The sequence below is a fragment of the Ailuropoda melanoleuca genome, chromosome 8, assembly GCF_002007445.2.
Source record: "Ailuropoda melanoleuca isolate Jingjing chromosome 8, ASM200744v2, whole genome shotgun sequence".
Classification (NCBI taxonomy): Eukaryota; Metazoa; Chordata; class Mammalia; order Carnivora; family Ursidae; genus Ailuropoda; species Ailuropoda melanoleuca.
This window is the reverse complement of record NC_048225.1, coordinates 35,166,477-35,238,565: the sequence shown is the minus strand read 5'-3', so window position 1 is coordinate 35,238,565 and position 72,089 is coordinate 35,166,477. Positions and strand designations below refer to the sequence as shown.

Sequence of the window (72,089 nt, the reverse complement as noted above, 5' to 3'; positions counted from 1 at the left end):
GAACTTACAAGACTTGTCTTTTTCCTTCTTCTTGTTCTGTTCCGAATGCTCAGTTTAATAGGCTATACTAGTGTAAACTAAAATGAAACACTTTTTGAATGTATTTTATCCCCTATTGCCCCTCAAAATTAAGCCAAAGTATTCTCTGGGAAATTCAAATATAGGTTGTAAACTAATGAATCATCAAGGGGACCTAAGGATGGCAGTGTGTCCAATTACTAGACTCCAAAAGAATGCCTTTATGTTTGGTTAAGCATATAAAGATCACAACTGACCATTGATAAGAAAAAAATAAGACCCTACTAAATTCAGATTTTATAATTTCTAATTATAATTCACATATAAATGAGCAAACTATACTTAACAGATGTTATCTCTGGCATAATCTATGATGATTTTACAGAAAATACATAAGACAGTGATTGCCTTGTTTGCAAAACACTCGGGATAGTAATGATTTATTATTACAACTACTGGATCTAAGACTCTTCACTTTAAATGGCATTGTAATTATTTTTGCAGAATTTTAAGTATCAGTCCTTATGCCTGGATATAGTTGGACAGACCTATTGTGCAACCAAAGCATGCTGGTGATGTCCTATTGGAGAATAAGTTCCATTTAATCATGCATGAGAGGGCCCATCACTGAGGAGCAAGAGCTGTAGTTTTCATGTGGAATCAATATCTACAAAGCCCTCTCAGGACATCTAAGGCTTGCAGCTGGTAGTAAAGATCTCTTCCTGGCAGTCCTAGAGTCTCATTGAATTGGGGAAGCCTGCAGAAGGAGGAATTCATTTGCAATTATAGTACTGCAGATTAAAACCTGGTGAAAACTAATTTCTTAGTTTCAGTTTCTTAGCCTCAGAATAGATAGGCTAATAAAGGTGGTAGGAAAAAAAAATCTCGGAAATGATAAAGGCTATTGAAACCCTAACCCTAGGTTCTAGGTAGTAACTTCCAGACAGAAATTAATTAGGTGATCTTCTCTCTAGATTTGCTGAGAATTCAACAGAAAGGCTACGATACAACACTTCTTGCTGCACTTAACATAAGTGAATCAGGCCAAATAGAATAGAATCTATACAATATGAAGACATAGTTTCTGAGACTACATGTAATAACTGCCACTGAATTGGTATAGTAATACAAATTATTATACCATTAAGGTATGAGTCATGGCTGTATGTGTAAGCTATATATTAAGTCAATGTCTAATTTCAATTACCTTTTAAAAACTATAGGATGCAGTTAACTAAGCAACAAGTACAATTAACCTTAGTACAAAAATATATGATCAGCTTTTTTGTGTGTTAGAGGACATGTGCGTGCATGCATTTTCTAGAATAATATTCAGTTTATTTGTGATGTCAGAGGCAATGTTGAAGAAAATTTATCCAGAACTTGAAAATAAGGGAAAAAGATGATTGTGTGACCTTTTAATGTCATATTAAGGCTCATCTGAGACTCATGTGAGTTTCTTGAGAAATGTCACTTTGACTAACAATTGATTGGGGTCCAGATGTTTTTTACCGAACTTTAGTAATCTTGTTTCACTCTCCTTATTTCCACCAACTGTATAAGTCTCAGTTTCTCATACCTTTATTGAAATAGCTTTGTCATTCTGATGGTTCCTCCATTAATCACTTAAATGAAACTTTGACACATGCCAAACACTTACCTTTCTTTTAATGTTTTATTGTAGTAAGAGCACTCAACATGAAATCTATCCTCAACAAAATTTTAAGTGTTCAATGAAGTATTGTTAACAATAGACACAATGTTTCAGAACAGATCTCTAGAATTTATTCATCTTGGGTAACTGAAACTATATGCTGGTTGAATAGCCACTCCACACTGTTCCCTCCTCTCAAGGCCCTGGCAACCCCCATTCTAGTCTCTGCTTCTTTGAGTTTGACTATTTTGGATATCTCATATCACAAAAGTGGAATCATGTAATACTCATACTTCTGTGACTGGTTTATTTCACTGAGCGTAACATTCTCCAGGTTCATCCATGTTGTCACATATGGCAGGACTTCCTTCTCTTTTAAGGCTGAATAATATTCCATTGTATGTGTATACCACATCTTTTAATCCATTCATCCACCGATAGACGTTTAAAAGGTTGTTTCCATGTATTGGCTGTTATAAATTATGATGCAGTGATCATGGGAGAGCAAAGATCTCTTTAAGATCATGATTTCAATTCTTCTGGATAAATACCCAGAAGTGGATATTATGGTATTGTTTGATAGCTGTATTTTTAATTTCCTGATGAACCTCAACACTGTTTTGCACAGAGGCTGTACCATTTTGCATTCCCAAGATAGGGCACAAGGGTTCCCATATCTCCACATCCTCACCAACTCTTATGTTTTTATCTAGGCTTTTCATATTTCATGTCTTAAGTTCAGGTCTTCAATCCATTTTGAATTGATTTTTGTGTATGGTATAACAAGAGGGTTCAATTTCATTCTTTTGCATATGGATATACAGTTTTCCAACATCGTTTGTTGAAGAGACTTTCCTTCCTCATAGCGCCCTGTTGAAAATCAGTTAACCACATATGCACAGGTTTATCTGGAATCTGTATTCCATTCTATTGGTCTATATGTCTATCTTTATGATACTATGTTGTTTTAATTATTGGTGTTATGTAATATATATTTAAATCAGGAATGTGATGCCTCAAGCTCTGTTCTTTCTCAAGAGTGTTTTGGCTATTCAGGGTTCATTGTGGTTCCATATAAATTTTAAGATTGTTTTTTTCTATTTCTGTAAAACATGCCCTTGGGATTTTGGTAGGGATTTCATTGAATCTGTCAATTGCTTTGGGTAGTATAAACATTTTAACAACATTAAGTCACAAAACCATAAATTCCTCATTTGTGTATTTTAAAATTTCATTCATTAATGTTTTATAGTTTTCAGTGTACCAGTTTTTCATTTCCTTAGTTTAATGTTTTCCTTTTTATGCTACCATAAATGGGATTGTTTTACTAATTTCCTTTTCAGAACTCCCATAAGTCTACCAGAACATTTCTTAGCAGAAACCTTACAGGTCAGAGGGAGTGGTATCATATATTTAAAGTGCTGACAGGAAAAACAAAACAAAACAAAACAAAACCTACCACCAATAATACTATACCCAGCAAAACTTTCCTTCAAAAACGACTTTCCCAGACAGACAAAAGCTGAGGGAGTCCATCACCACTAGACCTGCCTCATAAGAAATGCTAAAAGGACTTCAACTTGAAACAAAAGGATGCTGAACAGAAACATGAAGCATATGAAAGTATAAAGCTCACTTGTAAAGGTAAACATAAATCCAAATACAGAATACTGTTAATACTGTAATGGCAGTGTGTAAATCACTTTTAATTCTCATATAAAAGTTAAAAAAATTATTTAAAATAACTGTAAGTATTAAAATATGCAAATGGGTACACAATATAAAAAGATGTCAGTTGTGACATTAATAACACAGAGGATGGGGAAAAGTAAAAGTGGAGCATTATTATACGCAATTGAAGTTTTCAGCTTAAAATAGACTGTACAAGATGTTTTATGTAAATCGCATGGTAACCACAAAGAAAATATCTGTTTTTAAGAGAAGTTTGTATTTAATAATTTAAAAATTATTTTTGAATTCATATACCATTTGCTGTCTGTACTTCTAACTTGGCATTTAGAATGTAGCACATGTCATTACTAGTTCTCTTATTTATTTTTTCCTGATAGCTCCTCTACCCTAAGCAGGACCATGTCTTATATGTCCCCATACAGCTCAGCTTTATGTGAACTCTCTTAAGCCTTGTAGCCATTTGCTTTAGTTACACCCTACAGATCAAGAGGAACAAAGTTTTGCTCAAAGCAAAGATTAAGAGAATGCAATTAATTATAGAAATAAAGCGTCTTGGTCCTGCAAAATCTCTGACATCTCACTACCAAGCCTTTTCACATATTTTCTCAATAGTTTAGAATATTCTTTCACTATCTCTCTCTTCTTACCAGAATTATCCCCACTTGTCCAGAGGTCAGACTTAAGATTCAAAGATTGCCAGTTTCTCCGGGAAGTCTTTCTTAAACTGCCCAGACTAACTTAGTGCTCCCACTGTACCCCATATATTCTCTATCAGAGTACTTAGAACATCTTTTTTTAAAAATAATAGTCTGTTCACTTGTTGGATCCCTGAAGTCAGAACTGTGCCTGTGTTGCTATTGAATCCCAACGCTCACCATTGTGCAATAGGCACTCAGCTAAGGTTTGCTAAATAAGTGGTATCTCCTGGTTTCTATTTCCTCTGCAACATACACTATTTTTCTCTTGCTACCAACTAACTTAACCTTTTCCATCCTTTCGCTATAGTTTTTACTGAACTCACAGTATGTGCTGCCTTATAAAATCAGCTTTGCCAGGATCCTGATCCTTCTGCCACTGCTTACAACCCACACAGTCTCCTTTGGCCCTGACCCTTTCTCATGACTATTCTCTTCATATACCCTCAGTTTTGAATCCTGATTCTAATAATCTTCCAAGGCAAATTCCAGATAAGGAGAATCCTTTGTTTGTCCGTCTCCTCCTCTCATTAGGCCATATTATGGATTTGTTACATCTAGCTATGGCAGGCGCAGGGTTACATAGCATTAAATATGGCTAAGTCCCCTCGTTAGCAGAACCATATTTTTTCAAAAGTGTTACAAGTGGAGCAACCATCATGATTGAAATGTATTTATTGCATAATTGATTATGAAGGATAACTATATTTTTTGCTAGTTGGTTTCTAAAAATGCATAATCTGAAATATTAAGAAATCAGATATTTTATCCTCATAATGTATGTTCTGAAGGTGGTAAAACAATCACTGCCTTCCTTTCAGCGCCTTAGGAAACTGGCACAGAGAATTTGACTGACGAGCTAAAGATAGGACAGTTAGTCAGAAACCTATTTACTGTGACAGGGCAGGGGCCTTAATCCTGGGTTCCTGCCTGCTGGGGCCTCTTCCATGTTCTCAGTCAGGTTCTCTTTCACTTCTCAGTACCCAGAATGCCTCAGAAGAGTTCCATTACCATACACTTTAAGGAGAGGGTAAGAAACAAACAGGGAAGCATGGAGATTACTGATGGGGAGTTGTAAATGTTTGGCTTCAGATGTCTGTGGTTAGCCTCAAGTAATACAATCCAATTCTTCCTACTCCCTTTGCTCTCAATAATGAATAACCAAGGCTATTAAGATTGAACAGAAATTTCTTTGCATTTATTTTTCTTTTGACCATGAAAGTCTCATTGGGGTGTTGCCATGGAGACCATGATGTCATAAGCAACACAATCTACTGCACTGAAACCCCAGAGAAATCAAAGACAGGACTTGATGGAAGCATTTTCTGGGCTGGTTTATTGCACTTAAAAAGAAAATGGAAACTTGACTTGAGAGAGAAAAACATTTCTAAACGTTGCACCCTGCTGGGGGTCAGTTGATGTGGTCACTGAAAATCCACAGAAGAAAGTGCCTCTACAGTTCAGATGTGCTAAGAGGTCAGAGTGAGGGGGTGAACAGAGTGTGTGACCAAACTGGCTGCACTTCGGACAGACTGTTCCCAAGCTGAGATGGCCCAATTTTGGGTTGCAGAGCAAAATCTTTCTACTGAATTTTTCAGTCACATTGAAAATTCACTGTGGGATTTAACAAAAATAAGGAACTCTAGACTAAGTAAATCAGAATAGGTGGGCTTAACAGAGTTTTGTATGCACAGGACTGCATGAGTTATGGTCTTCTTCAATGTCAAGTGTTGGACACTGTTCCATGTGCTTTCCGACTCCAATTCCCTTCCTTTACACTCAGTCCTCACCACCCAAGATACTTCCTAGCTCACCATCAGAGGTGGGCTTTTTGTTTTGCTTTGTTGTTTGTTTGTTTGTTTTGCTCTAGTCATCATACAAACCACAACTTTGCACAGAAGGAAAAAACAAAATAAAATGAAACAAAAAATGCAATCCTAAAGGAAAAAGGATGAAGAAACAAAAGGGACCTGAGGACAGACCACTGTCCTGGGAGTGATAGAATTGAAAAGCTGCAGGCTTGTTTATGAAAATAGGTGTTGAAAATGGTAGATGTAGGGGCACCTGGGTGGCTCAGTCGTTAAGCATCTGCCTTCGGCTCAGGGCATGATCCCAGCGTTCTGGGATCAAGCCCCACATCAGGCTTCTCCACTGGGAGCCTGCTTCTTCCTCTCCCACTCCCCCTGCTTGTGTTCCCTCTCTCGCTGGCTGTCTCTATCTCTGTCAAATAAATAAAAAATCTTAAAAAAAAAAAGAAAATGGTAGGTGTATATGATGAGCAGGTATGTACCTGTGAGGGAATCAGCATGTTCCTGATCTATTCTGAGATTATCTCAGATATATGGAGTGGTGCTAACTTTCAATTTAAGAATTTAAACCTCTTTTGAGTTCTTGAAATTCTATATAGAAGGGATTTTAAAGCATGTGGGATTATATCAAAGTAGATTTGCTATGATAAAGAACTCCCTTTGTGAAGACACGTTCATTTCTTACCTTTTTTGGGGGACGGGGGGAGAGTGAAATTCATATAACATAAAATATACCATTTTTAAGTGAACAATTCAACAGCATTTAGTACATTCACAATGTTGTACAAGCACCACCTCTACTTAGTCCCAAAACATTTTTATTACTCCCAAAATAAAGCCTTGTATCCGTTAATTATTACTCCCCAATCTTCCCTCACTCCAGCCCCTGGCAACTATGAATCTGCTTTCTGTTTCTATGTATTTACCTTTTTTGGATATTTCACATAAACGGAAACATACAGTATGTAGCCTTTTCTGTCTGGCATCTTTCACTTAGCATAATGTTTTTGAGGCTCATCTTCATTATAGCATGGATTAACTCTTCATTCCCTTTGTGGCTAAATAATATTTCATTATATATATAAACTGCACTTTGTTCATCCATTCATTTATGAACATTTGGATTGTTTCTACCTTTTAGCTATTATGAGTAGTGTTGCTGTGAACATTTATGTACATGTATTTGTTTGAGTCTCCATTTTCTGTTCTATGGGTCTATACCTAGGAGTGTAATTGCTGGGTCATATGATAATTCTATGTTTAACTTTTTGAGAACTTGCCAAACTAGTTTTCACAGTGATTGAGCCATTTTTCATTCCCATCAGCAATGTACGAATATTGCAATTTCTCCACATTTTCAACAACATTTGTTGTTTTCCATTTTTTATAGCCATTAAGTTGGTGTGGAGTGATAAGTCATTGTATTTTGATTTGCATATCCCTAATGAATAATGACGTTGACCATCTTTTCATGTTTGTTAGCCATTTGTTTATCTTTTTTTGAGAAATATCTGTTCATATTCTCTTATCTTATTAAAGTTCTACATTACCTGCTTGTTTTTTTAAATTTCTATTAAATACCCGGAGTAAAAGATTTCCTTGTCATCTCCTAGAAGGACATGCTTTCCTCTTTCTACATCTTTTAGCTTTATTCTTTAGTAACTAGGTAACTGGTGTCAAACCATGCAAAGAATAGGGAACAATCAGCAAAATAATTATTGGGTGTGCCCTTGAGAAGGAAAGAAATGATTCTACCACTCTTTCCTGCTTTTTACGCTTCTGTGTAAGCAATTCAGTCATGTTCAAATCCTTGCTATCTGGGCATCTTTCCTATTGGATGAGGTAACCTAAACTCAATTTCAATTTCTACATTGTTGAATATTGGTGCTGGTTCTCATAGAAAATTTCTGTCATTGGAGAGTGAGGTAATGGAGGTCAGAGAATCACTAGTTGCCTAAATTATATAATTATTACCAGCAAGCTAAGACTAGAATCCAGGCCTCCTAATTCATTTATCTGTGTTTATTTTACTGCACATCTTTGCCTCCATCCTGCATCAGGAAGAACTAGAAGGGCAGGAAAAGTCTTCACTGTTGGTAAAAAGTGAGAAAAACAAGAAATATCTTTCATGTCATTATTCTTCAAGAGTTACTGGCAGGGGGCAAGAGGTGACAGTGAGGATTAAACAGAAATTTTGCAGTTTCATGGGTTTTCCACTGGAATGCCTTGATGAACTCCAGCTGTTTCATCATCTGGGCATGTTGAGAATTTTTTCCTGCTCACTGTTTATTGCATGCATACAACATAGAAGGGGATGTTGTATTCTGCTGCCTCACTACCTTCACTGCAGTTGAACTGATAATTTCTCATTGCAAATATGATGCATGTGGGTGATACTTTCTGCCAGTGGCAACCTGGAGGTAAAAAACACAGGGCAGGCCATAGAGAAGCAATCAAAAACATGGTTTTCCTCCTTCTCTTTTCTGCACCGCAGAAGGCAAGACCACTTTCCTGCTCCCCTCAGAGCATGGCCTATGCAGTTTCTGCCTGAGAGGCACTTATCCCCTCAGCATCCACTCTGAGTAAGGCCTAGAAGAGCACAGACCTGGGAGTCAGATAAGTGAGGTCAGTGTTTGGCTCTCAGCTATGGTAGCAACTAGGCATTTGACTTGGGACAAGTCACTCTAACTCCATGAGCTTCACTTTTCCCACCTATAAAAGGGGAATGGCAATATGTATCATCTCTTATAAAAATAAGATGAGATATTATAAGTAAAATATTAATCATGTGCTGTACATATGTATGTACATACACGTGTACTGTCTAGAGCATAGTATACGCAAATATGTGGTGATTCCACTTTCACTTCCTTTTGGTTCCGCCCCTGCCCTCCTGACCAACCTGAGTGGACAGCACAGCTGAGCTCTAAGTATGTGATGGGAAGGACTCACATGGCATGGCCTGCATTACCTGGACCACAGGAAAATAGCCCCTCCTCAACTTGGCCTGCATCTTGAGACAGCTACTTTCTAGTCCTCAGCTGCCATGACCCATCAGCAAAAACGACTAAACCAACCCTTCCCTTGCCCAGCCTCACTTTATTCAAAGTCCCATTGGACTTGTGAACTGTCTTTCACTCCACTGGTGATGGAAATCATTTGCTTTTGTCAGGTAAGTGAAAACCTGCCTATCAACAGCAATGTTGGGAGAGTTTCCCTATTTGCATTCCACAGTTTAGTATTCAACTCTAGATTTTCTATTATTCTATATCTTAACTTTAGGATTCCCATCTTATCACCTTAAATCAGACTGTAAACTCCCCAGAAGGAAGAGATGCCTTACAATATTCTCAAGTTGTGGCTAGCACAATATATTCAAGAGCCACTTTTTTACTTCACTGAGAACCAATTTGGGTAGAGATTAAATGTACCCTAAGCTAAAAGAATTCACTAGATAGTGGCAAAAGTTGAAGGTAAAGCTGTAAGGCTAGGTTTGGTCCAAATATGTAGTACTGGCTAGATTTTTAACTTGTAGGTGAAGGAACTAACATTAAGAAGTTAAATAAAAAAAATAGGAGCTTATCTTTACTGAAATCATGGCAACCTACAGGTCTCCTTCACAGAATTCTTTGGTGCTTCCTGTCTATGCCCCTGTTATGGCATATAAGCTCATTAGACTAGTTATCATTTTATGCATATGTATCTTAGCCTTGAGCTATTGGAGACCAAGAACCATACCCTTGTGATCTTTGCACCCTGAATGTCTAGCACAGTGCTGGCCACATTCTGAATGCTCAATAAATGTGGCAGTTGATGGTGATTGGCATATTCTATTCTTTTTTTTTTTTTTTAAAGATTTTTTTATTTATTTATTTGACAGAGATAGAGACAGCCAGCGAGAGAGGGGAACACAAGCAGAGGGAGTGGGAGAGGAAGAAGCAGGCTCATAGCAGAAGAGCCTGATGTGGGGCTCGATCCCGCAACGCCGGGATCACGCCCTGAGCCGAAGGCAGACGCTTAACCGCTGTGCCACCCAGGCGCCCCGGCATATTCTATTCTTGAAGTTGAGGTGACATTGAGATGCCCACCAGAGCTTAGAAATAAGGCTTCTCTCTGAAGGTTACACCAATAAATCAGTTCTTGATGGAGCTGATCTGTTATCTCTAGAAAACACTTTGTAAAACATTATGTTCTGCAAGCAAAAGATCAGGGACAAGAAAGTGAATAAATGCATTCATGAAAAAAAAAGAAAAGAAAAGAAAAAACCTGAAGCCTAATCAATGCTATTATTATTATTTGTTTTAAAAAGAGAATGTGTGGGCACAAAGAAGATGGTGCATATGGAGCCTAGAAAGAGGAAGGCCAGAGGGTGAGACCTTGTCAATGTTAGTCCCATGTTGTTCTGAGTGGAGAAACTGACAGGGCCACCAGAATGTTCTTTGACATGGTGGTGTCACTGTTCTTTGAGCTGCCCCAGGGCCTGGACTAGAGTATCTTGTTTTTTATCACTGAGCTGTCAGTTCCATGCAAGAAGAGGCTGTCTAGTTTATCATGGTGTCCTCAGCATCTGTCCTGGTGCCTGGCATGTGACAGATACTCACATATATATTGAATTAATAATATTTCTTTTTTTTTAATATCAAGACTTTGCTCTCCTTTAGGGTAACTTGAAATTAAAACTAAATTATATATATATATATAGCTAGAATCAAATCTAAATAATTACAAATTGAATTTTTTTTCCAACATTATGCATCCCACCTCCTCCTGGAAAGCCTTACTTGCTATCCCAGGAGAGCAGGCCTCCCACTCTCCTTTCCAAATGCCGTCACAGGTCCTTTGGTTTGGGAACCACCAGTTTGAATGTCTACCTGCTTTCCTCTGAACCTGTGCTCATCAAGGAACCTCTGGATCATTATAATATTTTGTCATTTTTAAGAAGTGATGTACATATTTCCACACTTTTGTGTTTATAACATTCTGAAGTATCTTCTAATGAGCATATTTAATACAGCATTGGTTTTTCAAAAAGTGGTAATTAATCCATGGTGTAATCTAATTATCAGTAACATTCAAAAAATTACAGAAATATAGTAACTCAACTTCTTTTGTACTTTAATACCAGGAACAGGGGGGATAGATGATAGTTCTATAAAATCCAGAAGTGGGAAAGAAATAGCTACTTTATAAATGAATAATTCAAACTCCGGTTTACATATCCACCTCTGAAAATTCTATTATCTTGATTAGGCCCCGAGAGCTGGTTCAATCTGAGGCACTGAGCAAACCGAGCTCCTAGTGACACAGTCTGTTTCCCCCAATGACTGGTGAGGCCTCTTTGGGCACGCGGGCTTCTTCCCTCTTCCCTCGTATTAGCTTTCTCTTACCAAAGCATGGCAATTTGATTTGGGCCTAAAACTCTTCTATCATAAGCAGGCAAAGTAATAGGTGTTCCCAGGGTCATCACTCTTGAGGACAAGGTGAGTCATAAGATCAGTAGTACAGTATTTTTTTTCCTCAAAATCTATTTGGGTAAACATCCAAACCACACTCTCCTACTCAAAATAAACCGTCTCCAAATATCCCACTATCTGCCACCTGCTTTTTCTACATTCCCACCTGGTTCCTGATACTGGGTCACCAGGGTTACACCCCCAACTGCTCTGATGATAGCTGGGTGCCAATGCAGTCCCATGGAGAGTGCACATGCGCCTTCACTAGAAAACGCTTCCCCCAGATCCAGAGGCCACGGAGCAACAAACAATAGCTTGCATCCTTTAGGTTCATACTGTGACTCTCAGTGACACAGCTTTTAGTTCACCAACTTTTTATTTTTGAATACCTCTTCCAAAGACTGTCAAACTCACCCGGAAAGTACAGAACTGGGATTCTGATGATCTCTTCATCCCCTGAAGCTCTCCGCCTTAGTTAGGATCCAGGCTGTGCTGCTGTTACAAAGAAACAAATGGTGGCTTAAGTAAGATAAGAGTTTATTTCTATCATTGCACAATCCAGAGGTAAGCAGCTCTACCATCTTGAACATCTGGATTCATATCAGTGTCGCAGGCCTTGCTCCAGTTGTCACCGTGGAATCACTGTTGTCGGGGGGAGGTGTGAATGGATTGATGGTGGCCAGTCCCTTTCCTCCTTCTCAGCACAAAGCTTGTGCATCCTGACTTTGTATCCAGTCAGGCAGTTCCCTCCTCATCCAGTATAAATAGTTAAATGCCAGCTATTGTTTTCTAAGGAGTGCAGATATTTTTCTAGTTTTGTCCCTGTTATATTTTCACAGCCCATCCAGTTCTTGCTCCCCAAGCAAAGAGATGCCTGGAAACCCATATACTTAAGGGTGTTCAGACTAACCTGAATTAGGCAAATCTCCATGGCACCCACTTAAAAGTAGTGAGAATTGGAAAAGGAAAGTGGAATAAAACATGTACTAGGAAACAAATTCATTTTATTTATTATTCATTTTTTTGTACAACATAGGCTCTGCACTTGGCACTGAGCGTACAGGTGAATTAGGCAGGCATGGTTTCTGTGCTGGACATCTATACCCACTCTCCACTTTTCTCCACCCTCCCTTCTGCTAGATGACATCAGTGGGCATCCTTCTCGGGTTCCCAGCAGAAATTAGAGAGAGAAGGGAGAGTGAAGTAGGGGGTATCTTTGACCCTGATTCTCTTCCTGTGAAGTCATCTTGAGTTGGTGTATCCTTCAATCAAAGCACCTGTTCTACTCAGAAGATTCCTCTGTATGTGATTCTTTTGCTCCAGCTTCAGGGACTGCTCCATTCTCTCCAAGGGTGAGAGAAAGGAGCCCCAAGTTCTGATGTATGAATAAAGTGATTGTATCATCTAAGATCTCTAAGATTCCTTTCAGCTCAAACACTTCCCAGCTCTAATGTTCTATGGTTCTATACAAGAAAGTAAACAGGAACATATGGTATATCCTGCGAAGTAACAGAGCACATTTTGGTAAAACAAAATAGTCACTATTTTTACAGCCCTGTGTGGTCTTTGAAGGCATTTCTTCCAATTGTTACTCAAATCACACGACCCTGAGACACAGCAATATTTATTGTGTTCCTTTTACAGGTGAGGAAAGCTTTTTCTTTCTTTCTTTTTTTTTTTTTTTTGAGGAGGCTTTTTATTATTATTATGTTATGTTAGTCACCACATAGTACTTCATTAGTTTTTGATGTAGTGTTCCATGATTCATTGTTTTCATATAATGAATGGATAAAGAAGATTTGGTCCATATATACAATGGAATATTACTAAACCATCAGAAAGGATGAATGCCCACCATTTGCATCAACATGGGTGGAACTGGAGGGGATAATGCTAAGTGAAATAAGTCAAGCAGAGAAAGACAATTATCATATGGTTTCACTTATATGTGGAACATAAGGAATAGCATGGAGGACATTAGGAGAAGGAAGGGAAAAATGAAAGGGGGGAATTCAGAGGGGGAGAGATTAACTCTGAGAAAAGCTTCTAGCAGACTTCCCTAATATGGTGCTCCTTTCAGAGTGTTTTCTACATGTCATTAGAGTGACATTTCTTAAAATAAAGTCTGCCCCTCTCTATCTCTTACTCAAAACTTCAATGGCTCCCCTTTGCTTACATGATAAGGTACAAGTACCTTGTCAAATCATGGAAGGCCCCACTGCTTCCCCAAGCTCATTACCCACTGCTGCCTCCCTGTACTCTATGGTTCAGCAACCCCAACCCATTTGTAATTTCCCCCACACATTTTGTTGTACGAGGAGAGAGAAGAGAGAGAAGTGTTACTGGAAACAGAAGTAAAGAGCATTTGAGATTGAGGAAGTACTCAGCAGGGTCAAGAAAGATCTGGACTGGAATGCTTTGGTAGTTAGGGGGCACCAATGGCTTTAGAGAGAGCAGCTCTGGAGGAATGAAACAGAAGTGGGGAGTGGGGACAGCTCTACAGACAGCTCTGTCAAGGAACTTGATCTGTAGAGGAAAAGAAGCTATCCAGATGTTAAAAAAAAAAAAAGCCAAGGTAGACAACAAAAGTTTTTAAGTTATAGAATTAGGATCAGATTGATAGGTTGACAAGGAAAACAACAGAGAAGGGTACATTGACAATAGCAAGAGAAAGGGCACCTTTATGAGCAAGCTTGTTGCCATCATCAAGTCTCCTTTGAGCAGCCCGGCCATGTAACCCCAAATTAGGTGAGGGGCAATGCTTCTTCCACAAGATGCCGTCTACGCCCTGTCATAGCATCTATCTACCAAATTAAAATTCTCTGTCTGTGGATTTCCTATCTCATACACTGTAAGCCACCTGAATGAGCTTACTGTTGGTGCCATTAAAAATGCCTGTAAAACAACAAAAATGTACTGTCTCACAGGACCAGATGTCAGAAGTCCAATATGGGTCTTATGGGTATAAAATCAAGGTATTGGTAAAATTGTGTTCCTTCTGGAGGCTCTCAGGAAGAATCCAGCTTCTAGAGGCTGCCCACATTTCTTGAGTTATGGCCCCTTCCTCAAATCACTCAGACCCCTTCTCCGACTCCGATTTTACTGCTTCCCTCTTTCTCTTATAAGGACCCTTGTGATTACAAAAGACCCGCCAGATAATCCAGAATAAACTTCCCATCTTAAGATTCTTAGCTTAACCACATCTACAAAACCTCTTTTGCCATGCAAGATAACATAGTCACAGATTGAGAGGATTAGGTTGCAGAATTTTGGGGGCCCCTCACTCTGTCTACCACACCCTTCAGGGCAGGTCCTGTATTAGCCATCCATGTATCCCAAATGCCTTGATAATAGTATATGCTCAATCAATGTCAGTCCTCTTTTCTGTCTACACTTTATACACTGCTCTCACATATTCTTTTATTCCATTTGCACAGCTACCCTACTGAGGGGAAAATGTTATTTAGGGAAAAGTACACTAGATTAGAAATAAGAGACCTAGGTTATTAGTCACAGGCTCCCGTTTCCAAATGGGCAAACTGAGGCTCAGACCATTAAATTACTACATAATACCCAAGTAGTAAGTCTAGGATTTGAAGCCCACTTTCTTGTCATCTTAGTGCACTATTTTATCAGCCTAGAAGCGGATTGTTGACTACTGTGAAGGCAAGTCAAGATCGTGATCAGCCTCTTCCACCAGTTTAGGGGGTTAGATGGAGTGGTATTTGTAACACTCTTGACTTCTCCAGAGGTTATGTATGTGGATTTACTGAATCAGGAACCCTAAAGAAGTTATGCTTTGTTCTTACTGAGTAATTTTCCTTTTACCTCATTTGATTTCCAACTGTTTATTTTCCTAAGGAAAGAATAATCCATGAACTTTTGGACCTTCTGGTGCCAAACATAGGCCACACTTCCCTGTATTGTACTGTTTGTGTAATTCCTGACATTCGCACAAGTCTCCATCCAGATGAAGCTGTTTTATGTCCTCTCTGGAAATTTCCTCTGGTGCTCAGGCTGCCTGTGGTTGGCTGTGCTGGTTCACAGGCAGGAATTCTGACTGAGGTCACCATTGAACTTTCCAGCTCTTTAAAGCTTTGAAGGCAGTCCTCATATCTTCCTAGACAAAAGTCCCACCTTTGCTCCTTTCTTTTCACTGCAAATCCACTTTGACCTTTGAGTCTTCCAGGAAATACACTCAATGTCATTCTCTACCAACAAGTAAGTGAAATTTAAACCAGGCACCTGAGACCACTTATTTTTCTATCTGTAAACTTTACCCCTAAAATCATTTCCAAACTTCAGTTTATCCTACTTTTAATAGCATATTCTATTAACTATTCTCCAATGCCTAAAAACTTGAAATGTTTAGGATGATCTTCAAATATTTTTGTCATTGTGATCATTGTTTTAATTTCATATCCTCTCTACAAATTTTTCTTTTTTCTCCTGCATTTCTTGTATTATTATTTTACTTTGCATCTACCTTGTTCCCAAAGTTGAGAGATTTAATTATTTTTTTTCCACCTGTATAGTGAATGTCAGTTGTTTTGCCTGCTAACATCTCTTTTTCCCTTTACAGGCAACTGTTTGGGGAAAGGGGGTAACTGCTTTTACCTCCCTCAAAAAACAATGTGATTCTGGGGGAGCTGCCAATTATAGTTTCCCATACACACACACACGCACACACATGCACACACACACACACACATACACACACACCACTTGCCACAGGAGTTGGCAAATGACGAGGGCCAGGCCAGGTATAGTTGCAGCAATGTGATAGGCTCATGACCTTAGTTGAGCAAATCTGATTCTTTCACTGTGATTTATATGCACTGAAGCAGCCAGTGAAAGGTCCATCTGTTCCTCTATGGTCACTGAGCTGGGAAGATTTTCCTTAAGCCAAGAGCCTGGAACAATGAATAAATCATGTGAGCTACCTTGGCCATTTGCATGGAGAAAATCTATCTACCATAGGAGAGAAGAGCACCACCAGGCAAAGGGGAACAGAGACAAAAGAGATGCAAAGAGAGACTCCTGGTGTCCAGCTGACCTGAAAGCCAGTTAGTTGTACCTCATTCTTTCTAGCTGTGTGAACCAATGAATCCCTTGTTTCTTTAAGTTAATTTTGGTTAGAATTTCATTACTTAAAATCAAAAACGTTCCCAACTAATACAATCATTTTTCCCCATTCCTTCTTGTTTTCTCTTTTCCAGATTGTTTCATACAAACTTTATTTCTTCTTTACAGCTTATTTTATTTATTTTTTTAAAGATTATATTTATTTCTTTCAGACAGAGAGAGAGAAAGTATGAGTTGGGGGGGAAGAGACAGAGGGAGAGGGGGACGCATATTCCCCTCTGAGCAGGGAGCGCAACGCGGGACTCAATCCCAGGACCCCGGGATCTTGACACAAGCCGAAGGCAGATGCTTAACCAACTGAGCCATCCTGGTGCCCCTACAGCTAACTTTATATCCTAAATCATTGTTAACCAAATCACAATCCCCCAAAACGAATAATGGATAGAATAAAACCGCATCTTTCTGGAGCATCAATAACCCAAAGATATATCCTTTTCCAAGACTGAGATGTGCCTTCCTGGAAAACACAGTCTCTGATTCAATTCTCTACATTATGGTATGCAGCACACGTGGAATACTAAGGAACATTACAATAATTTATGTACAGAAAGACCCTGGCTGTCCTAACTGGAGTCCTCTGAAGCCATTAGACTTTTGGAATGGCTCCAAATGCAAAAATGTCTGAGAAACTCAAATAAAGCAAAGCAAAAAGTTCTCCACGGTAGAGAAGCAATTTCTAATACCCAACATCAAATGAAGGAGCCACAGAATTCTGAAGAGTTAAATTCCTCCCATGGCAATGAAATGGAGGAAACGACTCTCATTCATGGCAATATCTATATATTTCCTTATCCAAGAAACGTGAATAAAATGAGAGAAAATGTAAGAGGCTAGAAAGATGGAAAGCAGAGAAGAGAGAGAGTGAAAGATGTGAATCCACATGGAGGCAGTGGAAGACGGAGTGTAGGGGCAGTGTCAACAGGTGAGCAGCAGCTTTGCTGGCACCGTGGGGGGGGGCTGCTGGGAGAGGACAGTTAAGAACCTGGGCGAGGGGAAGGTGGCCAAAGGAGAGTGCCAGCAGAACATAGGAGATCATAGGAGATGGGGTCGGAAAAGATGAGAAGCCACAGCCACGTGCCTGTACCCTATACTCACTGAAACATCCAGGGGCCTCATCAAAGACACGACACCTGGTACATGGCTCAGTAGTCAGTGGAGGTGTTTTCTGTTCACTCCATCAGGAAGGAACTATGACTTAATGGTAAGTTTGCGTTTGTAAAGCACCATATTGTAAACAAAAGTTTGGCATCTCAGTGAAGCCATTCCTTGATTTAAATTTCATTATTTTTTAATGAAAGGAAAAGTGCACACATCTACAATGTATTTGATGATCTTAAAAGAGAAGATAGGCCGTGTTCCCAGCTGCTCTAAATTATACTGGACCGTAGTGCTTGCTTGTTTGTTCGTCTGCACAGCTGTTGGGGGTGGGGGAGGATGGGGTGGGGATCAGGGGTACGGGCAAAGGCACTATTGTGAGAAAAAGGTCACTCCTAAAGGCCTGATGAGAAAGTTACTCAAGACAGGATTTCCCCTCTGACAGGCAAGGAGCAAGGGGTGGTCCAGGAATAGCAATATCTGGTGAAAAACCTTAAGCTTACCCTTTCTCCCTTCTCTTTGTATTTCCCAAGCCATCAGTCACTTTTGTTATCCTCATCAGTGCTTTGGGGAATTAAGGACAGGGCCTGTATCCATACAGGGACAAATCAGTACAAGGAAAGCAGCAGCAACCTTGAGACTTTGGTTTCAAGACAGCAAGAGATGGTCAGAGAATGGAGAAGTCATCTGGAATAGAATGATCAGCTGAGGGGGAAAGCCACAACAAGGACAGATTCGTGGGGCATATAGGCATTCTTTGGGGATTTTCAAGAATATGGGGGGAGGAGTGATGATAAAATCCTGCATTTTCTATGCCTATGGAAAGGATGCTTACACCATCATCATCATTAATTTTTCAGAGTAAGGGACTCTTAAAGCCTGGAGAACTTGAGGACCTAAAGTTTACATTGAAAAGCAAGAACACTATAAAACACACAAGTTAATCAAGACAAAAGAGTTTACCTGCTGTGACGTTGATGCTCAGAAGAAGAAGAAAATACAGTGATTCATCTAAGACTGCAGAGATATGGTAAAGATGTGCCTTTCATAAAGCAAAGAATTTATACTACTTTCTCTAGTTTCTAGCCATACAACATCCTAATTATCTTATTTCTGGTTCAGTGTTCAATAAAAAATCATAATGTTTTATGAATAATTGAAGCTGACATAATCAGGTATTTATTTATTTATTTATTTATTTATTTATTTATTTATTTATGAGAACAAGTGTGAATGGAGAAGAGGGAGCTGTGGTGAGAGGGAGAGGGAGAGAGAGAATCTCAAGCAGACTGCCCACTGAGCATGGAGTCCAACATGGGGCTCCATCTCATAACCCTGAGATCATGACCTGAGCCAAAATCAAGAGTCAGATGCTTAATGGACTGAGCCACACAGATGCCCTTCATGTACATTTATTTAAGGACTAACTTTGATGTCTCGAACTTAGATGTTCTCTACCACTGAGAACCAAAGACTAACTTTGATGTCTATGGCATCAGAAGGCTAAATATAAGTTGAAGAAAAGATTCATTAAATCACATCTCATCAGAAAAACTGCAAGTAGGAAAAAAAGTATTTTGAAGATATTTTCACTATTGGTGATGCAGAAACCAGAGAAAAAAATTAATTTTACTCACATGAGAAAACATTTCCTCTTACTCCATTAAAGTATTTGATGATTTTCTACATGAATGTTATTGTGTTAAAATAAGGCATTGCATGACTAATTAGACTTGTAAGAGTAGCTGGTCACACCTTAGTGTATGATCCTAAAGTCAATCACATAGGGAAGAGGCAAGTGTTCTGGAATATGGAATTCCAGAACAAATCTGGAGACTCTCCTAGAACAAGATGGCAGAGATTTTGCGTTAAAACAAAACAAAACAAAACAGACCTATGAAAGAACACATCAATTTTTAGCAGAGCTGTGGGTTCCTGGAATGAAGACTACATTTCCCAGTCACCTTTGTGGCTAGGTGTAACCAACCATATGACCAAATTTTGGCCAATGGGATGCAAACTAATCCGGAAAGCATCCTCCAAGCCAGAAGGCATGATTTTCTCTTCTCCTTTCTCCTTTCTGTGGGCTGTTCTGTTCTGTTTCTGTTATGTGGGTGTAACAACTGAGCCTTCAGCAGACTTCTTGGAATGCCCACAGTGCACCTAAGGGATAGCAGAGAAGTAAACCAGAGGAAGCCAGAGGTACTAACAAATTTATACCAACTCTGGATGCTGACCTCCAGAGTTTTTAAATGAAATAATGAAATGGTCTAAGTTAAGCCACCATATTTGAGTTTTCTGCCCCAAAACACTGAAGCCGGTTCTAACAAATATGAGGGGAAAGTAAACCACTGTGTCTCTTTCCTGGCCTGGGCTTTGGAGGATGTAGATTTCTAAGAAAGTATTTATTGGGTGACACATTTAAAAACTAATAATCATCTCATGGAGTTGAGCCACATCCTAGAAAGTTACAGACTGGGATCAGTCATTTTTCTGTCTCTGGGGGCACATGGGATGGGATAGATCCTGCAAGGCACTGTAGCAATTATACCTTCTGGGCCAGATTGTTTCGATTCTTCCTGCTTACGATCCTTCCAACTCTCCATAATTATTTCCCTGCTTTTCTCTATCAAGTAACAGAGTTTTATTTTGTTTTTGTTTCCTTTTACTCAAGCCTGAGTCAGGCCTGAGGAATTGAGGAAAGTAGCTTTATCTATGCTTAAGACAAAATGTAAAGAAGGAGGACCTCCTGACACCTCATACCTGTGTGGAGGGACGGTCAAAATAAGTAAGAAACACCTAAATGAGTGGTTCCACTCCACCAAACCAGCAACATCTTTTTAGAACAAATATTTTGTAACCCTCCCTTTGCTACCTTAAAATAAAATTCAGAGATAATAACTGATCTACATGTTTAAACAAAGAAATCAACAGAATTCCCAAACTATAACATAAAAGAAAAATAAAATAATAAAGGAATGCTTTTTTCTATGTACATGTGCACATATGATCACGGTAGGAAAAAAAAGTGCTCCCACATTTCTGAGTGTTCCCAAAGGTGATGAAACATTGGGGTCAGAAGGATGTCTTATTCATCCCCATTGGAGCTTCTCCTTCCAGGGACAACCCTGAAGGTGTTGATGGTTTTTATGTATTAAGTTTATTTATCTTATTTTATTACTTTGTTAGGAAATGTAGCATTTTCTTATAGCAGTATTACGACAAATGTGTTCTGTAGCAAGCAAATTTCTTATTAATAGGTATTATGTTTAAAAATATATAGTCTAGTAGTTTAACAAACATTAGCTTAAGCAAATCAGAATATTTTTTCCAGCTCTAAGGAATTTCTAGTGACGTTTCCTGAAGATGTCACTGTGCCCTGTGAATTTAACTCCAACGTATTTCATCACAGAATCCTTTTTTGCCGGGACACGTCTTAAGTCCAGCTTTTCATGGAAGAAACTTAGAAAACACTGCCTTACAGTCTCAAAAGCGCACATCACCAGAGAAAGGAGGCCGTTTGGAATGTCCAAAGTCCACATGTGGAAAAACAGCCCTTACTGAACTCATCCGTTTTGCAGGGAGGTGGCCAAAGGAGGCTTCCCTGGAAGTTACCAATTTGGTGCATTCACTTGAATTTCATGAGAGGGGAAACAAAGGAGTAAAACTAATCTGATATCAGAGTCATTTTCAAGGAAGCACGATTTGAATGCTGCCAGTAGTACTGACACGATTTCAGTCCACATTTCATATGTGTGCACCTATAGCTATTTTAACAAGGCACAGAAATTATCTATTTATAATGTTGACAATGAGGCCTTCAAAAATGATATGTATGGTTTAATATCTTTAAAGAGTATGTTTCACAAGTAATATTCATAATCTTTATCATTTCTGAAATTCTTATTTTGTATAAGAACATTTTTATAATCATTGCTTCATTTCATCCACAGGATGCATTCATGAGCCACCATTGGTCCTATCTTACAGTTAAGGAGCCTGCAGCTCAGGCTTGTGATGTGCCAAACGTCACAGAATTTTTTAGTTGCAAAACTTGGACTCAGCCTGGGTCTATCCTGCTCTAAAGCTCATGATTTTTTCCATCACTTCTCTTAATTAAGGGAAAATTTTAGAACGTTTTCCATTTTTAAAACAATCAGTCACAGCAATTACAAGTCAGCCATTAGCTATCAGGAAAACAGCCGTCATGATTACCCAGGATCACTGACTCCTTGAGGATGCCATAGCCCGTCTTTCAATGCACATATTTTAATTGATGAACCTACACAGAACTGCTAAAAGTTTAGAAGGACTAAAAGATTATCATGTTTTTCTTCCTCCCGCAGTGTCACCTGGTTTAACTTCAAGGTGTGTTCTTTGAAACCCACTTGTTTCCAGTGACTCATTTTGAAATCACTGATTTCATCTTCCTGGTTCTTTGCAAACCCAGGAAGAGAGATCAACATCACATTGTTTTCACCTTCAAACACATTTACCCTGTAACCGGAAGGATCCAGAACTGTTGTTGTTAATTTGTTGAATAATATGTTCTTCTTTCATCTTTTCACAAGAGCAGAAATCCATTCTGAACACAGGGTGCCCTGCTTGCCATCTGTTTCATCCACCAGCAACGTAAAGGATTGACCTACTCAGTCAACACATATTTATTGAACACCTACTTTGTACAGACATTGTTCTACATTGCAGGAGTGCAGTAGCAAGACAGACGAGATCTTTTCTGTTTGGGGCTTATACTCGAATGAGAAGCATACAGACAAACAGGGCCCTTCCAGACAGTGAAAGGATTATGAAGGAAGTAAAAGAGGTTGGTGTACCGCAACGGGCCTGAGGTGAAAGCTTTCTTTAGATTTAGGCAGCCTTTCGAAGGAAGTAACCTTTGAGCTGAGATCAGAAAGACAATGAAACAGAGATGATGTGATCTGGAGGAAGAGAGTTGCAGGTGGGAAGAAGAGCCTTAAGATAAAAACCAAGTTCGGGAGTTTGAGAAAAACAAACCTGGAAACTGGTGAGAGAAGAGAAAAATAGTACGTGAGATCAGAAAGGTTAACAGGGTCCAGAGCTTATGGTAGAGAACTTGGATTTCATCCCAAGTGCTGTGAGAAGACATTAAAGGATTTGAGGATGAATTATTGATTCTAACACTGCAGAAATGGAGCAGCAAGGCCAGTCAGGCCACAGACACATGAGAAGATGCTCAACCTCACTCATCAGCAGGGAAATGCAAATCAAAACCACAAAGAAATGTCACCTCACACCTGTCGGAATGGTTAAAATCTTAACAACACAAGAAATAACAGGTGTTGGCAAGGATGCAAAGAAAGAGGAACCCTCTTGCCCTGTTGGTGGGAATGCAAACTGGTGCAGCCACTCTAGAAAACAGTATGGAGGTTCCTCAAAAAGTTAAAAATAGAGCTACCCTATGACCCTGCAATTGCACTACTAGGTATTTACCCAAAGGATTCAAAAATACTGATTCAAATGGATACATGCACCCTGATGTTTATTGCAACATTATCTACAATAGCCAAATTATGGAAACAGCTCAAGTGTCCATCAACTGATGAAAGGATAAAGGAGATGTGGTATATATACAATGGGCTATTACTCAGCCACAAAAAAGAATGAAATCTTGCCATTTGCAACAATGTGAATGGAGATAGTGTATTATGCTAAGTGAAATAAGTCAGTCAAGAGAAAGACAAATACCATATGACTCCATTCATATGTGGAATTTAAGAAACAAAACAAATAAGCAAAAGGGAAAAGATAGAGAAGCAAACCAAGAAACAGACTCTTAACTCTAGAGAACAAACTGGTGGTTACCAGAAGGGATCCTGGGGGAGTGGGTGAAAGAGGAGATACAGATTAAGGAGTGCACTTGTCGTGATGAGCACTAGGTGACGTACAGAATTGTTGAATCACTACGTTGTACGCCTGAAACTAATATTACACTTCATGTTAACTAACTGGAATTTAAATAAAAACTTGAAGGAAAAAAAAGAAGACCTGTTAGGCCAATTGTTCAGGTGAGAAATAATAATGCTTGGACTGGGTAGGCCAGTGAAGATGGGAAAAAGTAAATCGCTCTCAGGGTAGAACTGCCAGAATTTGCTGATAGATTACATGAGGGAAGTAAGAAGGATTTCTACAACCTTGCCTAAACAGCTGGATTGATCTTGGTGACACTTTCTGAACTGGAAAAGAGTAGAAGAGGCATGGGTTTGGAGGAGGGATAGAAAATGCCACGTGCATTTGCACATGTTAACTTGGAGATCCCTTTTAGTCATCTAATGAGGATGTCAAGGAGGCAACTGAGTATTCAAGAGGTCATAGCCGGAGATATAAAGAGTCTCATGGGGACCTGAGGGGCCCTTTGCAAAGTGCTACCCCAGCATTCCAACACAGTCAGTCCCAGTTCTCCATGTGCCACTGACCTACCCTGAGAAAAATTTCTCCACAGAAGTATTAGTTTCAGTCTGATTTCCCACTCACCAGGGCTCTTTCTGGGCTCTCTCCCTTTGTCATCAGTGTCTTCTTGAAACACAAGCAGTATTGATACCCACCTGAACTAAATGAATTTGACAGTCTTCTTCAGTAAGGTTGTAACTTGCATTCTAAGACAATCTATATGACTTTTGTAGGGTTCTTAAGAAGATGGCTTCCAGCCACCAGTCTGACTTTGTCCCTTTCACCAGCTTTCACCCTTCTTCATCCTCTTTTGAAACTCTTTATTCCCCTTTCCAGATCCCTACTTGCTTCTCATTCCTTGGAGGGCCTAGATTTTGACCAATTGCAACTAATCAATCCTTGGATGTTTAAAGTCTTACTTATCTCCAGGTATATTTGCTTTTTCTCTGAGAGGTTGAAAGAATAAAAGAGGATGAAATAAATGGCTCTCAGATGGTAGGAATTTAAGAAGAATTCCTCCAGTCTTAACAAACAAGCAGGTTCCTTTCCTGTGGCCTACTCCGTACATTGTTTGCTGTCATTTTCCACCTTGAAAATTCCCTTCCCCATGAAATTCCGACATATGCTGTAACATGGATGAACCTGGAGGGCATTATGCTAAGTGAAATAAACCATCACAAAAAGACAAGTACGGTATGATTCTGCTTATGTGAGGTATCTAGAGTAGTCAAATTCATAGAAACAGAAAGTAGAATGGTGGTTTCCAGGGACTAAGAGAGAGAAATGGAGAGTTGTTTTTAATAAGGTATAGAGTTTCAGTTTTGCAAGATGAAAAAGTTCTGGAGATTGGTTGTACAACAGTGTGAATATACTTAACACTATTGAATTGTATACTTAAAAATGGTTAAGATGGCAAATTTTGCATTATGTGTGTTTTATCACAATTTAAAAAAATTTTTTAAATATAAGGTAGTAGCAAAAAGAAAAAAACCAACAACAAGAAAAAACAAACAACAAAAAAACAAGACAAAGAGATTTGTAGCATGAAAGAATTCATTTCACCATGGCTTTGAAGACGGAGAAGACCACATGGGGAGGAATTCAGGTGTCCTCTGGAGGACGGGCTCAGCCAGGAAATAGGAACCTAAGTGCTATAACCATAAGAAACTTAATTCTGCCAAAAACCTAAAAGAACTTGGAAGTAGATTCTTCCTCAGATTGTCCACATAAAAGCCAGCCTGCCTGACAACTTATCTTAGCCTTGGGAGATCCCAAGGAGGAAGCCCAGTTGAGTTATAATGCACTTTTCATATACAAATCTGTATAATAAGTCTGAGATACTAAATGGATGTTTAAGCTACTAAAAAAGATCCTTTCCTTAACCTCAAGCCCTCTTTTCCATAAGCTCCCATTCCATCTCTTCTTTCTTTATAGCCACATTATTTGGCAGTACGAGTCTACTTCAGCTCTTCCATTGATTCTACCTCCCCCCAAAATACCAGTGACTTCCTTTAGTTCCCAGTTCTAATGGATATTCCAAAAGTTTTCCCTTCCTTGAACATCGTGGCATTTGATGCTCCAGGCTTCTTTATTTTTTATGAAACTATTTTCTCCTTTGGATTCTGTAACCCAGTTTTTGTCTGGTTTCCCTCTTACCTGTCCTGCTGCTTTTTCCCAGTCTCCTTCGTAGATTCTACAATCACTAGTTAATTCCTAAATTTTTTGTCCTCCGTAGCTCTGTTATTATCCTAGCTTTTCTACTCTATATATTCTCCTTGAAGACTATCACCTACATTCACAGTTTCAATTATTAATTATGTATGTATTGTTAACTCCAAACATAATTCTTTGGCTAGTACCTCTTGGCTAAGCTTGAGATCTATATGTGCAATGTCTTAGGGACAGTTACTCTTAGAAATCCCAAAGGACTTCCAAGTGATTACATCCAATCATTCTCTCCTGACCAAATTTGTACATTTTCTTAGAGTTACTATCTTGATAAATATCAATCTTTCTAACTCACTCACCCAAAGTAAAAGAAAATAAGTTCTGTCCATACTCCCCTTCATTCCTCACCACCCCTGCCACAATCCAACAGCTCAGCCAATTCTAATAGATTCTACCTCCTAAATATCTCTTAAATCTGTCTTCATCTATATATGCTGTCATTCCTTAGTTTGTGTTCTTTCACTACATACTTGATTTTAATAATAGTTTCACAACTCTTTCCTTAACTATTTCCTAACTGGTCACCCTATTTTCATTTTGTCCCACTACAATTTATTCTTCACAGCAGAGTGATCTTTCTAAAATGCAAAGTTGATAATATCACTTCCCTTCATTAAATTTCTGTAATAGCTCTTCATTCTTTTCAAGCTAGAGCTCAAATCTCTTTCTACAAGGTCTGGCACTTGCCACACTCTCCAGCTCATCCTCTCTCTGTGTACCTTTTGCTTGGGACATACTAAATTACTACCAATTCAGTAATACATCAAGCTGTTTCTTATCTTTATTCCTTTGGACATGTTGTTCTTTTTGTCCATAATTCACCAACTCATTCTTCAAATCTTAGCCTCTTAAAAACATGTTCTAATGATGGTTGCTTTAGATGTCCTCCTTTTATCCATTAACATTTCACCACGTGGAAATTGAAAGCACTACCTTCTTCACAGTTCCCATTGATAGTGGTCTACTTTGGTTCCACCATTAGAAAACACTCCTTGAGGATAGATGATGGGCTTTATTGACCTTGTACACCTAGTATCTACCACAGTGTCTGGCACCAATCAGTTCAACAAGTATACTTTAATACATGCATGCATGAATGAATTGTCCTTTATTCATTGCCCATTGAGAGGTAGCCATAGTTGAAAAGTGATACCAAGACAAAGATACTATTTTTGCCAGCCTAGTAATAATAATAATAATAGCTAATACTTACTATGTGCTGGGTCCTATGCCACTATACCTTTGTGATTTAATTTTACATAGAACCTTCTTAAGAGATGTAAATACTATAGTATATCCCATATTTTAGATGGGAAAACTGAGGCATAGGGAAATGAAGTAATTTGCCCCAAATCCACAGATATGAAATCAAGAGTCAAAATTTGGGGGCGCCTGGGTGGTTGAGTTGGTTAAACATCTGACTCTTTTTCAGCACAAGTCATGATCTCAGGGTCATGAGATTGAGCCCCGAGTTGGGCTCCACACTGGGCAAGGAACCTGCTTAAGATTCTCTCACCCTCTGCCCCTCCCCTCTCTGCTCACACTCACACTCTCTAAAAAAATAGAAAAAAAGAGTGAGAGAGAGATTCAAGACTCGATCTCTCTGACTTGATATATTGTCAACCATATGTAATAAGCTATATAGACAGTTTAGATTTTGAAATACTCTTTTCCATTATTAGACAACATATCAGATCAAAATTTTTGTTCAAAAAATTGAATGTTTCAGTATATGGTGAATATATGAAAATGAAATCATAATAAGAGATAAAACCAATGTTTTTTCTTTCTTTTTTTTTCCCAACAACAACTGATCTGCATACCTGGTCAAGTAAGCAAACAGCTATCCTCGTAGCTGTTTATCTAACACATGTGTGTGTATATATGTTCAAACAACTCACCATAAAGTGAGTCTCAGACTGACTGTATTTTGAAAAGCAGCCCTTTCTTTTAATAACATTTGGACTTTTAAAATTTTGTAGTAGAATGTAACAAAGTTCCTGGTATTTAGAAGGGGTATGATGAAATTGTCAAATGTTTTATAGAGCCCATCTGTTCCTCAGTGATGTGGATGCAGGTGAAAAGAGGCCTGGGAGACACAGTAGACTGATGAGACTCTGAATCCTCATGCAGTTTCAAGTTTTGTGGCTTCATTTTGATCTATCTTACTTATTAGACTGCTTTGTAAGATTTTATTTGAAAAAAATTTATTTTAAATAAAATTTGAAAATCATTTAGATTATGAAAGCAGCTTTTCTATGACTGTGTAGTAGTGCATTTTTCCCAGGAAAAAAGTGGGGAAGGGATTTCCTTTTGGACCCTCCTTGCACATTTGCTACTTGAAACAAGTTTTTTCTCCTTTTGGTCAATAGATTCTCCTCTAGATTTGTTGAAGACTATAAGCCTGAAGTATAAAATAGACTTATTCCATTTGATTAATATAACAGTTTGAATTTAGGCACAGATGTTTTGTTTGAATTGCATAAGATTATCAAGTGTAACTCTCAGCTACACTCCCTGGGTTCAACGTCCTAGCTCTGCTACCTTTAGTTGTGTGACTTTAGACAAATCACTCAGCCTCTCTGCACCTCCATGTCTTTATCTGTAAAATGAAGTTAATAATAGAAGCTACTTTATCGTGTTGTGGTAAGGATTACATCAGTTAACATATATAAAGTTGCTCAAGGAGTCTGGCATACAGTATGAGCTCAATAATTGATCATTGTTATACAGTTCTTTTTGCTTGTTCATAAGCATCCTAATCCTTGAATACTTAGCCTTTCTCCATGCCAACACTACTCCTGGCCAGCTCCATAAAAATGACACTATGGTTTTCACTTAAAGGCAGCCTAAAGCAACATAGCCTTTATCTAGTCCTTACACTTATGAAGACACATTGACACATCTGCAAGTTCTACCACTCAATGTAGGACCTGTGTGCTTGGGAACCCAGAAGCTTCTAAAACGATGCTCATCCATCTTCTCCACCATGTGTGTGCTATTCTCTGCCTGGGGATGTAGAACCAGATACATTGTTACCTCTGGGAGGATTTTGTTGCTTTAACTAGAATGCAAAGAAGGAACCACTGTTCAGTTGTTGGTTTGTGAGAAAGGATCCTGAAGCCCGTGGCAAAACTGCAGTAATGAAAGTCAGAGTTTACTCAGAAATAAAGCTATTCCTAAAGTTCAATAGCTTGCCTTTTCATACCAAGAGCAAAAGTTGAAAATTTGAAACATAAAATATTATTATAAGCCCTAGATAGACAGAAATGTAAGGATTACAATTTAAAGGAAGTTGCCACCCACTTAATTGGTAAGAAGGAAGTGGAAAGAATTTCTGACTTGAGGGACAGTGGTTAGACAGGGAGATCTAATGAAGACCAGAAAATGGAGAGAATGATCATGGGTTCCTGAATATATCCCCAGTACAGCAGTCAGGTGTGTATGGAGACAGGAAGATTTTGCAGTAGTAGAGATTGTCACAAAAGCCCTCAACATGTTGATGCCAAAATCAAGAGCATCCATGCCAGTGTTCTGTTTTCCCAGACTGTTCAAGCTGGCCTAGCAGCAAAGAGTGGAGGAGGCATCTGCAGAGATGAGCCTGGGATGGCAAATGACTGGTATGGTGCTTATATGATGTAGAAGGAATTCAGAAACTTCTGGAGGCCTCATGGAATGTGAACCATAAGTGCTGGCTGTGAACTTGTTAGAGGCAAAGATAGCTCAAGCAGGGAATGGAAGAGAGTCACGGGGGATCTGAAGCAGTAACAAGAGCAAATACGGAGCCTAACTGACAGGAGGCAATGGCCAAGCTCTTTGGGAGCAATCACTATGTGGTACCCCTTCTAGAGGAGCAGAACCAAGTTATAACAGCTGATGATCCATAGTGGCTTTAACGTGATTAGGGACTGACTCCCAAAGACCAGGTGAGAGATGCTAAAGCATAGGCCCAGAAGGAAGCAAAGGAGAAAAACATGTAAATAACCTCTTCCTGGACACAATTGGTTCATGCAAATATTCCCCTGCTCAGACTCCATCAACTCCCTTATCCAAAAGAGACAGGGCTACCTTGAAATGGGCAAGTTTAAGGTTTTCCAGCATTGCCAGACATGAAAACTCCAGAGCAAGGTGAAATTAGTTACCAAAAAATTGAGAAGTACATACTGTGGCACATCTAAGTTGTGGGTTACCAAATTTGACCTGCTCGTGCTATGACTGAGAATGCATAGGGTGATGGGAACAAAGAAAGTCAGTTTTTTCAACTGCGGACTTAGAAAAAACTTCCCAGAGGAGTAACATGGAAGGTAATTTTTGAAGGACAAGAAGGTGTTATCCAGCTATGAGGAAGCAGAATTATATTTCAGGAAATGCAAAAAACATGAGTCAAGGTACACTGGTAAAATTAAGAACAGCATGTTCAAGGCAAACAAAGTTGTCTGCGAGGAGACCTGAGCCTAGGAGCAAAGAGAAAGCAGGTTGAACAGGTAAGCTGCAGGACCCTGCCAATGGCCGTAGAGGTTGTGACTGGCAAGGGCCTCTAAGTGGTTGGGGGCGGAAGAACAGCCTGTGCCCTGCTCTCCAAGGGCACTGTATACCTTGCAGCAGAGAGCATGCACCCTGAGTATGCAACTACCTTTACAGCTCACACGAGGCTTGCTTCGCTCTCCAAGCAGCCCACAAGGGGTCGCCTTCTCAATTTTGCACAAAGGCATGATGTATAGCCAGGATCCTTTACATATGGTCAGATTATAGAAGACCTTGCAAGTTACCTTAAAGAATTTGGACTTTAAAGGACAACAGTAAGCAGCCACTGAAGGTTTTTGGACAGCAGTGTGACACGACAAAAGAAATTATTCCACAGCAGCTGTATTCAGGGTAGATTGGAGCCAAGAGACTCAGGAAGTTATTGCAGTTGTCCAGGCATGAAGCAAAAAAAGAGATTCAGTGGTATCCATGGTAACAGAAAGGGAAAGATATGGAAATTATTTTGAAGGCAGAAACAACAGGACTTGATTACTGATTGGATATGAGTGTATGGAAGAGGCGGCGGTAATAAATGACTCAGGGGTTTTGAGCTTAGAAAGCTGTAAGAATAAATCTGAAATAGGGACGCTAATCAGGAGGGCTGCTTTGAGAGGGAAAATAGAGAGTTTGGTTTAAGGCATGTTGAATTTCACATAATGATGCAATGTATAAGTGGAAATGCTCTCCATAAACTAAAAAGGGCAAGTCTAGGGCATTCTCCCTTTTCTTTTTTTTTTCTTCCTTTTTTCCCCCTATTTTTGCTCCCTCTCCATAATTTTGATTGTATCTAAGGCTCTTTTTCTAAGGCTTTTAGGAATAACTTTACCACTTTCCTTACTTTCAGTAAACTGTGAAGAAGATTACCATCATTACCACTGTCAACCTTGTCTTCAAGGTAACACAAAGTATTTTCCCCAACACCTATTTGTGTTTGTCACTTATGGAGACAGTGCTCACAGTAACAGATTCTATGCCCTTGAGAGATTTACACTCTGTGGCAGCCAATATTTATAGGATCAATACATAGAGAACACACAGAATAGAATGATAATCATTGAACAATATCTACATAAGATTAAAAGTAGTATTTACATTCTACAGGAGGAAATAGAGAAGAAGAAAAAGAAGACGACGACGACGAAGAAGGAGGAGGAGAAGGAAGAGGAAGAGGAGAAGGGGGAGGAGGAGGAGAGAGGTGGGGGGAGGGAGAGGAGGAGGGGAGGAGGGAGAGGAAGGGGAGGGAAGAGAAAGAGAAGGACTAGGAGGTGGAAGAGAAGGAGGAGGAAGAGGGAAGAAGAAGAGGAGGAAGAAGAAAGGAAAAAAGAATAGGAATGGCATTGTGCTAGATAAGACCAGTGGCGGGATGTTGGTGGTTGGAGATAAAAAGAAAATTGGCTAGAATTTCTTTTCTGGACGGGGCTAATATAAGTTACCATCTCCTTAGGAAAGGAAGATGGATTTGGGATGCTGCTTACATAATAATAATGATTATTTTCATTTGTCCAGGACTTGATACTCTCTTCCCATTATCTCATCCTCTCCATGGATTCCAGGACTTGTACAAGACCATGTAGGTGTTCTTCAGGAAAGCTGGGCCTCAAGATCAACAAATTTCCAGTATGGCAGGTTGAATCATTTGAATGATGATAAGAAAGACCACAGTGTTCCATGAGGAATTTCAGCTGCTTTAAAAAAAATTAGAATGTAAGAACCCAAAACTACTGTTAAGGGTAGCTTCTTTAGAAAGCTCTTTCTCTCTGCCTTTTACAAACCGAGGTCCTTCTGGAAGAAAGATCCCAAGGGTAGGCTGCTCATCTCTGCCCATTTGAAGAGCACTTCCCTTCACTCATACATCTGTTTGCCCTTGCTCTTGTTCCTTGTATGAAGCAGTTCTGTGAGTCAGTGGGAAAATAGCTATGTGTTATAGGATTTCCCACTACCTTAGTGAGGAGGGTCAACTTTGAGCAAAGAGAGAGGAAGAAATGACATATTTTCTTCCTCGCTTTTCTACTTTATTATTTTCCATTACAGTTTAACATCGTGGGTCAAAATCTGGGCTCAAAGTCAGGTGACTTGGTTCATGTTTTTGGTCCACTGATGAGCAAGCTGTTCATCTTTTGTGCCAGTGTTTCCTCTGCTGTTAAAGAGGTTTACTTGGATGTGTGTTGAGAAGATTAAGAAGTTCCGTCAAGATGATGCCTTGTGGATACAGGCACCATTCACAATCCAAGTCAGCTGGTGCTGGTGGAGTCCCCATTCTCACCTATAGAAAATTCTGGATTATTTTAAGTTTCTTGGTAAGTTATAGCCATCAAACATTCGCCTTTTACTTAAATAACATGTTTTCTTCAAGTTTCCTTAAATTGGTCACTATACTAAATAGAGCGACTTCTTTTTTCAAGTATCTTTATCTTTCGCAGCTAGTTCAATATATGAGAGCTTGATTTCTTTGCTACCCACACAGTTTCCTCTGGGGCCTTAGCCTTACCAGTATGCTATGACTCATTGCTTTACTTTTCATAAATAGATGCTAAATAACTGTCCTTGATTCTGTTGGAAATGGCAGATAGAAATACTCAAGGAAAAATCTTAATTAATGCAGTTAGATTTTCCCCTTCTCCTTTTTTCTCTCCTTCTCTTTCTCTTGTTTTCTGCTCTCCAATATGCTTGTCATAAACAGTGGTTGTCAATCTCTGTCAGATAACTGTTCACTTTATTTCTCCTTTCCCACAATACAACAGCCCTTTTATTACAAAGGGAAATGTCCTCTCTCTTTCTTTCTTATTCTTCATTTGCCCATCATTCCCACACTGTATTCTCTCCTCTCCTATTTATTCTCTCCTCCTTGTGTCCAGGTCCATTATGTGTCACTATTGGCCCCAGAAAAAATTACTTCCTCCTACCAGAGACCTACTTCATTTGTCATCTTTCTTGATTGCAAAGACCCCTGGGAATCCTTAATGGTTCAGACTCAAGGAAAATAAAGTATTTCCAAGCCCAGCTTCAGAACAGAGACTGGAGCCAGTGAGAACCATTGCATTCCAATTAAGATGGTGGCCTAGAGATAGCAGTGGAAAAAAGACAAGACATGTCGGGCATGGATACTACATTCTTTCAAGATGGTTTCTCCATGGGACTCTCATTCTGCACATCTCATGAGCAGAGGTAATGACTCCCTTTGTTTTGGATTATCTTATCAAGGATGTTTGTATAGAAAGTAACCTTGGAAGATATGGTGTTCTTTCCAGAGCAAAGGGCAGGCCAACTTACTGTCCATTGTAATGGCTTTGGGTTCCCCAATTCAGGGTTCCTCTCTTGCCATGCAACCTACTGCATATACAAGTGGCACCTGGCCCTCTCTGAGGCACTTTGTAGGAATTGGGGCTCAGCAAACTGCCACAAGAAAATTCTGATACTCTACTATTTCTCTGAGTAATAAAGTTATCTGTCTCTTATCCAGAAGTCTTGTGTCTTCTGCCATTATCTCTAAAGCTGTAGCAGGCCAATGTATTAGATTACAGGTAGGGTAGAATCTCAACCCTTCACAGTTCTTGACAATTTCCAGACATTACGATATTTCAGGCTGTTGGTAAGACTATTAGGCAGATCAAAACTTAGAGGCAAACATTTTTGTTTCTCTATCAATATCTTGAAATAAATAAATACATCTCCTCCTCCCCTTCAGCTCCCACCTTGGTCTTGTCTAATGTACTTTCTTAACCTTGATAATGATGGGCTTTAATGGCCCATTTATTCAGTACAGGGGATTTCTAAAACCCATTTCCAGATTACAGTTTGTGTGCCAGGATTACATTTGTTTTTATTAATAGAGAAAGGAGTTGAACAGCAGATCAGGGCTGACTTTTCAATCACTTAGTCAGCAAATACATCCTGAGCACCTTCGTGCTGCTGTGTTAAGTGCTGCACAAAGCAGCCTCAGTTCTCAGGGCATTTTAGCTTCCTTCACTCCAATAAAGAAAAACTTCCCTATAAAAAGAACCCAAATGTTCAAGCCACTCATTCAGGCAGTAACTGGGAGAAACATGTTTACAAGAAGGCTCTTAAAAGTATTCTCCCTCATCTATCCTGCTCCTAAACAGAAAAGAAATCTCAGGACCCAGAGTCAATACCCTTTTGATTTTTAAAAAACTCCAACTTTTAGGGAACTCGAAGATGCCCAGACCTACCAAGCCAACATCTTTCTGGTACTACTGATTTATAGTAATAATAAAATAAACCCTTGCTATCTGTTATTTCCAGTAAATTCAATACGTAATGATGATTGTTTATTGGGGGAAGAAAGCAGTGAATCTTGGTAGGGCTTTAATAGCTGAGAAAGGAATCATATGAATACAGACACACACACAGACATACATAGGCACACACAGATACACAGACATACACACAGAGACCCACCCACACAGAAACACACACATTTTCACATCAACTTGAATCATGACATTTCTTAAACAATGGTGCTCAAATGATAAACACATTTTACAGTTCAACAAAAACTATAACCTGTCCTTAGTCCTTCTGAGACTTTGTGATCCCCAGTTCAGTTCCGAAATTAACCTCCAACCCAAAACAAGAGTGACCACCTTAGTTTCAACCACAGCCTTCAGAGAGAGAAAGTAAGAAAACTGGTGCAGCTTGATTATGTGTGGAGACAAAGTCTGAAACCTCACTGACTGCTAATACCCGAGTCCCCAGCAACCAGCCACTAAGGTAGTGAAGAGTTTATTAGGGAGGGGATATTCTCAGGACTTGGTTCTTTCTGTGGGAAAAAGCTGTTCTCCTCTCTCTGACCTATCCCACTATTCACAGTTTGTTGCTTTTAGCAACACTGCCTGTTTTCTTTGTACTGGTTTCCCTTTAGAAAAAGGGCTACAGCATTCAGCAGAGTGTGCCTTTAAGAAAAGGGGCTACACTGCTTGCTGTCTTGGCCCCCAAGACAAGAATGAGGATGAGTACCCAAGGATGAAGAAAGATCTTGGGTTGCATAACTGAACGGGCAAAAAATGGTTAAAGGCCTCCACACACACCAAAAAGTTGGAGAAATTAGCCTAAAGTTAATAACACTTTCATGATGGCAAAGATTTTTGGCAAGTTGTTTTTCTTTCATAGACCTTATTTATTTATTTGAAAGAGAGAGAGATCACAAGCAGGGGGGAGGAGTAGAGGGAGAAACAGACTCCTTGCTGAGCAGGGAGCCTGATGCAGGACTCAATCCCAAGACCCTGGGATCTTACCCGACTGAGTCACCCAGGTGCCCTTCTGGGTAGTTCTTGACTTGGATGTTGTTTTCTCCTCAATTAAAAGCCAGAGTTATATATATAACTATACACACAGCTTCCACTAAGTGAGAGAGCTGAAAAAAATGAAGTGAGGCATAAGAGAGAGTTAGGCCATTCCCAGGTTAGCAGTGCTATGAACTGACTGGGAAAAAAAAAAATCTCCAGAACTTCCAGCCTTACACAGACCCAGGAGTAGTACTTAGGGAGAGGAGTAATTAGAGCTAAAGAAACAGCTGACAGAAACTCACCTTAAAGTGTGAACTCCAAGCAGTTTCAGACAGAGCCTAATAATCCTCAATAGTTTAAGAACTCTGATTCAAGAAGTAACCATCCCAATACAGACTTATGAGAAACATGGAATAACATGCCACAGAGAAGACCGTGAAATCATGTCCTAGATTTAGATGAAAAGTAGGAGGAAAGATGGAGACTTATACATGGATCCAGCATAGACATTTCCCTGAGGCATTCCTGGCTAAATCTATTACCAGTTCTCTGATGAGTTAAGACCCTGCTATTGCTTGAGTATATACTATTTGTAGTTTCTTTTGTGCATGTGCCTGTGCACATTTGCTGTTAACTATTCAGAACTTGGACATAGTACATTCTTTGATATGGGTTTAATTATCCTCATTTAATCCTTTTTGTGTTCATTATAAGAACCAATGTGAAACTCCCCAGCAAATACTGCAATGAATAAATGAGCTGGACTGGATGTGCCCAATGGACAATCAAAATCAAGATTCTGGTGATTAGAGTAAACAAACATTAGCAACAGCCCTTCTAGAATGTTGCTTCAGCAGGATTATTTCTATCTGGGTATGCCACACTACATACTGGCAGATCACAGGGCTGCAGAAGAAGGATCCCAGGAGATTTGGTTGCCATATATAGCTCTCCTCAAAGACAGTGTGATTTAACAGAACTAAATGACCTACCTACCCCCAAATCATCTCCTTCATCAACGTGACCTGTGCCTGAAATTCTTCACTCCCTTTGTTAAGTGAGCATAATGTTAAAATGTAATTGGAGGGAAGGAGTATTTAACACTTTCAGCTCTTAGTGTCTATGTATCAACAAGTAAGGGGTCTTGAATACAGCGAACATATTTTAAACTTGACTCAAATCTAGAATTGGGTCAAGTAGTTGCACAAGTACAAGTGTAATTATGAACTTTAAGAAACTTTGAAGTCACAATAGTACTAGAAGAACTGAAATATTAGGTTATCACAGGCATGAAACAGGTTTGTTTTAATGGTGGGGGACAATGCTGAGGCAATAGATCCAGTAGAATGGAAGAGCGTGGGGACATCATCGCCAGAGAGCATCACAGCATTTACAAGAAAAGGAAAATAGGAAAGGAAAGGGAATTAGCTGATTCTGAAAAACAAAATGTCACAAGGCTGCCCTAGGTGGCCCTAATGCTTCTACTTAGCCCTTGATACTTTTGCTGCAAGCTTCAGGGGAATAAAAAGTGAAGGAAAAGTGGACAAATATAAAATATCCTACTTTCTTGAACACGAAATATGGAGAGAGTGGATGCTCAAGTCACTCTTTTCTGACTCCCTATTCAGTGTCAAGACCTGAGCCCAGCACTCTCCTTCCACTGGGTCAAGAAAAAGGCCCCAGAATACATTACCATAGCAACACCTCATGTCCCACCTACATTGAACATAAATATTCTAAATATTCCATCCATCTCCAACAGAAACAAACTTTTCTTCACATTTCTGGGAAAAGGCTATAATTGCTGATTATCTATTGCCATAATGTTTAGTAATATCATACAAAACCTAAGTACTAGAAAAGAAATAAAGTAGACTTTCAACGGGCATGCAAGTTGTTTTTCTTTGAAAGACTACCATCTACTTGACATCTAGGCGGAATATGAAGAGCTCTTAATGGAACTCTCAATTTCATCTGCCAAAATAAACTTTAATAACTTATTTAAGAGCTGTAAGAAATAACACTAACCAAAGCATGGTGGTACCTTTATCTGGTTGGGAAAGCTCCTCACCACAGTTTTAAGGAAGGGTGGAGCTTAAGTCTGATCTTGCGTGATCACAGGGTGCTGGCTCTTCCTGTCTTTGTCAGAGAGCGCCACCTACTGTATCTGCCCCACTACTCTCCTTACGAAGATCACTTCCTTGGGACGCAGCATCCCAAATACCCATGGCTTTTGAAAGCCCAGGGCCACTTTCAATATGTAAAAGCATCGATTGGATAAGTGTGTCTTGGACTGTAGAGTAAAGAAAGAAGAAGGAAGGGTTAACTTTGAAGCTTGGAAAGAGGAATATAATGAGAATTCAGAAGGAAGGTTTTAGATTTCTCCTTACTACCTAGATAACCTGGTCTGACACACTCTGCTTTAGTCCACTTTCTCAACCTTATCTGCCACCAGTCCTCTGTACCAAGTCTGCACCATATCCTATATTGTTTCCCATGGTTTTGCTCATTCCGTTTCTATTGCCTTGGCCTCACCACTTAGCTCAAACCCATCTATCATTCAAGGACTTGTTAAGAGTGTTTTTCTCTCTCCATGAAAGCTTTCTTGTCAGTCTTTGCAGTTCTTCATACCGCACATGGTCGATACCGATTATTTATCAATAAAACTACCTAGTAGCACCTCTTACAAGTTTGATTACGTAATTCTTCTCTGGTCCTATGAGTAGTATCATGCTTTGGAATAACATTGTCAGCACATTTTTAAGTTCCTGGGGGGCAGCAGTGACATGAGATCCATGTCACACAGCACCAAGAGTAGGGCTTTGGACCTGACAGAAACTTTTTCTTTATTTCATCATTTCTTCTACAAAACTTCTTTCATTATATTCTGTATAATTCTTCACAAGAGCTTATCTTTGCGAGAGAGCTCTGGATTCAGTCGTTAACCACATACCCTGGATTCCCTTATCCACATGGCACAGTTGACAGGAGGATGGGGTGGGTATAAGCAAAACCAAAGAATGAGTAACTTTTTCTTTGCTTCCAGGGGTTTCTCCTATCCAATAAGCCAATGAGCTTAATTTTAATTACCCAGCCATGTTATGGAAATTCTTGACTTCTTTGTTTTCATTAATGTTAAGGATATAGCCCTAGCTCTAAAGTATAGTAGTTAAGACCATAAATTTTAGAGAAAGAAAAAAAAATGAGTTTAATTTCCATCTCCACCATTTAAATCCCATGTAACCTTGGGCATGTTTCCTGACATCATCAGGCTTGTTTCTTCATATGGAAAATAAAGATAACATTCCCCTAATGGGATATTTGTGAGGACAAAATGAGTAAAATGTGCAAAGCACTTATCACAGTGCTTAATAGTAAGCATAATTGGTGGTGGTGATTATATTCACAAGGGCATAGCAGGGAGGCCACAGGAAGTACTCAACAGACACACACACATGCACGCACACACACACACACACACACACACACAGAAAATAGACAAGAACAGATCCATCCCATCCCAGGCCCAAGGAACAGATCTAGCCAACCAAGCAATGAGTAGCAGGAATGTGTACAGATTCAACACCAGGCCCCATTCCTCAATGTGTATCATTTGTCTCAAAAACTCATTGATGATGACGATCTGCTCCTTCTGCTCTCATCTTCTCTGTCTGAACTCTTCTCCCAACTTCTACTTCTGATTGCTTCTGATTTGATGACACAGTAGGACATCCCCCTATAATCTGGCCAGCGTGCTCTTAGACCCAGTTGAGCAGTCATGGTCTAGGTCCACAAACTCTCTACTCTGAGAGAAGATTTTTCTCTCCTTCCCATCCTGTCCAAGGAAGCCCTTCTGATCTCTCCAAAGAAGGGAGATGAGCCACAAATATCCAAATGAGTAACTAGCTAACAAAAGCAAAAATATCAGCCGTCTACTTGAGAGACAAACACACATCCCACTTTGTGATTATATTTTCACTGGTTGCTGAGAAATAAAGTATTCCACATCCTAATATGCATACTAGTCTGTCCACTATTAGAAACTAATGTTCACTAGTTAATTTCTAACATGACCTGTAATATATGTCCTACAATTGTATGTGCCAAAGCCTCTTGTAATGGAAAGCTGATTACCCACATATGGAGGACCAAAAAGGTGTGAGCTTGTCAAAGTTTGTCCCTGCCTTTTGTTTCGCTTAGGGTTTTTTTTAGCACCATTCCCTGGCATACTGATTCTGAGAACCACTGTTTTTCTTATTATTTTGCTTTCAGCCGGTTGTCAATGAATAATCCCTCAGGTGTGGACTGACATTGCCTTAAGGTGTTTAAGTGCAAAAAAGTATAAGGCTTAAAATATCGTATCTCCTAATGGTGTTTACATGTCTATATGGGACTCAGGAAGAGAGTCCCACAAGCATGAATCTCTCAGAGTAAAATTTCAGATATCCTGACAGAGGTTGAAAATTACATCTGTTCCTGAAATTATACCATTTTGGGGCATCCACAAATGTTAGAGCCTAAACAGCTCACTGAAAGTAATAGAAAGATGGAGATTAATATGTAAATTATGCGGCTCTCTCCTTTCACTAAATTTCTGAGTTTAGAAGCAGGGTCATCAGCTCCCAGCTGCTCCAACGAGAGTTTTAGAACAACCAAGGCCAGCTGAAAAGTCCTCCCATGGTTTGGCTTCTACAGCTGCCTTTGTATGAAAAGTAACAGCTCCTTTTCCTCAGGTAAAACCTGTAAAGGTTGTGCCAATAATTTTGCAAGAATATCATTTTGATACTGAAACCATCAACAACACAGAGAGAAAGAAGACACATCCCTTTTAGCAGGCAGAGTGAGTCCCAAAGACTGAACATAAAGCTATATGAACATATAACTTCAGTCCTAAAGACTAAACATAAAACTCAGCCAACTTGATATTATTTCCAGGGGGTTAAGGGCACCATTTAGTGAGGCCCTATGCTCGAATATTGTGTTGTCCCTGTGCCCAGTTCAATATCACAAAAGTCACCACTTCATTTTGCTATTAAGTTTTGCTTTGTTTTTACAAGTATACCTTGAAGGAGACTGTGAAGAAAGAAAAAGGAAACTAGTAAAACACACAATAGGGTATTAAGAATGGATGTAGCCTGGCTGAGATGCCAGAGTACCATAGAGGAGGGGTGAAAATGGTAGGCGATGTTAAGCATGGCTCAGATGGAGAGCCTCAAGGAAAACTAGACATAATTTTGGCCAAGAAATAAAGGACCTGCAGGTAGGGAGTGGTAACAGGAATTAAATCCCCACCCTGGAAGTATGTTAGGGAGCATTTGAGCCTTGGGTATCAGAGTGAGCTTAAGTGAAATGATTCCTATTCATTAAGCCACCATAGGCACAAAGAGTTTCACTACATGAGAAATGCAAAGATGTGACAGAAGAGAGATTTCTAGCTTCATAGAGTAACCTCTGAATTAGTGTTTTATCCTAGTGAAACCTTAATCTAACTCTATGGTAAGAGTTCCTTACCCCATATAACCCAAGATTTATTTCTGGGAGAAGGAAATATGCTAACCCAGAAATATTTCATGAAAGTAATTGCCTAGTAAATTTGTGTGTGTGAGGGGGGACAATTTCTATAGAGTTATTAAATAGAAAAGCTGAAAGAAGTTCTAAAGTCAATAGGCTAAAATGAAACCACCATGGTGCAGTGTGGAGTAATGCAGAGATTGTCGGTCGGGGCAGGTGATAAGGAAGTAGAATGATCTCTGGCATCTTTTCCAAACTACAGGCATCATCCTACACATAGATTCTGATGGACCCCCAGGGAAAATCTCCCACCTTTTCACTGCAGAGAGGAACACTACTATTGATGCTCAAGAATCATCAGATTCGCTGAATGAAGAAAAGGATGAGAAATGAGCAAAATGAGAACAACCACTGGCCTACAGTCAGATGAAATGAGAATCAAATTTGGATTCCCACACATACTAAGTAAGTACTTGTTTGGGGCTATTATTTTATTTCTCTCTGCATCTATTTCCTTGTCTTCAGGAAAGGGAGAGAATAGTAAGAGCTACCTTACAAGTTTAATATAAACATTAAATGAGATATATGATAATGTTATTAAATAAATGTTAGTGGAATCTGAATTGTAATGTGCCACTTATAACTATGATATTTTAACAAATAAATATGTCAGACTCTACCCACTGTTTTCATTTTACCTTATTTTTATTCATATCAATTTACCCTGGTTTGTTCTAAAAGGATTTCCTGGCTTGTATAATTTTAATCAGTTTGTGGGAAAGGAAGTTCTCAAAGGAAAGGCTCTTTGCTCTATATCTGATGGAATCACTGGCATAGAATTTAGAGAGCTAAGAAGAAATAACTCGTTTACAATTATTTGATTTAACATGGAAATTTCCTTTGGGTTTGGATTTCTTTTTGTTGATGTCATTGGCACAAAATAAACTGCTGAATATAAAGGTATGAATCCAGTATTAAGAGAGCAAAATGTGAAACTGTACCAACTAACCTGAATTGTATTCTTATTGATGTTATCAATTAACTTGAAGTTGGACAAATAATTTTCTCGTATTACGAAGTAGTCTACCCAAAAGTCTAAGGAATGCCACTTACCCATCAAAATATTGTGTAATTCCAATGTAGAATCCCACCACATGACTAGGCCTCTGTAAGTTTATACTCTTAGCAATATAGTCCTTCTTACCTTTTTCTGCTTATGTATCACTAAAATTTATGTATAATTAATATGTATCATAGTCAACATTGGCATATATACTGGGAACACCGCAGAATTTGCAGTTTAGTGGAACAGATGAGAAGATTATGCTGAGATTGACATCCTCCGCCTCATGGTTTATTCACCTAACTGAAGGTTACTGTGCTCTTTGGGAAATGATAGGGGCCTTTGGTGAAACTGACAAAAAAAAATTCATTTTCTTAGAATTACTATTCGTGTTGGAACCTTTAGAAAAGAGCCAGGTGTTAAAGGAAATTCCGGAGTATTTAAGGCTCCCCACCAAGGAATTATCCCCCTTTTCCCCATCACATACCTCTGTCCCTGATCTACCTAAAATTCTGAGCAAAGAAATCAATAGAGCTAAATTAACATAGTGTGAGTTTATTATTATCTCTCTAAATAGAATTATGCCCAGGCTTTACAAGCTGCATTTCTTCAGCTTCTGTACTGTCATAAAACACAGTCTCATTTAGCTGAGGTTGAAAATATTGGGCAGAGTCAAGGTGAACATCTAGCAAAGAGCTTTGGAGACACTCCAGGGAGAAAGCTGAAGCCATTAGTCACCGGAACAACAAATGAAATGAAATGAAATGAAATCATTCTAGAGTTTGCTCCTTCACCTCTTTCCCCCACCTCCACTTTCACTTGGTAACCAGTAAAAAACTATTTAAAGTACTGGTCCTATGCTGTCCATGAAGTAATACCGAAATGAATGGGAACTCAGTATTTACCTCTTTTCATCTCGAATCTAACCAAGAAAAGATGACAATGTTTCTAATACCACCTCTCAAAGATGCTTTTAAATGTAGTTATTTGAAACATCTGAGAGTTTTTTTAAAATAGGTTATAAATAAGAAATAATTCATAAGTCCAGAAATTTTGCCTGAAGAACTTCCTTTTCGGGAGTTCGGATAGAACAGAATAGATACTCATAAATACTCAGTTGCTAAGTGTTGTTTATAAAACAACCATTTTACAATTGAGGAAACTAAGGTTCAGGAAATGCAAATGATTTGCTCTGTCATGGAGCTAGTTAATAGAAAAGCCAGTTGTTTCCTACACTTACTCTCTTACTTTTTTGTTAATCATTTATATATAATTCTATCATATCCACAATATTATCAAAGGGCTGTGAATGATACAAACCCAAACGAGTTCCAGTTCCTGCTCCCAAAGTTATTCTTATTAGGTACTTTGTACAGAGCAGTAATAATAATCACTATTTATCAAAATTCATCATGTGAGAAAAACTAGACCAATGTGCCAAAGTCACATACCCTCCAGACATGAGTGCCATGTTCCTCAGTGTTACAGATGGGGAAGCTAAGAAACAAAATAGTCACAGACTGGTCTCAAATCACACAACTCTTCTAAAGCAGAGGTCAAACTGGAACCCAGATCTTAGTTCTTCACTATATTGAGTCCTGCAACAGAAACTTAACACTTACTCGCAGATGCAATAAGAGATACTTTAGCTAAATGTAAAAGGAATTTTTGAGAAAACAGGTTTCTTACCTCTGGAATAATTTACCATAGGAACCTACAGAATTTCATCTGCCCCCACCCCCAGTTGACTTAAAAATGAGATGATACTGAATTAGAGTTTCCATGTAAGGGTGGGCTCCCTGATTGCCTAGTAGGAAGTGAAACCAAAGGACATATCAGGCTTTCTTCCATCCTGTGACTCTAAGGGAAAACAATAATAACCAAAAAACCAAAACAGTCTCTCTCCTGTGATTTCCCTTACATTCAAAAGAGCTTAAAAGTGATAAATGTATTACAAATAAAGTAGTTACACAATAATCTTGAAAAAAAAATACGCATGGGCTATGAAGCTTTAAGGTGGTTCCAAGGAGATTTTTCAGTCTTTCATAGTAAAGCTTGATACTGAAGTTTGGACAGAGGTGTGTGTTTGTGTGCAGTGACTAAGCCCGTGTGTGTGGGAGGCAAACATTGCAGATGGCTGAAAAATATGCTAAAGCTGGAAGACCCATGTGATGGTTGGCATCCTGAAAGAGAGACAGATGTTTCCTCAAAAGAAGAATTTTAGAACAAGTTGTGTGCTGTCCTGTTTGGGCTTGGTTCTTCAGCTGCATCTCAAGGTCATATCCACACGGGAAATATTGCAGCAGTAACTATGCTTCTCCCTCTGTGTCCCGAGAAAGAGACCGAGGACAAGGAAAGGTCCAACTAATTAATCACAGGGCCTTTACTAACACTGCCTTTCATTTGAAATACTTTTTTTTTAAGTTTTCAAGATGTTTTCATGTTCTATAACACCTGCTTTGGGAATATTGCCTTGGTTCTCATGCTGGGCCCCCTGCAGCGCACTGTGATGCTCTGTACCTTCTTTTTTCATAAAAAACAATCCTCTAGTATTCGTTCTGTAATACAGTATCTTTTCTCTGCTGAAATATACGCTCATTTCATGGCAGGCAGCATGACTATCTTGTTAGCTCAAATTCCAAGGGCCCAACACAATGCCAAATACATTCTAAGCTCTCAAAAGAATTTTTTTCTAAGTACTACTGAGAATAGAGATGCTCAGATATTCTAGAGTGGCAGAGCCTAGACTGGCTCTTTCATTAGACTACTTGAACAAGATCATTCATTTATTTATTCATTCATTTATTCAACAAATATTTTTGAGGTTTGCCTGGGTGGCTCAGTCTGTTAAGCGTCTGCCTTCGGCTCATGTCATGATCCCGGGGTCCTGGGGTCATGTCCCATATCGGGCTCCTTGCTCAGCGTGGAGCCTGCTTCTCCCTCTGCCTGCCTCCCCCTGCTTGTGCTCGCTCACTCACTCTCTCTGTCTCTCTCTGACAAGTAAATAAGGTCTTAAAAAAAACACAAATATTTTTGAGTTCACACTATGTGTCAGGCACTATCAGGCACTGAGTGATTGGGATTTTACGATGAAAAGAACAGACCAAAATTTTTGGCCTCATGGAGCTTGCACATCAGCATAACTACATTTGAAAAAGGAATTTAAAACTCTAGCTGCTTGACTACGAAATCATATAGTTTTCAGATTAGATAACATTGCTACAGATTGCACAAATTTTCTATCTCAATCATGTGGGGGTATATCTTTCTAACACCAGTCAAGGTTTTTTTTTAAGATTTTATTTATTTATTTGACAGAGATAGAGACAGCCAGCAAGAGAGGGAACACAAGCAGGGGGAGTGGGAGAGGAAGAAGCAGGCTCCTAGCAGAGGAGCCTGATGTGGGGCTCGATCCCAGAATGCTGGGATCATGTCCTGAGCCGAAGGCAGATGCTTAATGACTGAGCCACCCAGGCGCCCCAACACACCAGTCAAGTTTTAACCTGAGAAATATAACTTAAAGGTGGAGGAATCTACCATAATGAATAACAAGCTAGCTGCATACTACTCCATGCCCACCTTCAGAAGCTCCCAAGAGCTTAAACCAGAGTACATGTGTCCTATATTTTATTGCCACCTACCAGGATTCTGGGTAGCAGGCACTGGGTTCTGATAGAAATAGAAGCATGTACAGTATGGGCGTGTACGTCTAGAGAGGGAAAGTATAACTCACATGTACAAAGCTGTTTGCGTGTGCTAAGTTATGACTAGAATTCTCACATATACTACCTCATTTGATCTTGACAATAAACAAAAAAATAAACTAAATTGTATGACCTCTCTTTTATTTTCTATCGAATGAGGAAACAGGAACAGAGGTAGAGATGTGCTTCTACATACCAAGAGAAATTGTAGTCTTGCAATGGCCAGAGTTCGTAAACCACGAATGAACCTCCTAACTAACAGATTTCTGGACTTGCTTAAAGGGGGAATAAATGAATGGTCTCACCAGACACTAAGGAAGTTTGTTGTTCATTACCCTGTGCCAGAAAAGAAATGGGAAATCATCAGACCAGAGAGAATGGCTACCTACCTTCTATTCAGCCAGGCAAGATGTTGTAGAAAGGATGGCAACTAGCTACAGATTCATGCTATTTAAAGAAATCCTGACTTTCAAAATTCTCCACTCTCTTTCTTAATGGCATCTTTTTTTTTTCCTGTCCTTAAGGTCACAAACTTTTCTCCAGCTGAAAACACAGCTGCCTCACAGAACAACTGCATAAGAAAATTAATAACAATAAAACCCAGAGGAATCAGGGATGCAGTGATAAGGCTGCTTTATGCTTTTCCCTTATCCAACTGTGCACTTCCTGAGGGCCTCATTGCGGAGTGCTAAAAGGCCAGAGGAGAGTGCTGGAATATTTGGGGGAGAGAGAAAGGAGTATGGGGAGGACATACAAAAGAGGGAGCAAAGGGAATCTTAAAAAAGAGAAAGGTCTCCAGCTGGGGCTGGTCCAAGGACAAATCGGAGGTCGGAGGTTGGTAGAGGGGCTTTAACACAATCCTCTCCATCTCTCTCTTCTCTACAGTGTTCTCATCGCCTTTGGTCCCCACCCCTTCCCAGCTGCTCTGAGTCCCACCCTCTCAACCACCTGAAATAACAAATGTTCCAAATCAGGAGTTAGTTTTGCGTGTACAGTGGAGGCCCTATTTTGTACAAATTTAATTTCTATTCTGACTTTAGAACCTAGGCTTGCCACTAATTTTTTTAATCTTCAACTACAAACAAATTTATTATCATGTATTAAGGTTACAGTGGCTGAACAGTAAAAACCAGAATGGACTATGCCTTCTAGGAAAGCTTTAGAATTTACACTTGTTCCCATTCTCCTCCGGAGATTAAGAGGTTCTTCAAAGACAGAATGTTATGAAGGGCTAGACAGCAGAATATATGTATTCTTTTTATTCCATCTTTGGTCTGCATCAATGGTAATCAAATTTCAATATGCTTAACAATTAGTGAATAGCAAAATATTTTAAAACCACTTATACCATACCTTATAGGCTATTTAATGGTTTTTCAAGAAAAATTTTGCCTCTACCAAATCTTTATCTAGTTTTGACTTTTGAACATGCCCAGCTACAAAAGTCCCTTCCACAGTATGTACATTTTTCTGGGGAGAAGTTCTACAGCTTTTGAAATATTCTCTAAAGAGTCCAAAGCCACAAAAGGTAAGAAACACTGTTCTTCCCACATCAGATCCCCTGTCTTCATGTTCTGTTCCTTCAAGAATATCCCATTCCCTTGTTAAATTACTGGAGCTTAACTGGGTAAATTAATCTGAGTTAAATTTCTTCATGGCTCCTGAATCTAGACAACACCTGTACTTTACAAAGACTTGAGTGCCTAAGCCCAAAGGAGTTGATAAATTTGCAGAATTCCAAGCACTTTAGCAGAATCAGGAAGGGAAATATTCGGGTAAAGGAGTCAAAGGGATTTTTAGAGCCTCTCAAAACACATCTTGAAAGTAAGCGCTTCCTCATCCTCCAAGAGCTTTCTTCTTGATGCTCTCTACTGATCCTACTTCCCGCACCCACATTGCAGTGTGATGATATGAGCGGGACTCTAGATCACCTGGGTCTGAGAGTCTTCAGAGGAATAACATAGAAAAGGAAGTTGAAGAGGAAGGACCTGAGAACCTTGAAGCAGAGTGAGATCCTTGGAGGAGAACCCCCTGAGACTGCTACCATCCCAACCCCCCTTCTGTTGGAATAGAATAAAATCAGAAAATCCTGTAGCCAAGCTTCCGGGATCTATCTCATGTCTTCAGGTCACACAAGTACACAGAAATTACAGATCCCAAAGTATTTTAGCAGAGTTAGCATACTTTACTTTTAGAAAGTATTGCTCTTAAGAAAAGCCAGGCATTCAGGATCGCCCCCCGCCAATTTTAGACAGAGGGAAATAACACTGGCAGCACCCATTCCAAGTGCCACACCAGGAAATTTATCAATCTAAAGAATCCACAAGTTCTGTGCCTTTGGGGAACATTTTCAGGTCTTATCTATTTGGGCAAAGCTCTCATCCCCTCACAAAGCAAAAATCCATGCCCTGGCCATCAAGACAGCATAGATCATGGTGGAGAGAAATGGAGATGGATCCAGTATCTTTCAGAGCATTGATTGTTAACTGAGCAACTACATGAAAAAGATGGCTAGAGAGAATAAACATCTTTGCACTCCACATATTGTATCTGAACTTTGGGCAATTGCAAATAGAAATACAAAAAAAAATTAATGCAATTCAATGTAAAACCCATGAAGAAAGTAATCCATCAGCACAGAGAGTTTGGGGTGTAAGCGTTATGAGGCACAGCAGAATAGCAAGTGAGGCCCTGGATAAAGACCTAAAACAGCAGTTTTCCTTGGTCACATCTGACAGAGGGTTTGACCAGTTTCTTGGAAGGAGGAATCAGAGTTACTACCATAACAGGATTTTTAGTTTGTTATGTATTATAATTATTGTGCTCAACTAACTCTAAAGTTAATATCATTTAATTTCATGATATGGATTTGTTAATTCTTAATTCTTTTATTTTCTTAATGAAACACAAGATAAAGAATTCCCCCTAGATATTGGTAAAAAAAATAAATAAATAATTCTAGACTGGGATGAAACTTCACTGAATTTTGCAGTCTGGTTCTAATATCCAGACAAAAAGTTTAGGTAAACTGCAAATGTTCTTATTCCATCTCTTTGTTTTATAAACAGCAAATGTAATAGATAGGAGGGTATATTTCTCCCTCCAATGTCCCACAGATTTGCTTTAATCCTTGAGGGTTCTTTAAAAAGATATAAGCACAGGGTCAGGAAGTAGTATTTTTCTTAATACAAAGCTAACAGGACTGGACATAGAATGACTGTTTATCTCAGCCTCATAAACATGACCCCATACTATCTGAGCTCTCCCAGTACCTGGCTGCAAAGATTTGCTCATGCCTGTAGTTCCTGCCTGTACTTCTGAAGTCCCATAACTTACTTAAAAATATCTCTCGCCAGTGGGAGTTCTTCAAATTCTACCCAACAAAGCTAGCTTCATTACTGTAAAGAAAAAAAAATCAGTGATCACACTGGTCGCCTTGGTATGATTTCTCTTCTGCCAAACTTCACTGGGACTTTGCCAAGTCACTGGTCCTCAACCTACTAGTCCTCAATTTACTAACTTAAAACAAGCGTTTGGTCCAGAAGATGATCTGTAAGTTGTACATTCGCAGGCGATGTGAGTGAATGATGACTTCTCTGTGAAAAATACATCCATTTAACAACAAACACAATGAGTGAATGGCTAAAATTCAAAACACTAAGAATACTAAATGCCAAGTATGTAGAGCAACAGGACTCTCATTCATTGTTGGTAAGAATGCAAGATGGTATCCTTATTTTGAAAGGCAGTTTGGCAGTTTCTTATAAAACTAATATAGTCTTAACAGCAATTGTGCTCATAGGTATTTACCCAACTGATTTGAAAACATATATCCAGGGGTGCCTGAGTGGCTCAATTGATTAAGCACCTGGCTCTTGATCTCACCTCAGGTCTTGATCTCAGGATCCTGAGTTTGAGCCCCATATTGGGCCCCAACACATATCCATACAAAAACCTCCACATGAATACTTATAGCAGCTTTATTCATAATTGCCAAAAACTGGGAGCAACCAAGATGCCCTTCAATAGGTGAATGGATAAACAAACCTTTGTATATCCATACAATGGAATATTATTCAGTGGTAAAAAGGAATGAGCTATCAAGCCACAAAAGGACATGAATGAATCTTAAATATGTATTGCTAAGCGAAAACAGCCAGTCTGAAAAAGCTACATATTGTATTATTCCAATTATATAACATTCTGGAGAAAACAAAACTATGAAAATGGTAAACAGATCAGTGATTGCTAGATGTTCAGGTGAGGGGTATGGTGGGTCATAGGTTGAACAGGTGAACTGCAGGGGACTTTAAGGGTGGTGAAACTATTCTGTATGATACTGTAATGGTAGAAGCATGACAGTATACCTTTGTCAAAGCATATAGAATATTACAACACAAAGTGCAACCTTAACGTATGCAAATGTTTAAAAATCATTTTAGAGGTCAGGGGATCTGTACTGAAAACAGAATATGACAAAGGAATCAAAATATATTATAATGTATGAACAACCTCACTGAATATCATGGGGAATTAAGGTGCTGACCTAAATAACTTTGGAAATCAGTGGAGTCTTCAAGTCTAAAGGCAAAAGGGACTATACATGTACTCCAGTTGACAAAGTTGTTTCCCACAAAGTCTGGGTTAACAATTCTAAAACCACTATACATGCATATTGGAATTCAATAATTAGGTAAATGGATAGCAGAGGGTGGGAGCCAGGTTTCTCACTATTGGAGTGGGAGATTACAAGTAAGCAGTAAGAGGAGCCTAGAATGATCCATGAGTTAGAGTTGGAGGCATCAGTATAAACTAATGTGTACCTTAATATAGCTACAGATGACTACCTATAGAAATATTTATAGATATGTGTGTAAATTCCAGTAAGAGTACATACATATATCTCCTTGCTCTGTCATCTGAGAGGACTTTGAAGCAATGATAACTCAGTAGCAAGGAGCACATCTACTGCCCAGATTTTGGTTTCTAATATCATTCTCCAATTAAAGAAACTATGTCCCCTTGGGGAAATAGCTGATTCTAGGACTTGGGCAGATAATATACAAGATAACACCGAAGCATCTTCTAACACCAGAAAGTAAGAAACTGTTCAAAACAAAATGAAGCAAAAACCCCACACTCATGGGGATATGTCAAAGGCATATAAGAGCCAACTGAAAGAGCTTCCAATGACAAAGGTTGGAATGATTTGAGTAAGCAAAATAAGGTACCATTGGATTCTAACTTAAAGCATAAATATCCATGAGTTCACACTGATACAAATGATTGAATATATAAATGGGGGAGAAGAAACAAATCTGCTGTACAGGAGAATTCCAAATAATTTATGTAGATAGTCAATCCTAAAGAGATGCAGTGCAATGCTCCACTGCTTAAGTGTGGGGCACACAGAGACTTTCTTCCAAAGAGTACACTGGAAAGGAAAAGAGTGACTCTACAGTGGAAAAACCTGACAAATACCACCTCGTGCCAGGTGATCAAGGTTAATATCAGCGGTGAGAGGTCATTTTGATAATACATACCCTTGAGATAATGTAATGAGAATGGCACTTTACCTCTGTGGTCATCCTCTCAGATACATTACCCAGTCTAACCATGAGAAAAAAATCAGACAAATCCCAGCTGAGGGACATTCTACAAAATATCTGACTAGTGCTCCACAAAACCATCAGGGTCCTCAAACAGGGAAAATCTGAGAAATTGTTACAGATAAAAGAAGACATGTCTACTAATGTAACGCAGATGGGATTCTGAAACAGAAAACGGACATTTGGTAAAAACAAAGAAAAGCAAAAAAAAAGTAAAGATTTCACAGGAAATCTGCATAAAGTATGGTGTTTAGTTGATAACAACATCGATATTGGTTCATAATTAGACAAATGTTCCATAAATGTAAATGTTAATAAGAGGGGAAACCAGTTGTGAAGTGTATGGGAAGACTGCTATATTCATAATTCTGCAAATCTAAAAACTTTATTTTAAAACTTTATTTTAAAAATTATCCATTCTACCTTGAGCAAATGTTGCTATACTCTTGCGTTGTACCGTGATGCACTGTGTATAAACAGTGAACAAAACAAAACTGGCCCATGCCTTCTGGGAGCTTATAGTCTAATTTGAAGCAGTGACATTCAGCAAATACACAAAGAGAGAGAGAACCTATGTTGTAAGGATTTTATTAAGTAGAATGTTTACAGAGTCTGTAAAGATGTCCTGAGATTGACCCCAAAGAGAGAAACATCATATCCTTTACTCTGCCCTCACAACCACAGGCTGCCTTTTAACCCAGCCAACAAGCACTTTGTTGATGACAAAGGGGACCCTGTAGAGGGTTGGGGTGAGCAGGGCATGAATGGATCTATTAGAAGACCAGGGATCACATTCCACATTCTGTCTCTCATCAGTCATTTCAATTCCCTGATCTACAATTTCTTAACCAGTAAAATTTAGATAATAATACTTACTCTTCAGAGTTGGTGTGAAGAATAAATATGATTGTATAAATTGCCAACCACATTTAATACCTATTTCCAGCAGCTTAACTGAAACCTCACACTAGTCTGCTCCCTTAGTCCAGACCACATTCTACTCCAATACGTTGTCTTCCCTTTTCTAGAGAGATCACAAACTATAGGCTTGCTAGGTATAGTTTCCTCTTTCTCCCCTAATTTGCCCCTCTCCTCTTGAGAACTCTTGTCTCTCCACACCTGACTCTTTTATCTGTAAAATCCTGCTGTGCTATGACGCTATAGTTCAACAGAGCTGCCCAAAATGGAAAAAATTATTTTTCTAGTTGCTTTGCTTTCACACAAGGAAACTTGATTTATCTTGCAGAGGGCAAAAGGAAGCTGCATCCAATTTATTTCTGGAAACAGAGAATATGCTATAGAGAAAGGAAAAACTAGACAGTACATTTGAACTTAAAATCTAGGTGATGCAATCTCATTAATTTGTATATCATCAATTCAGAATTTTCAACAATTCAGACAGGATTCATGTGCTTCCACTGAATAAAAATTAAACCTGGTAACTACAGTGTAATATATTTTGTGGTATATTTACATTAACTGGCCTGATATAAACATATCCATGTTAATTTATATTAAACGTATGGGAACACACTCTTTCAATGTTTCTATGTATTGGATAATTTAGTCACACTCATTCAGGATATGTGATGTTGTATTGTATTAGTATTACCACAGCTACCGTAACTGAACCCAAGGGCTCAACAAACATACAAATAGCTGTTTGTAAAATAATGCTGGAAATGATGTTAGATTGGAAATGAAAGGAGAAAGCAATTTGGAACTTCAAAAGAGGATGTCCTTGGGCAAACTGTCATCAGAAGTCATACAAATATATTTAAGAACAAATTCATTGTCTGGTTCAGGTGACAATGTCTAGCACCTACTGAGAAATTGGGTATTTTAACAACTTTACCAACCCTGAAGCAAACATAGGATTAAACATTGTCTTTGCCTCCCCTTGCCCCATCCTAAAATTTGAAAGTGTTAATGACTGTTTAACTAGGTTGATGGTAATATATCTAGAGAAGAAGATATCACTATACCAAACACTAAAAATACTACAAAGAAGATTCTGTTGTAAATATATATATTTTATCTCATTCTATGAATTCACAAATATATACTTTATCCTACCAAAAATTTTAACTCATTCAAATACATCATTATTTCTCTACCAATTTCAGCTTGTAAACTACTTGAAATATTTTTCTTATAGTACTTCCAAAAGTATTATGAAATGAGTTCAAATAAGAAAATGTTGCTTATGTATCTTCTATAGAAGAACTGAGATAAAATTCTCAATATCCTTTTGTTTACTATTTTTATTACTAATACTCCACATTTTATAGGCTCCATATTTTTCAATGCCTTTTTATAAAATATATGTCATTGGTCTGTTTCATAGATGCTGAAATACTTTCAAAGATACTGAGGACCTGAATTAAAGTCATAGAGCAAATAAGTGATGGACCCAGGACCAAATTGCAGGTTTCCTGGCTTATAGCCAGGTCTTTATAAGTCCTTTATAAACCCCATATTATTTGCAGTACAGCTGCAGTGAGAGTTGTTTATCAAAAGAACTTATTATGGTGATCACTTTGTAGTATATACAAATACCGAATTATTATGTTGTACACATGAAACTAATACAATGTTATATACCAATTCTACCTCAATAAAAAAGAACACTTTTCAATTTAGTTGTTTTTAAGCGTAAATGAGACAGAGAATGTTAAACTTTGAAATATCAGAGAAAAATGAAATTATCTAACAGTCTGCTCAATTAATCAATTCAGACAACAAATCACATCAGAAAAAAGAGTCAAGCCCACAAAAGTAATTAATTGGAGAGAGCCTTATTTATTCCATGGGATATAATTAGTGCTGGAGTATTTTGGATAATCTTGGGAATTCTGAACAACTGAAATGATTTAAAACAGAAAAAGTAACTATGTTCAGAGACAGACATGCCACCTTTCCTTCAACACTTGGATCATTTGAGATTCTTTCTGTCAAAAGTGACGCACTGGGTGTTATACGCAACTAATGAAGCATCAAACTTTACATCAGAATCAGGGGATGTACTGTATGGTGATTAACATAATATAATAAAATAAAATTAATTATAAAAAAAAAAAAAGTGACAGACACTAACTTCAGCCTGCTTAAATCAAGACATAGGAATTTATTACAAGGACATTGTGCTGCCTAAGAATCCAAGTTCATGTGCCTAGGGCTCACAATCCCAAAAACTCTTTTTAAACATTGTTTGCACAGAGACTGTCTTTTTGTCTGAAGGAAAGAGGAAGAGACTGGAATAGAAGAGACACCTCCACAGGGAACACAGTGGGTAGAGAAATCTGAACAGACCTGTTTTGCATGCTCCAAGATGCTCACTAAGGATTCCCTCACTTAAATGGAAAGACTCAGGCAAGGCTGGAGATTGGTAAATTCCTACAGTTTTATAAATGAGGGCAAAGAAGCCAGTGAATTCTAGGCATTATGCTAATGTGATTGCATTTCTGCCCACAGACTGGAGAATCCAGAGGACATGAGTCACACATATACCACGGGTGTAATACAAAGAGGGAGAGAGGGATTCTCCACAGACCGATGGAAAACACAATGTGAGATTTCTGCACTAAAGTTTCCCCCATCAGTGGCTTTGGCACAAATAGCTTTAGTACTGAGGAAAGCAGGGAATGGGAGGTAGGGGAGAACCAAGGCAAGCGCCCTGGGCAGCAGCATCCGCTCTTTGGCATGGGAAAATCTGTCAGCAGACCTTTCCCTAGGCAGTAAAGCTGGGGCTGGATAGAAGTAAAATGATAGTGTTTGGGTGTATGCATTATGGTGAAACACTCTAAGGATAACTCAGAAGTAACCTATAAAGGTTTTTAAAGGAGTCGAGTGAATGAGACAGAGCCAAAGAAATAATACATTTGCACTGCTATTCTGACCCTTTCATTTTGCCTCTTACTTAGTGTGGCTTGGGAAACATTGTGAATGCATCACTAGAAATGTGTGAATATCTCTCTATCTCCATATCTATAGAGTTCTCTGAGTATTGCCTCTGAACCAGACTATTTCATGGTACTTGACGGTATAGAAGTTGTTTTGTACATTTGTTTGCCATTACCCAAACACTTTCTGACATTTTGTAAGAACTCAATAAACCTTTGTTGTTGGTGAGATCCTGATACCTCATATACATGAATCCTTTCAGTATCATTTCTATCCTCAGCAAAAAATTCTACCTATGATGTTAGTCAGGATATCAGGAAGTAATACATAGAGACTATAGTAACAAAAATCTTTTGAAGCCCAGACACACCTATTATATTCATTTTAAAAGACATGTCTATATTATGTAATATATTCCTGAAAAGTCTGTGTGTTGCAATGAGTTGCATACAAAGGCAAATGATATTTTAAAATTCTAGAGTAAATTCATTTGTAAAGGAAATAATCATCTCTCATTCATTTCTTTGTAGATTTGTAATGACTTTTTAGCAGGTTTGCAGAAAGGGGATAGCACAGCAGAGTGAAAAACGTATGGGTTTAAAATTAAAAAGACTAAATAAATAAATAAAACAAAATTAAAAAGACTAAGAATCAATCTTTTTTATTGGAATGATGATATCAAATTATTGGTAAATGCAGAAACCGTATTTGAAAAATCCTTTTCAGTGAAAAAATAGTATGAGATACATCATAGAAAATGTGTCCTTCATTTGAAAGTCCATTGTCTGAAGGACAGCCTTCCAGTTTTCTGATCCTAATAATATGGAAGTCATGTTGCAATTCTTTTTTTTATTATTATGTTCAGTTAGCCAACATCATTAGTTTTTGATGTAGTGTTCAACGAATCATTAGTTGCGTATAACACCCAGTTCTCATCACAACACATGCCATTAACTAGCTGCATGACCTTAAACTGCTTTCTTAGATTTGTTGAGCCTTAGTTTCCTATCGGTAAAGTAGGGCTATTACTGATTTCACAACTTACTCTGAGGAACCACATACAGAATTTGTACACAGCAGTTGCTCATATACAATATGAGCACTTTATACGCTTTATATTATGTGTGTGTATATATACATACACACACATATTACTAAACTTCTATATTATACATGTACGTGTATGATACATTTTTTGTTTCTGAAGAAAATAGTGTTTCTAGAATTTTTTAAATATACATAGAAAAACAACAAAAGTTAGAAAAATTTGTAATACAGGTAAACAATTACATCTCCTCAATGTTCTGGATAAGAACTATTAAATTTACATTTTTAAATGTTTGTTTAATTTTACTGAAATTAACATGTTCGTATACTATTTTATTACTACCTAGATAACGTTGACAGTTTCACCTCAGTTCCTACTAAATGAAAAAATAAGTGAATGAAATGATGTTTTCTATATTGATGCCCTCATCTGTATGAAAACCCCAATTAACTGATCAGTCAGTGCCTGCCTTGGGCACAGGACTGTATCCAGATAAGCTGTTACTAAGTGTTCTTCCATTGGAATGATGCACCTGGCTTCCCCAAAATCTTATTTTTGATAATTTCATTGATCCTTTAAATTTTGGAAAAATATCAGTGAATTCCAAGAGTCAACTTCAGATGGTTTTTCTTCTTTTATAAGACATCATCGCAGAGATAACATGACCATTAGTTGCTGTTTAAGCTTCAATATTTGTATATTACAGTTGCAAAACAGGCCTCAAATATGTTCAAACCAATGTGTTTCAATTGCAAGGTTTTCCCAAGAGGAAAATTAGAATAAATTTTGTATGGTAAAATCACTGCTTTGCATTCTGCAACCTTAGCTGATTTCTACACTAATGTGGAAGAATTATAGGAATCATTTCTGCAACACATCCATCATTAAGTTTGCTGGAAGATAGCTGTTTGAGGGCTTATAGAGGCCAAAACATGAGTTGGAATGATATGTGCCTCAGTGTTGGGAACTCTTTGTGTCAAACAAATCTGTGAGTGTGTTTATTTCCACATAGGACATTAGTTCTTATTTTCAGATTCTCATTAAACCCAGTAAAGCAGGTGTCTGCATAAACTGAAATGGCATTGATATACCTGCTCTGCATATAGATAGAAATTACATTGCTCCTTATTATTGGTAATGCTTGCCTTGAAAGCAGAGCCTTAAAAGTAATTTTAATAACTGGATTTAAAAATCTCTTTAGTTTCACCGTATCTCACTTGGTCAAACCCTGTTATCACAAATGTAGTTTCAAAGAAAAAGAAATCACTACTTAGCAAAATGTTGGCTTAGCACTAGCCAGTGTGCTATCACTGATCTTAAGTGTTTCAAATCAAGTAATAAAATTTGAGATTTGGAAATGACCTTGTGGATTATTATATTGCCCAACCTACATATTTTATAGATGAGCATTTAATGCCCAGAACTCTCTCACAGATCTCATAGTATCAAAGACTGAGATACCCAATTTTGTGAGCAGTCTCAACCCACAGGATATAAACATGAAAGGTTTTTTTTTTTTTAACTCCAATAACCAATACTAGTTATGTGCTCATGAATGCCCCACACGATTTTCCAGTCCAGGCCATTTCTGAGGCTGGGTAGCAGGCTCCCTGAAGGTATTTATTCCAGCTCCATAGCTTTGTAGCCATTTTCAGTTATTTAAAAAAAGTCACATTTTGGGTATTAAAACAGTGTTATTCACTTAGCTTCAATCTCAAATTTGATTCAAAGCCCTTCTTCTCTTCTCCCCAGCACAGGCTAAACTCATGACTCTAGAAGCTTGAGAGGAGGCTGTGGACAACAGGCTTATTGACTCCTCCCCTCTTCACCCTTCCCCATCCTATCTCCTAATCCTCCTGTGATGTTGAGGCAGGGAGGAGGGAAAGGGAGAATATAATGTCTTCTTCTGTACCTGCCCTTGATGAGGTTCACATCCCTTTCCGATGGTGGCATATCCTTTCCAGCCAAACATGGGCTAGCAACCACTTCAGTGTGGTTGACATCCAGATAGCACTGAACCTCTTCTTCCTATTCACACCTGATTCCTTATTGACCTCACCCAGTCTGGTGGCTTTTAATAACTTCTGTATGTTAAGAACTCCCTATATCCAACTGCCTAATCATTGTCTCTACTTGGAAGGTCCATCGTCATCCCAAGCTTCACATGTTCACAAAACCTGCTCCAGTCTTCCCCATCTCAACTAACAGTAACTTCATCTTTCTCGTTGCTCACGCCAAAATTTGGAATCAAATTATTCCTTGCTTCCTCTCTAATCCTACATCCAATCTTTCCAGAAATTCCATCACCTCTACTTTCAAAATTGTATCAAAGATCAAAATCCGTCTCACCATCTCCACTGCTGTCCCTGATCTAAGCCATCATGATTATTGCAATACTCTTCGAATGGATCTTCCTGGCTTTCCAGTCTTCCTTAGTAAGGCAACCAGAGTGATCCTGTTAACACTTAGATCATTTCATGCCTCTGCTCAAAATCTGACAGACGGTCAGTATTTCATTCAGAATGAAAGCCAGCGGCCTTACTGTGGCCTAGCTGGCCTTATATGACTAGCTTCATCCCCCATTTTACTTTGGCCTCCTCTGCTACTACTTTCCTCCTCACTCACTCCACACCAAACACCCTGATTCCCTGTTTGTCCTTAACAAACACTCCTGACACATTTTTTTAAATTGAAGCATAACTTACATACTATAGAATGTGTAAATCTTAAGTGTCAGTTCATGGGGTTTTGACAGTTATATATACCCACATAAACACCACCAAATCAAGATCTAGAACATTTCTAATTCCTCAGAAAATTTCCTCATGTCCTTTTCCAGTCAATTCTTACCCACGCCCTTAAGCAACATTTTAGTTTCTGTCATCATAGATTTAGTTTTACCTGTTCATAGACTTATATAAGTAGAATCAAATACAATATATTCTTTTGTGTCTGGATTCTTTGATTCAACATAATGTTTTTGAGATTCATTCCTGTTGTAGCATGTATTCATACTTCTTTCTTTTTAATTGATGTATAGTATTCCATTGTATCCATTGTATGGATATATCAGAATTCATATATCCATTCTCCTCTTGGATATAAGGGATGTTTTGCATTTGGGGCTAATGTGAATAAAGCTGACATAAACATAAACATTAGTACACAATCTTTGTTTGGACACTAGTTTTTGTTTCTTTTGAGTGAATACCTAGAAGTGGGATTACTGGGTCATAGGCTAAATATATATTTAACTTTATTGAGGCAACTCTTCCCTTCTGGCCTTTGCTCTTGTTTTTCCCTTTACCTAGAATGTTCTTCCTCCAGGTATCTAAGGACTCCCTCCTTCACTTCATCAACTCTTCACCAAAAGTCACCTTCTCAATGAACTCCACACTAACCAGTCCCACCCTATCCTCTATCCCACCTTAACACTCTCACTAGCTCTAGATACATCCATAGTGCTTTTCCCCTTTAGCATACCATGTAATTGTAACTTATTATATTGACCGACTATTTTCTTTGTTTTCTTTTGAAGACAATGGATTTTTTTTGGTCTGTTTTATTTATTAATTTGTCACCGTGGCCTAGAACAGTGCTTGATACTTAAGTTGATACTCATTTATAAATAAGTGTTTGAGGGAAGGAAGAAAGGAAGGAAGGAAGGAAGGAATCAGAGAGAAGAGGACAATGTCTGAGGTATCCCTCAAATTTCCAGGGCATCTCTACTCTATGTGACTTCTAAAGTCTCCCAAACTGCTGAGACAGTGCCAAATTGTTCCCAGTGAATTTCAGTGCTCACTTCCATCTCATCTGAGCTATTCATGGAATTCCCAACCTTCCTCTTCAGCACATGCAAGGTGTCCTCTTGTGCAAAAAGCCTCAATGTCTTCAGGTGGAGTTACTAAAATGTTCACTCATCAGGAGATAGTCTGCTGGGTTCTGCTGTGTGAGCCTAGATGTATCTGTATAATACAGCTCTCTCCTCATACCCTTGCCCCCAGCATGTACCACCTGATTGTGAGAGAGGTCTCAGACTTCCTTGCCCTCTCTCATGAGCAGTACTTAACCTCATCTCCACTCTCTCCTCCATTTTGTCCAACCCAGAAAGCACTCATATACTCCATTTTCAGAATTCCTTCAGCTGAATAGATTCATGGTTTGTGTTTCTCTTCAGAGCATTCACTACATGGAAGTAGCTGTTATTTACTACATTACCAGGCAGAAATTTCTAGAAAACTGCATGCATTTTGCCCTTTCAACATAAGCTCTCACAAATAGAACAACAGTGGCAGGATTTTTTTCTTTTCATTTAGGCTTCTCCAATTGAATTGAAATTTTTAAAAAATTTTTAAATAAATTTAGGTTTCTTTTGAGAAAAAAAGTGATGGTCATATGTGGGGTTAGGAGATACATGGGGACTCCGTACTTCTTACTCAATTTTGCCATGAACCTAAATTTTTCTAAAAAATAAAGTTTATTATTTAAAATAAAAGAAGTGATAGCTTTGCCCTACAAATCAGTGAATTTATGCAAGAACCACTGCCCATTCATTTTCTACTGGTCCAGTGAATGTGAACTCATTCAGAATGTTAGCAAATTCTGTCATCAAGTAAGTCAATGTTACTATTATAGTTTAACAAAGCTGCTTATCTCAGAAATCTTCATATGATTATCAGTGCCTGTTTTGGTCAGGGATAATCAGTAAAACACAATTCACTTAAAGTATTTAAAACAGTTGTTTGCACAGGTGTTGAAGGAGCTGTGAAGCCAAATGGAATCGTGAGAGAGAATCCAGAAATTACCAGTATCATGGAACCACTACTATCCTTAGGCTGGAAAGACAAAGGGAAGAAGCAAAGTTACCAGAGCCCTGATGTCAGGGTTACCCAGCAGAAGCTGGTTTCAAGGCAGGCCTGTCAGACAGGAATTAGTTCCATGGAAAATATATAGATCAGCCAGACATACCTGCAATAAAGGGAGGAATAAAGAGAAATACCCTGGCATTTTCATTTCTCTCACCCTCCAATCTCCTGCAGGGCTTCCTATTGGCCACACTGATCCAGAAGCCAGCTGACACAGGAACCTGGGAAACAACCTACAGGGATCAGCTCAGTCAAGCAGGGGGAGGGCAAGGAATAGGTCTGAGGCCAGCAATCAGCTCTGGGCCAAAGCTAGAATAGATAGATATTGCAGAATTTGGAAAACATTAAAAAATTTCTGTCAGAGTGAATGATTCTCTATATGGTGCTATTCTAGAACATTTCAAAATGCATCTACCAACATAAGCAAGGGGAAGGGGCTTACGCCTTCTCAGCAGAAAGAAGGAAGGAAGGAAGGAAGGAAGGAAGGAAGGAAGGAAGGAAGGAAGGAAGGAAGGAGAGAGGGAGAGAGAGGGTGAAGGGGGAGGAAGGAAGGAGAGAGAGAAAGAAAGAGGAAGGGAGGAAGGAAGGAAGGAAGAAGGAAGACTACCTAATGATGAAACATTATTAGAATAGATCAGTATTCAAGGAGAACTTGCAAGGGGGGTCTCAGTTTCTATCACACAGCAGCCATATTCTTTTGGCTACTTATGGCATAGAGATTGGTGGAAATGAGCCAAAAAAGGGAGGTAAGAAGTTTTCATGTTATTTCTGGCTACTCCAGTTGCAGCATCGGGGGGAAAAAAAGACAGTAATGTTTCAGATCTTAACTTTACATTAATCTCAAAGGTTTGTATATTTTTAGAAAAAGGAAACTAGTAAATAGGACCAAAAGATAGATATGGCTTCTTTTTCTTTTTTTTTTTTTTTGACACTGTAAAGTTACTTCAACAATAAAAAAAAAATTATGTCTGAAAAAAGATTGTGACCCTAAAGGTCAAGGGTTCATATACTTCTTAAGTCTGTAATTTTCTAGGCAGGATGCTGTGACAAGACTAACAATTAGGCCATTGTTGCAAAAGGACTTTGATAACTTACAAGCAGTAGAGAGTGCCCAGGATTTTGAGTTCCAAGACATGGGTCCAAGTACACCTTGGAGTACTTTCCTAGCTGTGCATCTCTGGGCAAACAACATGACAACTCTGAGCTTCATGTTAGTTGAAATAAAATCATTACAGTCATGGTATCACTCCACAGGGTCATTGTGACAATCTAATGGAATAAAGTTTGTGATCATTACTGTACGGATGTTGGCTATTGTTTTCCTTTTTATTTCAGGGAGCCAAGAATGAGCCTTCCTTTTATCAGATGAAAAAACACGGCCACAAACATTATGTAGTCAGAAGCAACCTAAAACAGCCACTGTATAATTAACCCAGTCTTCAGAAGAGAAAACAATTACAGGATTAGGGAAGGAGAAACACGGAGGATTTTCGATCCCTTCCCAGTTGCTGCAGCTGAACCAAGACCTTCAAACTCACTTACCACACCCAGCTGTGTTACTGAATCATTACAGCCCGAAATATTCCAGATGTGTAGGGCTCACCTGTGTCTGGTAAGCCATTAAACAAGCAAACCAATGATTTCCCATACTAACAGTGGACTAAATCATAATCAGAAGAAATAAAGGTTACCTGGACATTTTTAACTTAAAATAATCACCAGAAGGGATGGGGAAAATTTAGATCTGTTTAAGTCCAAGTTTCTCATAGTAGTTTTCTTATTTAAGTACCTCCTGGCAGGCAGTTTTTCTCACCAAATGTCCAAGTTCTGTTTTCCCCTTCAGTGCTTTGTCTTCCTCTCTAGTTCAGAACCCCAGTATGATCTACAGCCCACTCACTCCTCCTCTCCAATGATACTTTTTGTCAAGAACCACTTTCCCTTATTTTCATAGAGCTATCTCCATTTTGTTCCCTTCGAGGAACCTGGCAAAGAATTCATCATGCAGAAGTGTTTAAAGTCCCATAGTTGCCATGCACTCTTCTAGGTACTTGGGATACATTAAGGAATAAACAAAAATCTCTGTCCTTGTGAGGGAGACAGACAACAAATAAGAAATACAATCAAGAGGCAAACTATATTATGTGTTAGTGACAACTATTAGAGATGTAAAAATGCACTGGAGAGGGGCACCTGGGTGGCTCAGTTGGCTAAGCGTCTGACTTCGGCTCAGGTCATGATCTCGGGTTCCTGGGATGGAGCCCCACATCCGGCTCAAACTCAGCAGGGAGCCTGGTTCTCCTTCTCCCTCTGTCCCTCCCCCTGTTCGTGCTGTCTCTCTCAAATAATAAATAAAATCTTTTTATAAAAATGCACTGTAGCGCAGAGTCAGCAAGATGAAGCCTACTGAGTTGGAGTCAAGAAGGGAACCCCTGTCCTCTTGAAGACATACATCTTTTCCTCTGTAATGGGGTTTCATACTGGCAAGTACAAGCTTTGTTCTCTTCCCATTCAAGCAAATAAAAGAATTTTGCAAAGTTATTTGACTCTTTTAATTTCCAGATCTGATTTAGCAGAACGACATATTAGGATACCCTGTCTTCTATATCCATTATATTTCATTAGAACAAATTTGGCTTTCTCTATCTCTAAGTACTCAATCTTTCCATCTTCCCCTTACAAATAGAATAATTACTGGTTAGTGTCCTTTGATGTCAGAATAGTCCAACCACTGTCAGAGCTCTACCAATTCAATTCTAAAACTTTCTTTTGACTCACTGGACCTCATGTGAACTTCCTTGGGTACAAACTTATCTTAATAAAAGACATACTCACTCTGGGGAAAGTAGTGAAGCAAGGAAAGAGTAGGAGGGAGCCCTTGCACAACTCACTTCTGAGACTCTTAATCCATTTATTACTACACTTTTCTTCTCTTCCCTTGCAATGTATAGGGCTCTGATGGGGGCCCTGACCTGTGCATATCTGCCTGGCCCAAAGCTTACCTCCTGTGTGGCACTACCTTAAAGACTTTCCACATAACAGATAAACCAGTGGTTAGTAATAAATTAATTCACACACAGTTACTTAATCCAAGTAAAGTGATCTTTTTTTAAAAGGGGGTGGAATGGTTTTGGCTTCATCTTATTCAGTGTTGTATCTTCAGAGCTCAATACATGTTAGTACTCAACATATGTTTGGTGAATGAATGAATGAATGAATGAATGAATGAATGAATGAAAAACATTAACATGTGGAAATGTAATCTGACAGAGAAAAAAAACCAATGTGAATTTTGTTTAACTGGTTGAAATTGAGGCCATATTTCTGCTTTATCCCCTTCTCATGCATACATATTTTCATCTCCCAGTGTTTCATGTGTCTATGTGTCTGCTTGTTTTTTCCACTGAAATCTGAGCTCCTCAACAGATGTTTTTAGCTGTTTTATCTCCTGCCACTAACAACCAGGGTGGGAGAACATTTACTTCCCCACTTGTTCCCATCCAGAGAGGAACAGGAATGTCTACTCCTCTCCTTAGAAGAGAAAAACATGGAAGAACTGATGCTGGACGGGCTGAGGTCCTAAGATGGAGGGCCTCAGCCCATCACCGAGAAGTTTCTTAGCTTTGTGCAAGAATGAATTCAAGAGTAAGCCATTTAGAAAAAGGGACACAGGGTGCCTGGGTGGCTCAGTCAGTTAAACGTCTGACTTCGGCTCAGGTCATGATGTCTGGGTCTTGGGATCAAGCCCCAAGTCCAGCTCCCTGCTCAGCAGGGAGTCTTCTGGTCCCTCTGCCCCTCCCCCTGTTCATGCTCTCTCTCTCTCAAATAAGTAAAATCTTAAAAAAAAAAGGAAAAAGGATAAATATTTATTAAGTATAGAAGTAAGAAGGGAACTACCTCATACACAGAGTAGTGGTCTCTCCTCTCAGGTAAGGAACAAGACCCCCCTTTGCCTCTAGCAAAGGATTTTTTAAGTTTCTTTCTTTCTTTCTTTCTTTCTTTCTTTCTTTCTTTCTTTCTTTCTTTCTTTCTTTCTCTTTCTTTCTTTTAATGTAGCTAACCATATAGGGAGGGACTTACTCTTGAACTTTAGGGTGTCACTTACATTGGAAGGTTAGTTTTTCCATTGTCTTAGGGTTGTGGAATTGCCCACAGGGAGCAATTTTAAGAACGTCCAGCTTTCTGACTTTTACTGTGGGAGGGAGTGGGGTCTTGTGGTCGTCCATGAGCTGGACCTTGTGATTCCTTTTATGACCTGCTGACTTTTAGGTTAAGGGTGAGCCTGTGACCAGAATGGCTTTACTTTGGTCAACTTGACTCCTGAGCCATCCTTCCGTCTTGCCTCAAAACTTCTAATGTCTCTCAAAGCCTCCTTTCACCCCTTTCTGGGATGCTTATTTCATTGGGAAATGTGGGAGAAGAAATCATACAGCCCTTTCAGGCCAGACTGCCCTCAGGACACTCAGATATACTCTCACCATTGTGGGTTAAGTGCATGAGGTAGGTGGAGAATGAGGGAGTTTTAATGCTCTTCCAGGGCCTGGGTGGGCAAGTCTGCTTAATGAGAAGTAAAGTCTTAGATGGCCCATTGCAGATGCCATTTCTAAACCACAGTGTATAGTCAGCCTTCCCAACAAAGCCAGTTTTGCATCTTTGTTAGATTCCTGCATTTATGCCTGAATCGGCTCTGAAAGCCATAGATAAGAGGGCCTGGCTCATGATATGCACTCAAAAATGAGAAAGCTTAATGAACTAATATTGTCAGGGACTTTGTGATGCTTGAATAGAAATGTGAAGAATGACCTAGATAAGCACAAGGCAGTTCTAATGCTCAGGAAAATGGGGAGTCAGCTCTCATTCAAAAGTCTGGGAGTCATTAATTTATTTAGAACTCTAGGGAATAGGATCAGTCTAGGGTGAGTTGAAAAATGTCTAACGTTGGCTCTGTGTTTCCTTGTCTCCACTCTATCATTAGTGTGTTGACCCTGAGCTGGGGCACATCCCAGAAATACCTGTTACCTTTATCCTAGAAATGCCCTTCTCAAAGTGTGATCTCTGGGATTCTGCCTGAGCAAGATACTCTTTAGAAAAATAAAAAAGGAAAAAGGAAGAAAATAGAGCATTATGATCAAGAGTATGGGTTCTGCAGCCAAACTGCTTGGGTTCAAATCCCAGCAAAGCCACTTGCTCATTATGACCTTAGCAAAGTTTTTTGAGCACTCCAGGCCTAAGGGCCATCATTCCAGAAAAAAAAAAAAAGATACATCATAGGATAGTTATATGGGGATTAAATGAAGTAATTTATGTACAATATTTAGTGTGTATTACATTTCGTGTAATAAATACGTAGTTGCTTATGAATGCTGGCTTCCTTATAAACATTTGACAATTGTTATTACCTCCTGCTCTTTGAGATTTGCAATGTACATATATACATTTGGGGCTCTGCACTAAAGAAACACACGAACTTTGTTCAATACAGGACTTACTAAATCTATTTCACCATGAACTCTTGTTTTGGTGGGTTTTAAAGTTATTCTTAAAACCCCATGCAAAAACTTTAGGCAACATTGCTTTCGGACTGCAAATATAGCCGATGCCACACACACCCCTGGTGACCACTAAACCATAAAAAAAGTAGATGTAATTCAGAAATACCCCCCATTTGGCCAGTGAGTCATTTCGGAAACCTAACGGTATAGTTTCTTTCGCCATCTGCCTTTTCATGACCAGTGCTGTGCACAGGCTTAGTTAATTGAACGTGCAAAGAGCCACCCGCGGGCAGTAATCTCACTATATATTTTGACTCATCATCCACCGAAATCAGAGATGAAAGCAACATCTAATGGCTGAGAATACATAAATAGCCATTTCCATTCACTTTCAATTACCCTGCAGAGGAATCTGGTCACAGATGAGCTCAGTAAATTCACAATATGTTATCCTCAATAGCCAAGCTGAGCAAAATCACCTAATTTGTTAGAACATTAATCCTCTAAAAGTGTGCCAACCCTAATCATTTTATGGCTTCAGATTGCTTAATGTTAAAGCTAAGAGGACCTCCAGGGATGCCCAGGTGTGACCTTCAGTTAGTCAAGTGCAGACAGTCTCCTGATAACATGAATACACTAGTGTGGCAGGTGCCTTTCACCAAGTTGTCTTGGAAAAAGTGTCCAGTCTTTTGAAAGCAAGGATTACGTTGCGTTCATTTCTGAATCGCCAGTGATGGGCATAATATCAGGCACATACAGTTTGCTTGACATGTATCTGTTACACAAAAGATAAAATAAGTGATTGGCATTTACCCTCAGTGAAGAAGAAAGAGAGAGAGAGACCGAGAAAAACAGAGAAAGCCTTTTTTTTTTTTTTATACTTCTCAATCTGAAGGTGGAGGTGAAGGCTCTCTTTGCTTGATGCTGTCTGTGAGGAATAGTTCTGAAGTGCTGATAACTTCAGAGTTCAACTGGTAGAATAACGTAACAATTGAAAACACAGACTCTGCACCACACTATATGGTATTCGATCTTGGATCTGCCTTTTAGTAGCCATGTGACTTTAACCAAGTTAGCTAGCCTCTCTGTCTTAATTACTAAATTATCAGACAGGGATAATAATGAGGGTTGTCATGAGTAAATAGATTTTATATATCTCTATCTACCTATCTCTGCATATCTATCTATCTATCTATCTATCTATCTATCTATCTATCTATCTATCATCTATCTATCATCTATCTACCTACCTATCTATCAAATGTCTGGCACACAGTAAACCCTCTGCAAACTTGCACCATTACTATGTGGGGGCGCCAAGGTGACTCAGTCAGTTAAACATCTGACTCTTGATTTCTGCTCAGGTCATGATGTCAGGGTCATGGGATCAAGACCCGAGTCAGGCTCCATGCTAGGCATGGAACCTGCTTAAGATTCTATCTCTCCCTCCCCTCTGCTCCTCTCCTCTCCCCCTTCCCTCTCTCTCTCTCAAAACAAAAACAAAAACTTGTGTCATTACTATGTTACTAGAGCAGTAACAAGTTTATGAACACTCGCTGCCATGTAAATTACCCTCTCTTAATGCTTTTCCCTTTTCTGCATCTCTTAGTATCTGCTTCTCACAAGGCTGATACAGCATGAGGGCCACAAAAGCCTGGCAAGGAATCATATATATTTGTTTGGCCTTGCTCCCTACTCAGATCTCTCTGGAACCCACCATGAACCACATGGCAGACTTGTGCACTTTGGTCTTTCCTGTTCTTTGCCTTCCTTTTACTCCTACCTTCCACCATCGAGATTTCATGATAAATATTAGCCGTGCAAAACCCCCACAGCTATAACGAGGGAGCTATATCCACATCCTAGCTTGGATATCGAGTCAGTGTAACACGAATTCATATCATTAGCAGGTTGATTATTACTGGCTGACCAGTGGTAATCTCAGGGAATCATGCTTCATAGCAGCCTTCCTTTTTCCTGATGAAAAATGCCTTTTTAAAAATCAACTGAATTGAGGTATAAATGACATATAATAAGATGCTCCCATTTTTAAGTGATCAGTTTAGTGAGATTTGACAAATGGATACACCTATACAGCTACCAATATCTTCAATACATTTCCATTATCTCAAAAAGCTCCCTTGTGCCCTTTGGTAGTAACTTTTCTCTACTCCAGTCCTAGGCAACAACTCGTCTGCCACTGTAGGTGAGTTTTGCCATTCCAAGAATTTTCCATGAATTTGCTGCATCTTTTCTTGTAGCAACATGTTTTTAAGGGTTATCCATATTGTTACATGTTCCAGTGGTTCTTTTTTTGTATGTGCTAAGTAGTATTCCAATGTATGGTTAATTGGTTTATTCATTCATCAGTTGATAGACATTTGAATTGTTTGCACTTTTTTACTATTATGAATAAAGCTTCTATGAAAATTTATGGACAGCTTTTCATGTAGACATATGCTTTTATTTCTTTCAGGTAGATTCCTGGGCATGATTGCTGTTCCTATGGGAATTTTGTGTTTAACTCTGTAAGAGTCTGCCAGCCTATTTTCCAAAGTGTTTTACCATTTTATATCCCCGTAAGTAATTTACAAGAGTTCCAGTTATTCCACATTCCTGCCAACATTTTATATTGACAATCTTTCTAATTTTAGTAATGCTAGTGGGTGTGTGATTATATCTCACTGTATTTTAATTTTCACTCCCTGATGATTAGTGATGTTGAGCATCTGTTCCTGTGCTTTACTGGTTGTTTGTATGTCTTCTTTGGTGGAATATCTGTTCAAATCTTTTGCCTATTTTCGGCTTGGTTTTCTTTATCTTATTAGTGCATTCTGAGAGTTCTTTATGTGTTTAGGATAGATAACCAGTTTCTTGCAATGTCTTAGTCTGGTTTTGTCATCAGAGTAAGACCTGGCCTCATAAAATGAGAGTAAGAAGTATTTCCTCCTCTATGGTTTTCAAAAAAAGTTTGTGTAGAATTTGTATTATTTCTTCCATAAGTGTTCAATGGAATTCACCAATGAAACAATATGGCAAATCTGTAGCTTTCTTTGCGGGACATCTTTTAACTTTAAATGCAATATCTTCTATAGGTACAGGTTACTTAAATATTCTACTTTTACCTACATTAGTTTTGGTAATTTGCGCTATTCAAGAAATGCTTATTTCATCCAAGGTGTTAAATTTTTTTTTACCATAAAGTTGTTTACAATATTTCCTTTTTCCCCCTTTTAGAGTGATAAATCCTGTTTTATTAGTGACATTTGTAAGTTGTATGTTCTTTTTTTTTATGATCAGCCTGGCTACAGGCTTATCAATTTTAGCCATCTATTCAAAAAATCAGCCTTAGTTTTATTGATTTTCTGCAGCTCCACTTTCTATTTAATTACTTTCTTTTCTGTCTTTTTAAAAATAAATTAATTAACATATAATGTATTATTCATTCTGCCTATCAACAGATGAATGAATAAAGAAGATGTGGTGTATATATGCACAATGGAATATTACTCAGCCATAAAAAATTACTTTCTTTCTTATCTACTATTTTTTAATGTTTTTTTATCATCTTATGTTAGTCACCATACAGTACATCCCTGGTTTCTGATGTAAAGCTCGATGATTCATTAGTTGCGTATAACACCAAGTGCACCATGCGATACATGCCCTCCTTACTACCCATCACCAGTCTATCCCATTCCCCCACCCCCCTCCCCTCTGAGGCCCTCAGTTTGTTTCTTCATAGTCCATAGTCTCTCGTGTTTCATTCCACCTTCTGATTACCCCCCCTTTCTTTATCCCATTCTTCCCCTACCGGTCTTCCTAGTTCTTATGTTCCATAGATGAGAGAGAAATCATATGACAATTGTCTTTCTCTGCTTGCCTTATTTCACTTAGCTTTATCTCCTCCAGTGCCGTCCATGTTGCAGCAAATGTTGAGAAATCGTTCTTTCTGATAGCTGAGTAATATTCCATTGTATATAGGGACCGCAACTTCATTTTTNAGTCCATAGTCTCTCATGTTTCATTCCCCCTTCTGATTACCCCCCTTTTCTTTATCCCTTTCTTCCCCTACCGATCCTCCTAGTTCTTATGTTCCATAGATGAGAGAAATCATATGATAATTGTCTTTCTCTGCTTGACTTATTTCACTTAGCATTATCTCCTCCAGTGCCGTCCATGTTGCAGCAAATGTTGAGAAATCGTTCTTTCTGATAGCTGAGTAATATTCCATTGTATATAGGGACCGCAACTTCATTTTTTTTAAGATTATTTATTTATTTATTTATTTGACAGAGTGAGACAGCCAGAGAGAGAGGGAACACAAGCAGGGGGAGTGGGAGAGGAAGAAGCAGGCTCCCAGAGGAGGAACCTGATGTGGGGCTCGATCCCATAATATAGGGATCATGCCCTGAGCCGAAGGNTTTTTTTTTTTTTTTTAAGATTTTTTATTTATTTATTTGAAATAGTGAGACAGCCAGAGAGAGAGGGAACACAAGCAGGGGGAGTGGGAGAGGAAGAGGACCACAANTTGTATATATGGACCACAGCTTCTTAATCCAGTCATCTGTTGAAGGGCATCTCGGCTCCTTCCATGATTTGGCTATTGTGGACAATGCAGCTATGAACATTGGGGTGCATATGGCCCTTCTCTTTACTACGTCTGTATCTTTGGGGTAAACACCCAGTAGTGCAATGGCTGGGTCATAGGGTAGTTCAATTTTTAACTTTTTAAGGGACCTCCACACTGTTTTCCAGAGTGGCTGTACCAACTTGCATTCCCACCAACAATGTAGGAGGGATCCCCTTTCTCCACATCCTCTCCAACAATTGTTGTTTCTTGCCTTGTCTATCTTTGCCATTCTAACTGGCGTAAGGTGGCATCTCAGTGTGGTTTTGATTTGAATTTCCCTGGTGGCTAATGATTTTGAAGATTTTTTCATGTGTCTGTAGCCATTTGTATGTCATCATTGGAAAAGTGTCTGTTCATATCTTCTGCCCATTTTATGATTTGTTTATTTGTTTCTCGTGTATTGAGTTTGAGAAGTTCTTTGTAGATCTTGGATACCAGTCCTTTATCTGTAGCATCATTTGCAAATATCTTCTCCCATTCCGTGGTCTGCCTCTTAGTTTTTTTGACTGTTTCCTTGGCTGTGCAGAAGCTTTTTATCTTGATGAAGTCCCACAAGTTCATTTTATCTTTTGTTTCTCTTGCCTTTGGAGATGTGTCATGAAAAAGGTTGCTTTGGCCGATGTCATAGAGGTTGCTGCCTATGTTCTCCTCTAGGATTTTGATGGATTCCTGTCTCACATCGAGGTCTTTCATCCATTTGGAGTTTATCTTTGTGTATGGTGTGAGAGAGTGGTCAAGTTTCATTCTTTTGCATGTAGCTGTCCAATTTTCCCAGCACCA

The 72,089-nt window shown here is 38.8% G+C and overlaps 1 long non-coding RNA gene across 1 annotated transcript; it reads left to right on the top strand.

Moving 5' to 3' along the window:
- The first annotated feature begins 32,279 nt into the window (after positions 1–32,279).
- On the top strand, positions 32,280–41,551 carry LOC117803549. The gene is made up of 3 exons (XR_004627505.1): positions 32,280–32,538; positions 33,097–33,406; positions 41,258–41,551. It is a non-coding gene; the product is annotated as an uncharacterized LOC117803549 (long non-coding RNA).
- The last annotated feature ends 30,538 nt before the right edge of the window (positions 41,552–72,089 follow it).